At 33.5% G+C, this 72,089-nt stretch overlaps 3 protein-coding genes across 5 annotated transcripts; 2 read left to right on the forward strand and 1 right to left on the reverse strand.

Moving 5' to 3' along the window:
- The first annotated feature begins 4,491 nt into the window (after positions 1-4,491).
- Positions 4,492-31,691, forward strand: LOC134718568 (uncharacterized). Its single transcript, XM_063581176.1, has 13 exons — positions 4,492-4,720; positions 10,381-10,633; positions 11,262-11,743; positions 13,071-13,169; positions 16,837-16,899; positions 17,509-17,589; positions 18,369-18,472; positions 20,262-20,345; positions 21,647-21,951; positions 23,087-23,262; positions 24,288-24,460; positions 25,863-26,083; positions 30,176-31,691. Exons 2-13 carry the CDS (start codon positions 10,387-10,389, stop codon positions 30,415-30,417), a joined length of 2,277 nt encoding a protein of 758 aa, XP_063437246.1. The 5' UTR covers positions 4,492-4,720; positions 10,381-10,386; the 3' UTR covers positions 30,418-31,691.
- A 3,210-nt stretch (positions 31,692-34,901) lies between these two features.
- LOC134718569 (uncharacterized) lies at positions 34,902-40,784 on the reverse strand. 3 transcript variants are annotated; one of them, XM_063581178.1, is made up of 2 exons: positions 40,570-40,784; positions 34,902-36,464 (listed from the first exon to the last, which is right to left on the reverse strand). In XM_063581178.1, the coding sequence occupies exon 2, from the start codon at positions 36,459-36,461 to the stop codon at positions 34,935-34,937; it is 1,527 nt and encodes a 508-aa protein (XP_063437248.1). In that variant the 5' UTR covers positions 36,462-36,464; positions 40,570-40,784; the 3' UTR covers positions 34,902-34,934. The 3 variants fall into 3 exon arrangements, with proteins under 3 accessions (XP_063437248.1, XP_063437247.1, XP_063437249.1); XM_063581177.1 differs by lacking the exon at positions 40,570-40,784 and adding an exon at positions 40,035-40,559; XM_063581179.1 differs by lacking the exon at positions 40,570-40,784 and adding an exon at positions 39,978-40,559.
- A 2,491-nt stretch (positions 40,785-43,275) lies between these two features.
- Positions 43,276-45,291, forward strand: LOC134717643 (uncharacterized). Its single transcript, XM_063580137.1, has 2 exons — positions 43,276-43,913; positions 44,361-45,291. Exons 1-2 carry the CDS (start codon positions 43,591-43,593, stop codon positions 45,289-45,291), a joined length of 1,254 nt encoding a protein of 417 aa, XP_063436207.1. The 5' UTR covers positions 43,276-43,590.
- The last annotated feature ends 26,798 nt before the right edge of the window (positions 45,292-72,089 follow it).

Raw genomic sequence — 72,089 nt, forward strand, 5'->3', positions numbered from 1 at the left:
ATTTGTTTATTGTAGGGAATTAAAACACATCAGAAAGTATAAAGAATTTCTGGAGAAAAAAGTCATAAGTATTCAAGAAGAAATAGACAGAAAAAATAAAGATAAGGATGATGAAATAAAATGCATCCTCATTCTTAACAAGAGGTTGAATGATTTAAATTAAAAAAAAGATGAGAAATAAAATCAATGAGAAATTTAGTTTTTGTTTACTTTATGTATGGTGTGATTAGAATTTTTCACTGGAATACCCTCATGGTTAGAATCAGTTTGATAATTGACCCTGATGTTTTTTTTCATTTATTTTGGTTATTTTGTCTTTTAAATTGTCATATGATCCCATATTTTTGGTCGTATTGATATTGTAAGAGGATATTAATCATATTTAGTTGTAAGTGCTAGTGGGAAGTACAACAGCTGTAACAAAATAGGTGTTTAAAAATGATAACTCAGCATTATTTTGTATGACGTCATATGGATACTTAAAATTTATATTGTCAGATGAAATTAATAATATTAAAAACGCTGCAGGCAAGTTTAACATTTGTACACCAAATTGGGTGTTTAAATTTAAATCCTTTTAATCATTTAAAAAATGTCTATGGCTAGCATACGAGTTTCATACAACAACTGTAGGCAACATTATAAATCTACATATCATTTGAAGTTCTATTTCCCATATTTTGGTCGTATTGATATTGAGGATATTAATCATGTTTAGTTGTAAGTGCTAGTGGGAAAGTACAACAGCTGTAACAAAATAGGTGTTTAAAAATGATAACTCAGCATTATTTTGTACGACGCCATATGGATACTTAAAACATGACATCATTTGGTTATTTTGTCGTTTGTCATATGAAGTCATAAAGTTAAAAACGTCATTGTGATAATATATGATTGTGCCGCAATGTATAATGTGACGTCATTATGGTGTTATTATGTCACGTGATGTGACGTCATTATGGGAGTCGAGGAACCCCCCTTAGTAGTTAGAATGACTGATGAATGTAAGTTTTTCATGTTTTCTGAATCGTGATCGGGGATGATTTTAAAGAATCTTTACTTAAATTTGCATTAACCTCATTCATCTGCATCTCCTGTACACTAAAATGTTCCGATGTTGTGTGCGAGAGTTTTACTTCTACTGCTTGGTGCTGCATGTAATTAATGCTATTTCTTAGCTTACACAATAAAATCTATTATATGTCTAGTTGCACATATTGTATGGTGACTTTTAATCAGTAATAAACAAATTTATCATATAAACTTCAATTTAATCCTTGAAAGGAGGTCTAGATTGCTAAAATAATTTATCAATTTTATTTTTTTTATTTGTCCAAAATCATTTAAATTCATTTAATCAACATCATTTTATGATTATTTGATTAAAATATTAATCATTTATAGTCTTTTACCATTTACATTTTTAAAAGCAAAATAACTGAAAACAGGATAAAACAAAGGGAAGTAACAAAAAAGTATTTCAATATTCCCAATACACATCGTTTTGATAACACAAAATACATGTAGTGAACTGATATTCTTTTCCTTCCACTGTAACAACTGTACCTTAAATTCTTCTGAGGCATTCAAATTGTAATCCATATAAGCGACAAAAGAATAAACAAACTCTCAACTCTTCACTTGTGTAGAAAATTAATATAGGAAACCCCAAAAAATTATACATCTCATGGATATCAATGTCAAAATCAGAGCAAAAACTTATTGCTTGAGAATATTCATAGTCATAAAAAAAAAATATAATTCCAAATGGCAAATTTTCTTCATGAATAAAGCTGTCCATTTCAGAAGCAAAATTAAAAGGAAAGCACTGTATTCCACATGTATGTTAACTCCAAAAAGAGGCTACATGGTCATGGCAAAGTAACCCCACAAACTTCGGACAAAAACCTTTAAAGATCTGAATTTTAAAAATACTTTCTTGAAAAGTTATATTTTTTCCTAACCTCCTCTGACCCAAATTTTCCAAAGTAGCTATCCTGGAATAAATTAATAAAGATGTCTTAAGTATGAACATGAAAGCTCACACTTGATGGACACCCAACCCCATAAAACATGGATACTATACACAGCTACATTTCTGTGCAAAACTTTTTATTTCTGGGGTTACTTGTCTGTGATTGTGAGGTTTATATCCAATTCGTCATACAGAGTTCTCCTCAAGACCTTAAAGCACCACGGCCGCGCGGTGCTATCGGTCTTGCCGCGGTGCTATAATTTTTTTACCACGGTGCTATATTTTTCTGGACATTGTATTCGATATAACGTAAATCAGTAGGATTTTATCCGCGGTCTAAAATTCCGGGCGTTATTTGAGCTGCACCTTGATGTTTACCTGTTTGATCGATGAAACCTGTTGATTGGAATAAATCACTTGATTATCACTTGAAACATAATTCCTTTATATTTTAATTGATTTTGGATTAATTTATGACTGGAGATTATAATGTTATGGCTTCACTCACCACCCAAGCGTTGACTAGTGACACCGGCAAATTTACCTTTGTACACAAACAGTGACGACTGTTGTACACACCACGGAGAAGTGATATTATTTCATAACGTTGTTGGATTGAGATTAATTATTGTTGGATTAAGAATAATGTTAAGGTTCATACATATTTTGATTCTTTATGGAGCATCATGTGGTCCAAGCTTCACTTGACATAAATCTGATACGATACGGAAAATTGGGGAATCAAAACTCACAATGTGGGAGCCAAGTTTTTAAAGTCGGAAAAAACACTAGATCATTGTAAAATAAAGGGTGAGATAAGCCCCAAACCAACATCCCTTGTTATTTAAAATTGTTATTAACTATGTATAGACAGTGATTGACAGAAGACCAATCCCTGGTTAATTATTACCCAAGATAAGAAAGGTATCCATCCCTTCCTTCTTAATTTTAATATACATTTTTCAAGTATTTTTTAAATTATTACACAAGATAAAAACGGTATCCTTTCCTTCCTTTCTTAGTTTTAATATAAACCTTTGCAGTATTTTTTTTATTGAAATAAAATAAGAATAAAACTTCTTGTGAAATGAAATAATTTTATTTACTGGTTATTTATTTGCTGTAAATTGACTTTATTTAACTTTAGTTCTTATGCCTAAATGTTTTATATGAAAGTAAAGAATAATTAGCCTTTAATCAGTGAGCACTTGCAAATTTGAAAACAATAGTAACTTTCCTAAGTGCTTGTCATATGTTATGTATGTAATCTTGTTTTATTATTCTTCAACTTGAATAAATAATATTAAACCTTTGTTGCTTTTCATTTATTAAATCAGAAAATGTCAAACTTAGAACAGGGTTAAGAAGAAAACAATAAAAAGGATGCAAAAACAAACCTTTAATATGGGTATAACCATAGTATAAAAAAAAACACCATAAAAAACCGACGCAGCGCGTCACAAAAGTCCACACGTTTATCCAACTTGTCACACGCTACCATGGTGCTATCCTAAAATCCTGGGGGAGAACACTGTGTCATATTAAATAACAATCTATATTTCTGGGGTTACTTGTCTGTGATTGTGAGGTTTATATCTAATTCATCATATTAAATAACAATCTATATTTCTGGGGTTACTTGTCTATAATTGTTCTCAAGATATAGAGCGGACACGATCTTCACCACAGGATACAGGGTTGTCAACAGGTATAGCATTTGCAACAGAATGGAAATTAGAATATAATTACCTAAATGTTTACGACAGGACAGTATTAATAAATATTAATCATATAGGAACTAACACATTAACATCTAGTGTAGTGTTTTGAAGTAAAATTATTTTACACAATCAATAGACAGATCAAAACATAATCAACTACTTGTAAAATTATACTTTTACGAATCTTGATTTTGAATGTTATTGACTTTTTTTCAATTGGGAGCTTTTATTTCAAAACAGTTGTATTATTTAGTGAAACTTTAAAGAGAAAACAATTATGGTTGACAAAAACACATGTTCGCTGATGATATACAAGTAATCATCATAGACTCAAATTTTTGAAATTTTCAAGCAATTCAAAACACTTGTTATTTCTAAGTTGTTTAATATAATTGTTTATATTATTTTCTATTCTTGACCTGTTAGGTATGGCATGGTATTGGTTGCAAAAATTTGATATTTTTCATTCAAATGCAATATTTTTCATTTAATTGGTATATTTTTTCATTTATATGCAATATTTTTTTCATTTATATGCAATATTTTTTCATTTGTATGGTATATTTTTTCATTTATATGCAATATTTTTTCATTTATATGCAATATTTTTTCATTTATATGCAATATTTTTCATTTGTATGGTATATTTTTTCATTTAAATGGTATAATTTTTCATTTATATGCAATATTTTTTATTTTAATGGTATAATTTTTCATTCAAATGGTATAATTTGTCATTCAAATGCAATATTTTTTATTCAATTTGTATAACTTGTCATTGTAATGCAATATTTTTCATTCAATTGGTATAATTGTCGTTTTTTTATTTATATGCAATAATTTTTATTTATATGCAATAATTGCATTATGGGAAATTGTTTGACGTCACAAGGTCAAATTTGCAACAACGTTTGTGATTGGTCGATATAGTCGGGCAGCCCCTGCTTGACTCACATGTTGAAGTTGGCACGTTCTCTATGAACTCCCCTGGTTTGATTAGCTGTTGATATCTATATATGAGAAGGTAACGTTTTGTATAACTGTTTGCATTCCCCCTTTCTTTCTCAACACGAATGCATGACCAAGAATTAAAAAAACGCGTCGCCCCACTAACTAAATCTTGCGTTCATGCGAGTCCGGCATTGCAGGCTGATACTGTTAGTGTTACTGTTAGGATTATGTACCCTTGTGTTGATTCAATACTAAACATATGGAAAGTTTATAGAAAATCCATAGTCCAAATAATTATGACGTCTGGCAAGGCTATTTTGATTTTTTTTCTTGGACGCCTTCCTGCGACCAAAATAGCCTTGCCAGACGTCATAATTATTTAGACTAGAACATGGATCCACAGCCTTTTCTTTTTAATCTTGTTCCCTCAAATAAGGCAATTTAATAACTGATAGATATCGGAGTATTGCTCGAAATTTCCTCAAAACAAGTTTATTACTGTAGTTATAATAATGGTTAAAACAAATAAAAAATGAGCTCAAATTAAGTACACCTTTTAGGGTGCACTTGACTGGCTCAGCACCACTCCAGATGTTTGGGAATTTACAGGTTGCTTATATTTTTTTGTAAACAATTAATAAACACAAGGATTTATATAGTAGTCCTACTATATAAATCCTTGATAAACACAAGCACATTTTAGAAAAGCAAGTGAGTAATCTATGTTTGAAATTTTGTGGATTTTCTATAGAAATCTTGGTTTATTTGCCACAAAGTGCTCGCTTTGTTTATAAAAAATCCGCAAACCAGAACTGGAAGTTGACAGCAGGTTCATCAGATGGAAACACTTGTTGGAAACAGTTGGGGTACATCTAATAACCAATGTAAAAAAGTGCCGAAATATGCACCACAATGGCCGTTTATGGAAAAATTGGAATGTGTTCTAGTTCCCATCTCTGAATCCCCGAAGTAGATTTTTTTTCAACGCCCCACTGTGGTTAATAATTACTATATGTCTTTGCATATTTCAAAACATATTTTTCTTCAGGAATTGTTAGCTCTCTAGAACTTTTATTTGTCAGCATATTTTGTTCATATTTATACACGAGCTATATATTATTCATAGCCTCTCATAGGACAATTTTGAATTTCAGCCAGATTCACTTTTATTTCAAGGAGAAATTGCCCTTTATATGATTGAAAATTTGTCGTTTCCAACTTGTTAGCACTGATTAGGATTATACCCCGCTTTAAAAAAGGGGGGGGGGGGGTATACTGTTTTAACTCTGTCTGTCCATCCATCAGTCCGTCCCATGAATATTTTTGCATTTTTACTCAGGAACTACAATACAATGATTTCTGAAATTCTGTTTCAGGGTTTATGTAATACAGCTATACCGTTTGATGTGTTTTCAGATTCATCACTCAACAACTTCCTGTTTACCGAATACTTGTATGATTTTACACATGTCTTTGATAGCCAAGTTGAAAATTTTCATCACATTTTTTCAGGAACTACAATACAATGATTTCTGAAATTTGGTTTCAGGGTTTATATAAGTCAGCTATACTGTGTGATGTGTTTTCAGATTCATCACTCAACAACTTCCTGTTTACCGAACACTTGCATATTTTTACACTATTAATATTATCCACTTGCGGCGGGGGTATCATCAGTGAGCAGTAGCTTGTAGTTTCACTTGTTTTATATTTTGAATGGATTAAATTTATATTTACATTAGGAAAATGGGGAAGGGGAGGGGGGAATTAGTCCTTTAATATACAAGTAAATATTCCAAATTGTATGTTGAATGTGTCACCATCTTGTTGGTGTTTTGTTCTCCATCCATTGATTTTCTCTCTTTATGGCACCTCGGTATGGATACTTTTGCTTAAAATGCATAAGCCCAAGAACAGGATTTATGGCTCTTTGTTTGACAGAAAAGTGTCATTTTTAACGCCTGTCTAATACTGGACATTTTATTGTATACCATTGTCTGTAACTTTCAATTGGTGAATTGTTTATAACACATTCTGTTTCAACTTGTCAATATTCTGATTTTGTCAAATAGGGAGAGTATGCAAGAATCTGCTTAATAACACCTCCTTAAAATTTAGATAACTGAGGTTTCTCCCCATATCTTAGAAGAATTTGACTCCTGTTGATGCAAATCGTTGTCTTTAAGTATTTTCAGCTATTTTGTGAGAAGTACACGATTGCAAATGTACATATACTATTTTTTTAGTCTGAGGATTTCAGTCCCTTTTTAGCTCACCTGGCCCGAAGGGCCAAGTGAGCTTTTCTCATCACTTGGCGTCCGGCGTCCGGCGTCGTCCGTCGTCGTCCGTCGTCGTCCGTCGTCGTCTGTCGTCGTCCGTCGTCGTCCGTCGTCGTCGTCGTCCGTCGTCGTTAACTTTTACAAAAATCTTCTCCTCTGAAACTACTGGGCCAAATCAAACCAAACTTGGCCACAATCATCATTGGGGTATCTAGTTTAAAAAATGTGTGGCGTGACCCGGTCAACCAACCAAGATGGCCGCCATGGCTAAAAATAGAACATAGGGGTAAAATGCAGTTTTTGGCTTATAACTCAAAAACCAAAGCATTTAGAGCAAATCTGACATGGGGTAAAAATGTTTATCAGGTCAAGATCTATCTGCCCTGAAATTTTCAGATGAATCGGTCTATCGGTTGTTGGGTTGCTGCCCCTGAATTGGTAATTTTGAAGAAATTTTGCTGTTTTTGGTTATTATCTTGAATATTATTATAGTTAGAGATAAACTGTAAACAGCAATAATGTTCAGCAAAGTAAGATCTACAAATAAGTCAACATGACCAAAATGGTCAGTTGACCCGTTTAGGAGTTATTGCCCTTTATAGTCAATTTTTAACCATTTTTCGTTAATTAAAGTAATCTTTTACAAAAATCTTCTCCTCTGAAACTACTTGGCCAAATTAATCCAGACTTGGCCACAATCATCTTTGGGGTATCTAGTTTAAAAAATGTGTGGCGTGACCTGGTTAACCAACCAAGATGGCCGCCACGGCTAAAAATAGAACAAAGGGGTAAAATGCAGTTTTTGGCTTATAACTCAAAAACCAAAGCATTTTGAGGAAATCTGACATGGGATAAAAATGTTTATCAGGTCAAGATCTATCTACCCTGAAATTTTCAGATGAATCGGTCAATTGGTTGTTGGGTTGCTGCCCCTGAATTGGTAATTTTGAGGAAATTTTGCTGTTTTTGGTTATTATCTTGAATATTATTATAGATAGAGATAAACTGTAAACAGCAATAATGTTCAGCAAAGTAAGATCTACAAATAAGTCAACATGACCAAAATGGTCAGTTGATCCGTTTAGGAGTTATTGCCCTTTATAGTCAATTTTCAACCATTTTTCGTAAATTAAAGTAATCTTTTACAAAAATCTTCTCCTCTGAAACTACTGGGCCAAATTAATCCAAACTTGGCCACAATCATCTTTGGGGTATCTAGTTTAAAAAATGTGTGGCATGACCTGGTCAACCAACCAAGATGGCCGCCACCGCTAAATATAGAACATAGGGGTAAAATGCAGTTTTTGGCTTATAACTCAAAAACCAAAGCATTTTGAGGAAATATGACATGGGATAAAAATGTTTATCAGGTCAAGATCTATCTGCCCTGAAATTTTCAGATGAATCGGTCAATCGGTTGTTGGGTTGCTGCCCCTGAATTGGTAATTTTGAGGAAATTTTGCTGTTTTTGGTTATTATCTTGAATATTATTATAGATAGAGATAAATTGTAAACAGCAATAATGTTCAGCAAAGTAAGATCTACAAATAAGTCAACATGACCAAAATGGTCAGTTGACCCCTTTAGGAGTTATTGCCCTTTATAGTCAATTTTTAACCATTTTTCATAAATCTAAGTAATCTTTTACAAAATCTCCACTGAAACTACTAGGCCACAATCATCTTTGGGGTATCTAGTTTGAAAAATGTGTCCGATGACCTGGCCATTTAACCAAGATGGCCGCCACGGCTAAAAATAGAACATAGGGGTAAAATGCAGTTTTTTGCTTATAACTATGAAACCAAAGCATCTAGAGCAAATCTGACAAGAAGTTAAATTGTTAATCAAGTCAATATCTATCTGCCCTGAATTTTTCAGATGAATTGGACAACTGTTTGTTCGGTTGCTGCCCTCCAATTGGTAATTTTTAAAGAAATTTTGCCGTTTTTGGTTATCTTGAATACTATTATAGATAGCGATAAACTGTAAACAGCAATAATGTTCAGCAAAGTAAGATCTACAAATAAGTCAACATGACCTAAATGGTCAATTGACCCCTTAAGGAGTTATTGCCCTTTATAGTCAATTTTTAACAATTTTTATTAATTTGGTAAATTTATGTAAATTTTTACCAAATATAGTTCTCTGTTACTAATGGGCAAAGTTCATGATAGATATAATTGTAAGAAGCAAAATCGTTCAGTAAAGTAAGAACTTCAAACACATCACCATCACCAAAATACAATTTTGTCATGAATCCATTTGTGTCCTTTGTTTAATATGCACATAGACCAAGGTGAGCGACACAGGCTCTTTAGAGCCTCTAGTTTAATATATAAGGCACAATGGGTACTTGCTTCCATTTGTGTAATCTGAAGCTGGATATACTATTTTTTTTTTAAATAGGACCATGCAGTAACATATATGCAAGAAGCCAGAGAAAACAGTACAACAATATTTTATTTAGCATGTTCAAAAACAAAATAAATGAGAATTTACGTTTTATTCAAACTGTTAAATTGTGACTAATTTTTGATGAAAATCTATTTGTCCCAGTTATCTGTATACCAAAGTCATGACTGAATTCAGTCATCTTGCACTACAACTTTCATCTTAATTTATTAATTGAATATTCAATTGATAATACATTAAAAATTGGAGATTGCCATCGGGGTCACCCCTACCCCATCATGTTTGAACATATTTTAAATGGTTGAGATCCCCACCCCTAAACCATTTATTCTTGTATGTGACAATAAAACAAATAAAACGAAATATTACATGTAGGGGATGTCTATGGGGAGCACCCCCATCCCCTTATGTTTGTTAAATTGTAAATGGTCAAGATCCCCACCCCTTAACCATATTCTTGCATGGGATAACAATGCAATTCAAATGAAATATAGGTAAAGTCTGTGAGGGTCACCCCGCCCCCTCATGTTTGATAAATTGTAAACGATCAAGATCTTTGTACCTAGACCATATATATGTTCTTGTATGGGACAATAAAACAAATCAAATGAATATGTGACCATAGGAATTGCAAATTAAGGGAGCTTTGTTTGGGAGACTTCGTAAGTTCGTAACAGCATCTTGTTACAATTACTTCTTGTTATAAATGCCATTATGGGTTTCTTGGGCACTCAGATACATTGTAACACAGGCCCGTGGTTGCTAATTTTTATAAAAATGGACTATTCTTACTTCCCTGTATATCTGTCTGGGAACCCAAGTGCCTGTGAAATATAAATAGAGAGGAGAGGATAGGGATATACATGTATTAGAAAAAATATTCAAAATCAATGCCAATGGAAACCAGTATTATATGCACAAGTGAGTTAAAATAGTCCAGTTGTGTTCCCAAATTTCAAATATTTGGTGGCAATTGTCATGATATTTTAGGTGAACGATTCAGGCTCTGATCAATAATTGGTTTCCATATTTCTGTTTTTAGGTTTATATGATGTCAGGTCATATAAAGGTTTCACATAGTGAACTTTGTTATGATGCTGAGGTCTTATTGCCACTTAAAGAAGATGTTTTGGAGAGGGAGACACTCAAATCACAGTTTCCTTCAGCAGTGGGTTTGAGGTACCATGTAGGAGGGGTGTTGAAAGCTGTTGCAGCTGATACAAGAGGGTTTTCTTCTCCAGATGGAGGTTGGGGAACAAGAAGATATATTGTTGTAACAACAGCAGAATGTGCTGGTATGTACATTCATGGTTGGTAGAAAAATCAATTATTTTTTTGTACAACAGAACTACAGGATGTACAGGTGCTGAGCTCTTTGTATTGATGAAACTCAACAAAAAACCTAATAGCTTGGCAAAGATCAGTTGCCCACTTTTGTTGCAGATTGATGAAAAAAAAGTTCAATGAATTATGTCTCGAACAGGCTCTTTTTAAACCTATATATTTTGAGCAAATTCTCATGAATTTTTTTTGCAATACTATCGAAGGATTTAAAAGTATTAGTTGATTGTTCTTTAGGAACTTTGAAAATAAGATATCTGAGTACTATACGACGACTGTGAGTGATTTTGAGCTTTCTACTGTTTTGGAAAATAAGGGTTGAAACAGATGATAAAAAGGGTGAAAGGATTTTTGATACCTAATTTAAACTTCAGTACTTTTAGTTGAGTACATGACGGCCAAAAAATGTGTTGAAAAATTATGGTATGATACCGTCTTCATCTGTGTCTTTAAGTTGGGATACATGTACCTGAAGTAATATCTTTCCAAATAATTGTTTAGTTTAAAATTTTGTCATGATAATCGCCAACTGCTTTAATTTTATCTTTTTAATTTTACTATGATAATATTTACTTAATATAGGACAAGCAAGAGATATCATTGGCAACAGGCCAAGTACAAGTGGATTGGCTCAGCAGATTACTTCTGTGTTTAAGTCGTCAAAAGCCACTTCACACCCAAGGACACATTTCTCACCAATACAGGGAGCTGCCTCCAGAAAAGACATTAGACAACAAATGAAAAAGAAGAAGAAGTTATTTGAAAAGTCATATAAAGTTGTTTTTATTGGAAATATAAAATTGCCAGGCATTCTGTGTGCAGATATTATCCTAGAAGAAGGATTAATTAACATAAGTTCGGAGGATACAGAGGACACTATTAAAAACAAACTACTTGACATATTTGACAGCACTGACAAAGATCCCACCAAGATCATTTTTTTATCGTGCTCACACAAAAAATTATCCAAACCAAATGTACCATCAACATTCAAATTTGATGGAATAGGGCTGAAGGCTCTGATTGGTCAAGGGAAGCTTTATGTTCTCGTCGAGGGCCCTGAGGTTTGTACATTGTATTTTATCATTCATTGTACAATATTTCCAAAAAAATGGAATTAGAAAAATTCTGGTAGATTCAACACAAGAAATGAATATTGATATACAAAAAATAGTGTCCTGTGAAAATATGGAACAAGTGAAAAACTACAGACTTTGATTAAGAATATTACATGCAACTTTAATTCAGAATTACTGGAAAATAACATGAACAGTTTAAAGGAAAATAACAAACTCTTTCTTTTATACAAAAATATTAAAGTCAAACAAGACCAAAAATTTTATCTTCATCCAAATTTTTGAAACAAACTAGACATTTATTTACAAAAAGTTAGAATTAGTTACCATAATTTGATCATTGAAGGGCAGATAATCTAAACATACCTCAAAACAATAGAACGTTACGTCGTGTCCAACTTGTAAAACCTTAGATGAAAATCACTTTCTCCTCCACTGTCAAATCAATAATGCTTTACATATAAAACCTTTTAATGCCATGGCAATAGATAATGCTATGTTTCCAAATCTATCTGATACTGAAAAACTAGTAGTCCTACTAAATCCGTCAAATATAAACCAAGTGTCAGAAAAAACAGGTTCCTTTATTATGTTTTTAACAACAGTCTTTTAAGAACTGAGGACAGGGAACTCTTAGTTAGTTTTACTTGTGTATATTTAGATATGTGTGTGTTCCACTCAGTTATTTTATTGTTGTTGTTATTTTTGTTTATGTTAAAAGTATAATGTTACTTATATGACAAATACAGTTTAATATTGTATAACTATACATGAAGGACAACTACACATAAGCATTGATCACAAAGTTAACTGTTACCTGAGACAGTAAAACACCTACTTATAGTTGTATGACAAAATATGGGCCGCAAAATATTTATTAAAGAATTAATAACATCAAAGAGGGGGGGGGGGGGGGGGGGCAAGAGGGGGTCCAATAAAAGTTAACAAAAAATACATTCTCACAATAACAGATAACAAAAAAAGTAAAAGTCCTATAACAGCAACAGAAATAGTCAATAACAGATAACAGCATTTTTTTTCTTCAGAATAACAGATAACAAAGATTCAAATTGGCCCATAACAGCATAACAGTTATACCCCTTGCCCCCCCTCATCAAAATGTATTATGAGTCTTGAGGGAGTTGCAATATCCATTTAAAGGAAAGAAATATAATTTAATGTAATGTTCTTATTTTAGGTGCAGATTTTTACAATGTTCGTTAACACACATAAAAAGTTTTCTAATTAGTGACATAGTATATTACTGCAAAAATATTGATAGCTAGTTGTTTTACAAGTATGAATTCATTTTTAGTTTGAAAATGATAAGGACATGATGGATCAAAACAAATTAGATGACACAGACATGACAGACGAGGAACTTCCAGTATTCGGCAAGACACACTCTTTACAGGTAATTATGCAGCATCATAACATTTTAGAGCTCAAAACCATAGAACACAGGATATAACACATGTAGTTTTAATCGACAATAAATCAAACGTTTCTTAGTGGTGGTCGCACTATAGTAATCAGTCTACAGCTGCCACTCAAAACAAAATCATGTCTAGCATGTACCTAAAATTTGTGATTTAGGCTTTTATTATTTTGCATGTGGATAGATCACATGAAGGTGATAAAATCTGCTCTTGCTACATGTAGGATGATGGTCTTTTACCTTCAAGTTAGATTAATGTTTTTTGGCTGGATTTTGCGAGTTGAAAAATCAGCTGAATTATAATATGTGAATGTTGGTCGCAGGGAAATACTGTATTTTTAATATTTATCTCAGGAACTAAAAATCGCAGGCTCTTCATATTTGGTATGCAGCTTCTGTATGGGCTCTCACATCAATGAGATGTGATTTCAGAGTGAGGTTTGTAGCTCTTCTTCTTGTTTTAACAAAAACTGGCCCTTTCTGTCTTTGACCCATTTCAATTTTACATGATTCATGCTTTCCTATATGATGTGTTCACTGTTCATATGGAATCATTTTTTTTAAGAATGTCTTTCTGTAATTCTGTTTTGTATGAAAAAATAATTTGTACATTTTATAAATACAGGATAAAAACAATATTTGTACAGTGGCAGAAAATTGTATTCGTACTCGACACACAACAGGTATGAAATGCTTGGTAATCCTATCATACTCACTCTATGTACCTATAGATTAATATTCTTATCCAAGTGCACTTCATGTATATACTGATACATATAATATATTTTTATGTCGCCTGTTTTTTATATAGGGGTCACTTTGACAAAATCCATCTTTCCAAAACCTTTGCCGCATGCACCGCAATGTTGTCACACATTTTCATTGCAGTTTTCTTAACTACATGCAGCAGACTTTTAATATTTTGGAGAATGCTTTATCTGGAAGTACTATGACGCGTAAAGCATTTTCATGGCTTTGCTTAATTCCTATTTAATACCAAAAACTTTGATATTTAAGGCATGCTGGTCAAATATGTATGCAAAATTTCATTGCAGTTTTCTTTACAACTACATGCAGTACAGACATTTGATATTTTGCATCTCTATGCTTTATCCTTTAGAATTGTTTTTCATTGCACTGTCACTCAACTACATCCTGTTTATCAAAAACTTTGAAATTACACATGGTGGACTGCGGACATAAATAATGTGTGCAATGCTATCAATAAAATGCAGGCGACATACAGGTTCCCTTGAAGACAGTACAGTCTAGTTTGTAATTAACAATTGTGCATGTAACACTAAATAGCAATCTTGTGACACATTCAGATAAATGGACCATCATGATGATGTTAACGTTAAGCTTTTCATGAAATAAATTTTATATCTTTTGCCCCTACAACAATTTTTTTTTATATAGATCGATTGACTCGCTGACGTTCATTCTTTTATAAAACATATTTTCATGACCACACTTTGTTAGCTAAATTCATGCATTTTTAAAAATGATTTTTTAGTTTGTTTATGGTTGTGACATTTACCATATTAACACTTTTCAGAAGAAAAATGACACCTTTGCATTAAAATTATGAGGGGGGATGTCTAGGAAAGGGAAAGAAAAAATATTGAGTATCCAAATTGTCTGAAAATGAGCAAACAACATAGGGCCATGTGAGCTATTGTTGTCACTGAGCGTCCGTCCTTGTCATAAATTTAAATAAAAATCTTCTCCCACTCTGATAATAACTGAACAGATTGGGACCAAACTTGGCAAAAACATTATCAGGGTTTCTATTTAAAATTGTAAGGAAAATTTTGATTCGTCAAAAACATGACTGCCATGGCTAAAAATAGACCATGGCATCCAACACCTGGGTTTTGCATGTATTTACTTAAAAACTGTTACAGATATCAAAATTCTAGTATAAGATTAAATTGATAAGTACATAATAAGATCTACCCATACAGACATTTTAAAGTCAATCTGATATTAACCAGTCCAGGTGGTATGGCCTTTTATTTAATTTTTCTCTTTTGTGCACTTGAAAACTGCAAAATGAAAATTGCAAATTGTTCAGCTCATTAAGATCTACAAAAAAGTTAGCAGGGGCAAAATTGTCAGTTTTATTGTACATGTACATGATGTACATGATGTATCTCACTTTAAATACTTCAAGTTTTGTATTCTTCGCATATTTTTGCTTATGACTCTGGAAAACGGTACATTAGCTAGATCCAAAAAATTGCAAATTGTTCAGTTGATTTAGGGCTACAATGAAATCATCAGGGGCAAAACTGTCAGAATTTCACATGTTTTTGCTTGTATCTTGAAAACCATTACACAGTTTTATAAGCACTAAATTAATGTTGAGCTCATCTACTAGAGCTTTAAAAAGTCCTCACAACAAAAAATGAAAAAATAACAAACAGAAAAAAAATAAAAGTATGTCCTCTAGGAAAGCAAATCAAATTAGCTGGAAAATTGTTCATAACATTATCTATACGGAGCAAAAACTATTTAGAATGGGCAAATCAAATAATGGCAAATGCCATTTTTGTAAAACAGAAAACGAAACTCTCACACACCTTTTTCACAACTGTAACATTATAATGGTTGTTTGGGAACACATTTTTGATGCGCTTAAAACATATAATGTACTAAATAACACAGTATATATTCCATTGAGCGAAGAACTTATCATGCTAGGAATGTACGATTACAAAAAAAAGTACAATGTCATAACTAATACGATTATGAATACAGTTAAATGGATTATTTGGAAATGTAGGAATATAATCAAATATCAGTCTAAAAGTTTTACTTCCAGCCAATTGATAGCATATGCAAAACGGGAACTGGGAAGTTTAATTGAATCTATGGACAAATCATTATCATCCAAAAAAGAAAATTTTGCAGCTGAAATAAAACTTATAATAAATCTTATGCATTAGTAAGTGACGAAATAATTTGTACTTACTTTCTTTTCCTTTTTTAGAACATAATACATCCAACGATAGAAATATACAATACACGCATTTACAAGGTCGAGCATGTGACCTATAAAACCACTGACCGACACATAACAATGTAATCCAGGTGTTAAAAGTACAAAAAATTAAATGCCAATTATATAAGTAAAGGTAAATTATTGTGTAGATTGTAGTGTGTTTTGGGGGACTTTTATTAATGCATTTTATTTACTGTAGAATATTGTGAACATTTTATACGCAAACTCAATCTGTGTAATTAATATGAATGTATAACTTATGTATGGAAAAAAATATTAAATAGATTTTTTTTTTATGATAGAGTCCACCGTTTATCCCTGGACGTTGGATCATTGTAAACACAGGGCCCCTTGTGTATTCTTCCCTGAGTTATACAAGGAAAATGTAATCAGGTGATTTTCAATAAATGTATTTCAAGTCTTAAAAAAAAAAATAAAAAAATAACAAACAATAGGTCTTAGCAGTGGGGTACAGAACAAAATAAAGGGGTCAATATGCATTTATTTGCTTATTTTTGCATGTAAACTATTGTATCAAAGTCAAAAGCATATGAAAGCTATTTTAATGGTAAACATGATATTCCGAGTTGAATTGCAATTAAATGTACACTTCTTTTTTCATGTGTTAATATGCAGATACCCCAAGCAGACACAAATGCAAGTATGAACAGTGACCAGGAAAATACAGGCTCATCCGCAGTTAGTATTTATGATTTAAGTTTTAGACTTTTTGTTGTTGTTTTTTTGTGATGAAATGAATAAACACTCATGGAAATATACAATATGGTTATTGTTGGGCTCCACAACATATGCTTTATTTAAAAAAAAAATGGCATTTGCTTCAATGACAGTGTTTATGTTTAATGTAAATCCAATTGCAAACAGCATTCCATGATGTGCTATAAGTTTTAAGTGTACAGTATGAAACTACTTCCCGAACAGCTCTTTGTACATGTTGTATGCAATAAATTGAATTAGTGTTCAGAGAGAGTCATATCTCTTGCACGTAAAAGACACCCTTGTAGATTTCGAAAAAAAGAGCAGGGTAATGCCGCTACAAGCAGCACTAGCACCTGCAAGTGGAAAGGGATTAATATAAGATGAAAAACTTGTTTCCCAATCCAGTATAATTAAATATGTTTAAACTAATAAATTATTATATGCAGTATTCTATGAATTTAGTGCTAAATATTACTTCAATATTTTGAAGTGTATGTTTCTGGTGTGTATTTTTGACACACTCCTGTAGGATAATAATCCTGAAGGAATTTATTGAACTAGGATAATATAGTTTTATGAATATTGTAGAAACCACAAACAGACATCACCAAAACTGTGCAAAGTCAAGATATAGTGGAAGGTGATCCGGAAGATACAGGCACACCGACAGTTAGTATTTACATGTAACTTAGCTATTCCATTAGAATGGATGTGAAAAGGTTTTATTATGAAATGTGTGTCATGCATCTTTTTAACAAACTCATTACATTATAAGTCTTTATCATGACCTCAAATGTTATTGCTTTTTTAAGATCCTAGATTGATTGTCATATGCAAACAGAACTTCAAAATTTTCAGTTTGTTTCATCCTTGTGAGCACTGTGGATTTAATATATTTCAATGGACTTTGATTAAACTAGTTACAGAGTATTCTACATGTTCTAGGAGGCACTATTACAAAATTTGCATTTTACATACAACAAGTACTGAAAATTTGTTATTGCATTAAAAGAAAGGCCCCAAATTTATTTCAATCTCTTGTTCTAAATAGCTCTTTACGCCACAGGTGATCAATTTTGATTTAAATCTACCAGTATCAGTTCTGAACTGAGTTTCTGTAATCTTTAGTAATGGACAATTCAGATATTTCAATGCCTGCCGAAACTATTATTAAAGAAATGTCAAAAAGAAAACAAAAGTGGCTAGGGAGATTTCATTTCAGAAAAATGGCAGTATTAACTGAATCTGTAAATAGTGAGCAGTAGGTCTTAGAAAGTGAAACCTGATTTAGATGACAAGCAGTATACATTTGTTAAAAAATCAAAATGAATTAAAATAACATGCATGTATGATACGTTGAAATGCTATATGTGCTGACCAAGAATACTCTGCAATTGTTTTACAATTTGAAATTGGTTAATTTTAAGACGGATTACCCTGTTTTATAGATAACATTTCATCCATCGTGCTTAGAACGTAGAGAGCGTAGATCTCGATTAAGCTTGCGGTCATCTACTGGTAATGATGCTCTGGCATGTCCTTCAACTTACAGGTATTTTATTTGTAGATAATCTGGACACAATTTCTTGATATAATGAATCACTGTTACCTATATTTTTTACTTGACCAGTCAGGGCTACTTCTTAAACAAGTGATTTCAGGATCACCTTTAAAAGTGATTTCGCTATTGAAAAATGAAAAATGTTTACAAAATTAGAAACAGACTTTTTAAAATCACTGAAATAAGTGATTTGAGATGTAAACATTAAATCACTTATGAAAGTGATTATAACATTTTCTTGATAATTTATCCACAAGCTAGATCTACATTGGGTTTAAAAAACAACTATTCTATTGAAAAAACAACTGAATACATACAAAAATGCTCTTTTGCTAAATTAGTATGTCAGTTTTAACAATTTATTTGGATTATGCTTAAACTGGAATAATCTGTAGATAAGGTCAAAACCTTGAAGTAAATCATTCTAATTATAAAGAAAACAAATCAGGTTACATAAATGTGTTGACTTTTATGTTATTGATAGAGTAGTTAATGAAAATTTGATTACAGAAAAATTCCCAAGGGTTCTTTTAAAAGCTTCAGCACACTAACTTACTGCCCCAGCGCACTGATGAAATTGATATATCAAGATTAAGATATTTGATCTATGTAGACAAATTACAGAAAAAATTGCCATTTTATGGAAAATTAGTGAAATCAGCATTTGAAGATCAAAGAAAACACCAAAATCACTTAAATAAGTGATTACTGAAATTTGAAAATCACTGAAATAAGCGATAATGAAATCACTTGTTTGAGTCATACCCCTGACTGTTGACTGACTTACATTTAAGTTTACTTCAAAGTTCACATCTTTCTTAGTAATACCAATTCACATACAGAATTTTTTTCTTATAAATGCTCACAAATCTACAAATTTTTTGTCATTCACAGCAAGCATTGGAATTTAACTCTTAAAACAACTCTTATACATTCTGCTGATCCCTGATTTGACATGTCAAATAATTTTCAACAAATGGCTGATTGTTTTTAGATAACTTCATTCGTAAATAGCTCGCCATCCAGTCTTAGTCATTTGTAAAGCATTGTTAACTTAATGTAACAACACAAACACTATTCTTAAAGAATGGTGAAAAGTCTTTTGTGTGTAATTGAATACGATTGCTTTATGAATCAATTACAAATGATTGAGTATAGTTTATAATTGGTTGGCCACAAGTTTAGGAATAAATTTAAATACTTTCTTGATGTATATGAATATACATTTCCGATTGTTTTGGGATATATTCGAGTACTTTGCAAATGTATTTGATATTGATTTAAGATTTAGGTTTGATTGATTGGTTAAGGTTTAATGCCCTATCAGCAGCTTGTGAAAGTTTTATGAATCTGGTAAAGTTTTGAGATTCGTAAGCAATCGTAAGAAAAATTTGTGTATGTGAAGTGTTATAACTATACATGGTAGATTCATCTAACCTTGTATTTGCATGCATCCTAGATAGTAGATTATCATCTAGGCAAAGTCATGTGTTTCGCAGTTGAACACTCAGACAATATTAAGAACAAGACAAACTAAGTGATAGTTGATTATTTATATTTTTGTCAAAGATTTGATACAAAAATCCAGCATACTTTATATGTATTTTTTCAATTGAATATCCGTATTGGTGACAAGTACCTAACCTGGAGGTTTCAACGTAAGTTGTGTCATAAATGTCTAACTTCATATAAACATTACAGACATAAAAAATAGCATTGAGTAAAAAGGAAAACAGAATGAATAATAGGTTAATCAAACCAAGATTTATTTATTACTTAGGTCATATGTCCAGCTGTTTGAAACTGAAATAGTAACAGTTGATGACTCCGATGATGAAGGTGACAAAACCATACCAATGGATGGGTACGTATTTGAAGATTTCATGTTTATTTATGTATACTTAAATTGCACTAAAATTGGGATTGATTTTGGGAGTTTTGGTCCCAAAAGTTTAGGAATTGGGGGCTAAAAAGGGCCCAAATAAGCATATTTTTTTATTTTCGCACTATAATTTAAGTTTAAGTAAATAGAAATCTATGAAATTTTGATACAAGGTTTATGACCACAAAAGAAAGGTTGGGATGAGTTTGGGAGTTTTGGTCCCAACAGTTTAGGAATTAGGGGCCAAAAAGGGGCCCAAATAAGCATTTATCTTGGTTTTCGCACAATAACTTTAGTATAAGTAAATAGAAATCTATGAAATTTAAACACAAGGTTTATGACCACAAAAGGAAGGTTGGGATTGACTTTGGGAGTTTTGGTCCCAACAGTTTAGGAATAAAGGGCCCAAAGGGTCCAAAATTAAACTTTGTTTGATTTCATCAAAAATTAAATAATTGGTGTTCTTTGATATGCCTAATCTAACTGTGTATGTAGATTCTTAATTTTTGGTCCTGTTTTCAAATTGGTCTACATTAAGGTCCAACGGGTCCAAAATTAAACTAAGTTTGATTTTAACAAAAAATGAATCCTTGGGGTTATTTGATATATGCTGAATCTAAAAATGTACTTAGATTTTCTATTATGGGCCCAGTTTTCAAGTTGGTTCAAATTGTGGTCCAAAATTTAACTTTGTTTGATATCAACAAAAATTGAATCCCTGGGGTTCTTTGATATGCTGAACCTAAACATGTATTAAATTTTTGATTTTAGGCCAAATTTTCAAGTTGGTCCAAATTGGGGTCCAAAATTAATCTTTGTTTGATTTCAACAAAAACTGTATATATGGGGTTCTTTGATATATGCTTAATCTAACCATGTATTTAGATTTTTGATGTTTGGGCCCGGTTATCAAACTGGTCCACATTGAGGTCTAAAGGGTCCAAAATTGAACTTTATTTGATTTCGTGAAAAATTGAATTCTTGGGGTCCTTTGATATGCTGAATCTAACCATGTATTTTGATTTTGGATATTGGACCATAATAGGTAATGTCCAATTTAAAGTTTTTAAGTTTAAGTTCTTAGACCACATTCATTATGTGTCAGAAACCTCTGTTGTGTCAACTATTTAATCAGAATCCAAATTCAGAGCTGTATCAAGCTTGAATGTTGTGTCCATACTTGCCCCAATGTTCAGGGTTCGAACTGTGCAGTCGTATAAAGCTGCGCCCTGCGGAGCATCTGGTTATCCCTTTCATTGGTGATACTTTTTTGTTCATTTTAGTGATATCAGTTTGCCAGAGTTATTAATAAAGTTACAGTCACAGGTTGACCTGGAGAAGATAACGAAATTCAATATCAACAGAAACCTTGTTTTAGATGGTGCTCGGAGAGCCATCAAAAGGAAATCCTTCTGTGCTAAAAGCAAGATAAGTGTGAAGTTTACGGACGATGTAGGAATCGCAGAAGGTGCCGTAGATGAAGGTGGACCAAAAAGAGAGTTCTTGAGAATGCTGATGAAAAAGATCCAATACCTGCACATTTTTGAAGGTCCTGAAAACAGAAGAATTTTGGCCTATAGTACATCAGGTGAATTTATATTGTCTCATCTTGGTGAAAGATTGAAAAAGGAATTTCATGTATTCTCTATACAGTTACATTTTTATGTCTCCCACTTTATAGGGATGGAGAGGTATTTTGTCATGTTTAATTATCAGTCATCTGGGTGAAGGTTTGCAATTGTTTCTCCATAGGCCGTAATGGTAACGTTTTCTTCTGTTGCTCAGTCCATATCGTTAACTTGGATATATATGATGGCTCGTTTTGAAGCTGAGAATTTCTTATTTGTGGTTAAATTTTCAGGGTACGAAGTGAGATTACTTTTTCTGTAAATTAGCAAACCCAGAGTATTCTTTTGTGATGCGGCTCCTTGTGGTCAAAAATCCCTGTTTTAACACAATAAGTTCTTTGAACTTTTAATAGCTCCATAGTTTTTACACATTTATTCTATGTCCCTCTACTTTCCTTATCACCACAAATGGTTAAGCTCAATCATTTGTAAAAAATAGAAACATGTCCAATATCAATACACAGAGATTTCTTGTACACATTACTTGGGGTTCCTCATCTAGAGCTGGTGCATTAGGGATCTTGACCCATCTCTCACAATAACCCTCACACCATTTACAATAGGGGACACTTTGGGGATCTAGACACTTGTTACGGTTTTAAAGGGAAGGACCATTTTTATGCCTCATTTATGGGCATTATGTTTTCTGGTCTGTTCGTTCATTTGTTCTTCCGTCTGTCTGTCCGGCTTCAGGTTAAAGTTTTTGGTTGAGTTAGTTTTTGATGAAGTTGAGGAAACTTAGTATACTTGTACCTTATGATATTATCTTTCAAATGTTAATGCCAAATAAGAGTTTTTACCCCATTTTCACGGTCCACTAGACAGAAAATTATAATGCAGATGGTGCATCCATGTATTAGGGACACATTCTTGTTTCCCTCATTTTGGTTCTGATTTCTGGAAGGTCTGTGAAACACAAAACAAACATGATATATATTATATCACTGAATCAGGGATTGATAATATATAGTTATGAATAGTAAAATTTATTCTTTGACATCTATCATGTCTATTAAGGCCTCTAAATGTTAAATTTAATATATCTTAAATCTTTTATCACATTTTAGCAAAATATTTAGTTTTGTTTTATTGTAGCCCTAGAAGACAATCTGTACAGAGATGTTGGATTATTCTTTTCCCTATCCATTGTACACGGAGGACCATCACCAAAATTCCTTTCTCCAGTTATGTACAATGCGTTGGTAGGACAAGCTGGAGAAAGGAATATTGAAGATATAGCAGATGGTGACTTGAGAGGAGAAGTTCAAAAGGTAGTATTTAGAAAGTATTGGATTGATAATAAGAATTGTTATAGAAAATAGGGGTAGAATGCAGTTTTTGGCTTATAACTCAAAAACCAAAGCATTTAGAGCAAATCTGACGAGATTAAATTGTTAATTAGGTTAAGATCTATCTCCCTGAAATTTTCAGATGGATCGGACAACCGGTTGTTGGGTTGCTGCCCCTGAATTGGTCATTTAAGGAAATTTTGCCGTTTTTTGTTATAATCTTGAATATTATTATAGATAGAGATAAACTGTAAACAGCAATAATGTACAGCTAAGTAAGACCTCGAAGGCTAGAAATAAGGCAACATTTGACCAACATGGTCAATTGACCCCATAAGGACTTACTGTCCTTTATAGTCAATTTTTAACAATTTTCATAAAATTTGTAAATTTTTAATAACATTTTCCACTGAAACTACTTGGGCCAAGTTCATTATAGATAGAGATAATTGTAAGCAGCAAGAATGTTCAGTAAAGTAAGATGTACAAACACATCACCATCACCAAAATGCAATTTTGCCATGAATTCATCTGCTTCCTTTGTTTAATATTCACATAGACCAAGGTGAGCGACACAGGCTCATTAGAGCCTCTAGTTTTGTTGATTAGCTTGAAGATATTGATTTGATTATTGGTTACAGATCAAGATCAAATGTTGTTCTGGTTTGATGAGATGTTGAGCACAGTTATGGTCGTTGGATAGTTTAAACTTTTTTATTCTTCAAGCTTGAAGAATTTGACTTGATGCTTGTTATATACTTTACACTGTTACAAGTTATAGATCATGATCGCATATTGTTCCAATAAAATGAATTTTTAACTGACTGTATAATGTCATGCAATACTCACAGAATGCCTGTTTTAACCCAATTTAAACAAATTAGCAGATAATTCTATTTTCTAAATATATATATATGTAGTTCTTGCTGGCTATATACCTATGTGCTAAATGTCACCTGACACTTAGATTGTTGATAGAGTTTTAATAACCTGTTTTTCTTTTTTAGTTAAAAGATGCATCAAGTTTGCAAGACTTGAACAAACAAATGAATGCAATGTCAACCCTGTTGATAACAGCGGGATGTTTCAGGCCTATATTGAACATGCAACAAAAAGATAAATTAATCATGGATATTGTCAGATTTTTGGTCCTGGAAAGAACCAGTACTCCTCTTCACCAGTGAGTAATATTTTATTTTTGATTGGAAAACTGGGGCCCTTTATAGGTTATTGTTCCGTGTTGAAGGGTGTACATTGACCTCTAACGGTTTACTTTTTTAAATTGTTATTTGGATGAAGAGTTATCAGTTGGTTATGTCATTGGCACTCATACATCATCTTCCTAAGTATTGTATGGTATTAGAGAGACAGGACTGACACTTCCATTCAACAGAAAATGAAATACTCTGGACTGAGTGGGTAAATTATAGATTAATATCTCCTTAAAGGAAAATGTCATCAATACATGCAATGACATGAAAAGTGGAGGGTATTAAGTATAAACTCTTTTTAAAAGTCATCAATGAGAAGTTTTTCACATGCAATCATTTCTGTTGAACTTGAATGTATTACAAAGCATCCTTAACCTGATAACCTGTTTCATCTAAAAGACCCTGCTGAAAATGGAAATGGTGACCTGAAGATGTTTGTAAACTATATAGCTATTATGAAACTTTTAACTTAGGTTTTTTCAACAACATTAAAGTCTTGTTGCAGGATATAATGTGTAATTCTTTTGTGAACAGTTAATATAGATGTCTCTCTTTCAAAGAATGAAGACATATTATTTAAGTGTGAATTCCTCATACAAAATTTTATCCATGTCATGACTTTTTATGCCCCATGTTTTCTGGTCTGTGCATTTGTTCATTCGTTCGTTTGTGCATCCGTCCGTTTGTCCCACTTCAGGTTAAAGTTTTGGTTAAAGTTTTTGGTCGAGGTAGTTTTTGATGAAGTTGAAGTCCTTATGATATGATCTTTCTAATTTTAATGCAAAATTAGCAATTATCCCCCATTTTAACGGTACACTGAACATAGAAAATGATAGTGCGGATGGGGCATCCGTGTACTGGGGACACATTCTTGTTTCTCTTTTGAAGTAGATATCTATAATTTGGTACATGGGTGCATCATGTCGAGGACATGTGTTGCTAACTAGAGTCAGTAACGAATCACAGTAACCTTTGACCTCGAAGTCAAATACATTCAAAAATTTGTCTAGGCTATAGGCTTTTGGTATTTTGTATGTGAGTATATATCACCTAATTTAAAAAAATTAGTGACCTTGACCTTTGACTTTAAGGTCAAATAATTAAATGAAGTCTATTTATGTCCCCAACATCTTCAAGTGCAACACAAAAGGGATATATGCATTTTCTTCCACCAAACAAATAGTGAGATGAGGTGAATTGTCTGTCGTGTCTTTCACTTATCATTCTCAAGATTGCCATTTAAAGATTATCACAAATATTATTCTTCTAATAGGTTCTATTTTTGTTTAATTCAGCTGAATACAATGCATATCTTAAATATGTTTACATGGTTGATATGTTGGTGTTTAATAAACTGGTATACAATTACAGGTTGCGTGATGGGTTACAGACACTTGATGTATTAACGTACATTCAAGAGCATTATAAAGCATTTAAGGATTTGTTTGTCTGTCAAGGAAATGAAAAATTGACCGCTGAAATGATGGAGGTGGTGTTTATGGATATCAAAATGTCAGTTCCAGGCAGCAACAGAAGACGGGACGAGGAGAACATTGTTGGATATTGGAGAGATTTTTTAATTGACTTGCAAGGTACTTGTAAAATATATGCCTCACATCTTCTTTTTATTATATAAACATAAAATTTGATTCAACACCACCACTTCTGGAAGCACATATTCTGATCTGGAATTTTAATTTTTCTATATGAAGGCTTAATTTAAAACATAAGAATGCTCTTGATCTTTAATACATGTATATTTTAATTCTTAACCAAAATTAGAGTTTCCTGCATTGCAATATTGTAAGGGACAGTCATTAGAAAGAAACTTATGAAACCAAGCATTATCAGAAACAGAAGAAAGTAAATATTGTTTGTTTGGATATATAGGGTAAAACTACCCAAAAGGACTGAATAGCATTCTTATATTTTCTATACATGTATGCCCTTTTACAAGACTTATGGTATAACGTTTACCGTCCGTCTTCAACATTTCCGACATTATCTCAAATACGCTTTAACCACTATGCATAAAACTGTATTGAATTGTTATATCTTTTGATTTGAGCTCCCTTTTGTTTTTTTACAAATTTCAAATTTACGTTTTCCAAGTATTGGGAGTTTTACTAAAGGGGTGATTTTCCAGTTTTTGGACAAGAACTTGAAAAAAAAATCACCAACTTACTAGAAACTGTTTAATTCTATTCACATGTGCTCCCTTTTGATTTTTAAACGACTGCAAAAAATTTGCGTTCGTATATTGCTATCACGTCTTCGTCGTCGTTGTCGTCGTCCGTAGACAGATTGGTTTCCGGACAATAACTTCAGTTTAAGTGAATGGATCTCTGTGAAACTTAACCAAAAGGTTCAATACCACAAAAGGAAGGTTGGGATTGTTTTTGGGGGTAATGATCCCAACCGTTCAGGAATTATGGGCCAAAAACAAGCATTTTTCTAGTTTCCGGACAATAACTTGTGAATAAATTTTTGATTGCTCTGAAATTGTACCACAAGGTTCAATACCACAAGTAGAAGTTGGGGGTATTTGCCAAAACCGTTTAGGAATGAAGGGCCAAAAAGGGGCCCAAATCAAGTATTTTTCTAGTTTTCAGACTAACTTGTGTTAAAGTTTATGGATATCTCTGAAATTGTACCACATTTTACAAAAATAAAATTTCTTAACATTTTTTTTTTGTGGGGGGGGGGGGGGGGGGTAAAAAAAAAATATTTGGGGGGGGGGGATTTTTTTTTCTTCAAGATTAACGAAATTACCCTTTTTTTGGAAAAAAAATTTGGGGGGGGGGGTGGGCAATTTTTTTTTTTTAATTTTAGGATTTCTCACAATTTATTTTGCTTTTTTTTTGTCTATAGTCTAAACACAGGTATTGCACAACAGCAGTGTATTGCGCAACAGCAAATTGTATTGCGCAACAGCATGAAATCTTCAATTGAAAATAAATTCAAATCATTTAACCAATTTTAAGTTCTTTGACTACATTTATTCTGTGACAGAAAACTATTATGTGTCAAATATTTAATTAAAATCCAAATTCAGCCTCTATCTCACAATGCATGTTAATATACCGAAGGCAACCAAGTTGCGAAGGAAATGATGTTTTTGACTTGTCCACAGTCAATCCCAACTTTTTTTCAAAAATTTGCAGATAAAAGTATACCATTCTTTCTGCTCTGCTGATTTGACTGAAATTATGTGCCTTCAACTTTGAAACTTCACCAATTTCACAGTCCATTGAACATGGAAAATGATAATGCGAGTAGGGCATCCCTGTACTTAGGACACATTCTTGTCATTGTTTTTATCTTTAAAAAAATTAGGGACCAGTGATATAATAAACCATGTAAAGACAGACTTTGTTTTTTTAAAGCAATTGCCAGGCAAGTTGCTTTATTCTTATGGGACATAGCCATTTTGACCTACATTACATAGTATAATCCCGTATAATCAAGCCTATCAAGATCAAGATCAAGCCAAATTTTAAACAGATTTTTCATTAAATGTTCTGACAAAATCCTACTTGTCTTCTTCTTACATACATAAAGACAAACATAGACAAACAACCGTTGTTTTGTGAAGTTACAAAATATTTTCATGAAGATGCATTTTAACATTTAAGTTGCCATTTGTTTTCTCTAATTATTTTGAAAGTCCGCATGGAAAAAGTGCGTTTTTTACCCCTGATATTTCGTTCTCATTATGTTTCATATAAATTTTAAATCATTTTTGTTGTTGAGTTAATATTGATTATTTCAATGAATTATTCCTTATACGATTTTATTTTGATTGTTTCGTGTTTTTATTTGCATGTAGTAAATTTTCTCTTTTTCATTCATAAAACTATGGTTCATTCATAAAATTGTTTTAAATTATTACGCACGTTATAGTAAAGAAACCGATGGTTATTCACTGTTAAAGAAGCACAATGTTCCTGTTTTGATTACATTGACACTGAATTTACTAACCTAATTGTTCAATTTCATCTTAGGGGTCGTTAAAATAGCCCCAAAACACGATTTTGTTCAAATCAACTCCCACGAAAATATAAATAGATTAACACGGTCTCACTAATTAGAGACAAGAAGCGTCAACAAGCGACTAGGAAGGGCAAATAAGCAACAATGAAATGAAATTGGCGACAAGAAAATGGAAATAAGTTACAAGATTGCAAACATATTTTCAACTCGATTGACCCTTGATTTGATTTCTTGTTGCTTATTTTCCCCTTTGGTATCGCTAATTTAATTTCCTTGTCGCCATTTTTTTAATTTCAAAAATCGCCTTTTTAGTCGCTTGTTGACGCTTTTTGTTTCTAATTAGTGAGACCGCTTTCATCATAGATCTGTGAATCACCGATTTGCCGAGATTTTGAAATGAATCCTCTGTTTGCACGTCGGAAATATATCAAACCCTGATTTTGGTGGACGAATTTCAAGTTGCAGGATGTCCCTTTCGTGGTGAAATTACGACTTTTGAGGAAAAACGATTTCGTCAATTATGAGGGTCTTGATGGGGGGGGGGGGGGGGGGGTGGTCTGTTATTCTGTAAACATTTAATTTTTACCCTTTTTTTCTCTAATCTTCAAAAAATTAGTCTATTCTTCAAAAGTGATTTTTTTACGCATTATTCTCTAATTTTTTCCCCAGTTTTCTTTGATAGAAGTATCGGAAACCAGTTCACATTGACTGAATCCTATAGTCTGTTATCACGAAACCAAAAAAAGTTTACAGAGTTTGTTTTCACTTTTATATTTTTACAAATTTCTTTAAATTTTAAGAAGGGAAAATTCTGTAAACACTTAACTTTTAGCGTTTTCTTTTATTAATTATTCAATATTCATTATATTTTTAGACCACACATTTCTCTAATCTTCATTTTTTTGCCCGTTATTCTCTAATCTTCATTTTTTAAGGGCATTATTCTATAATCATTTAACCCCATCCAAACCCTCAATTATGCCTTTGCAAAACTTAGCCGACAACGGAATGTGAAATGTAGTTGACACAGACAGTTGGAGCTTAATGTGTTTTTTTTCTATGCATAAAAGAACATTGCAATTTCTTCACGAGAAAGGAGAAGTTGCGATCGGGGCACGTTCAAAACTCTGTCACAGTAACTTTGACGCACGGTCCGAAGTCGTACGTGGACGTAAACAATTAGCTAAACATAGGCGGATCCAGGGAGGGACCCTGGGGGTCCGGCCCCCCTTTCGTGGGAAACATTTGGTTGATTATATAGGGAATCACTGAAGCATGACTGGAGCTCCCCCCTTTATGAAAAATTCTGGATCCGCCACTGCTAAAACAAGGAAACTGTCAATAAGATGTTTAAAAAAATGTTAACTACTACTAGTATACAGCAATTGCTTTTACAGCCTTTAAGGCTTTGATTTCATATTGGGACCTCATTGAGATGTGAAGCATAAAAAATATTGTTCATGTAGTAATATGAAAGTTTATTGAGTGAGGTTGTTTAGCTTTTATAGCCAACTAAAGTTCAACTTTGTTACATAACATTTAATGAATCAGTTATCCTCTTTGATTTTTGTATAATTATGACTATATGGACATTCCCTGCGATCAATTACTTACCTGGTTTGTATAAACATGAGTAAACCTCAACTGAAGTCAACATTTTGTATAAAGTTTTAATATTTGTCTTATTTCAGAAGATGAGGATGGTGAAATTACCTTAGGTGATGTTTTATCATTTGCAACTGGAGCAGACTGTGTACCTCCATTAGGATTTGATCCATCACCATCTATTACTTTTCTTCATGACTCAGGATTGTTTCCAAAAGCAAACACATGCTCAATGGAGTTGAAGCTTCCAGTTTCAGAAGATTTTAATACATTCAAAAAAAACATGACTTTTGGAATTGCAAACTCACCAGGCTTTGGACTGGCATAAACCATTCATGGGAGTCTTTAATTTTAATACTCTTCCATACTTCATCTTCATTTTTTGTCTTGCCTGGTACAAAGGTTGTTACAAATACAAATTTGAATATTTCTGTATAAATATATTGATTATATAAATTCTTATACAAATGGTATCATGTTGTCGTTGTCCATAGACATTTGGTTTTCACACAATAACTTAAGTATAAGTAAATAAAAGTCTATGAAATTTAAACACATGTTTTTTTTACCACAAAAGGAAGGTTGGGATTGATATTTGGAGTTTGGTCCTAACAGTTTAGGAGGAAGAGGCCAAAAGGGTAAAATGTTAACTCTTTTTTTTTTTTTTTATTGATTTCATCAAAAATTGAATTATTTGGGTTCTTTGATATGTCTATTCTAATCGTGTATTTGGATTCTTAATTTTTGGTCCTGTTTTCAAATTGGTCTACATTAAGATCCAAAGGGTCCAAAATTAAACTTAGTTGATTTTAACAAAAAAATAATTCTTGGGGTTGTTTGATATGCTGAATCTGAAAATGTATGAATTTTTATTATGGGCCCAGTTTTCAAGTTGGTCCAAATAGGGGTTCAAATTAAACTTTTGTTTGATTTCAACCAAAATTGAATATAAGGGGTTCGTTCTTTCACATGCTCAATCTAACCATGTATTTAGATTTTTGATATTTGGTCCCCATTATCAAATTGGTCCACATTATGGTCTAAAGGGTCCAAAATTGGAACTTTATTTGATTTCATCAAAAATTGAGTTCTTGTGGTTCTTTGATACGCTGAATCTAACCATGTATTTAAATTTTGGAAAATGGACCATAAAAAGTGAATGTCCAATTTAAAACTTTTCAGCTTTTAGACCCCATTCATTCTGTGTCAGAAACCTATGCAGTGTCAACTTTTTAATCACAATCCAAATTCAGAGCTGTATGAAACTCGAATGTTGTGTCCATATTTGCTCCCCATTTTCAGGGTTCCACTTCTGCGGTCGTGTCAAGCTGTGCCCTGCCAAACATTTTATTATGTTATAGTTTTGAACAAGTTCCAAAAAGAAACTTGGGTGCTTTATATGTTAAATTGTTGTTTGACTCAAACTGCACAGACATCTGAGTTTGATTATTTTGTAAAACATGTATAACAGTTAGGGAAACTGATGAGTTGTTGAAAATAAAATATTTAGATCTAATGTTATCATAATACTATGAACTTTTGTTTTGCAATTTATGGAGAACATAACTGTCAGGTTTATTTTCATTAAAATGTTTTATTAAAGTATGTGTTATGTGTATATATAGGTCCAAGTGCAAAAACCCACATTCTTACATGTATGTTTTTGGAAATTTATAATAAATTTTGAAGATTTTCATAAACACTTTTTAGCTCACCTAAGTAAAAGTCCAATTGCCATCAAGTTATGACCATCATTTGTCATAAAGTTTTCACATTTTCATTCTCTGAAACCTCTTGACAGATTTTAAGTAAAAATCGCATGAATGGTCAGTGCAAGGTCCTTAACAAATGACCCTACTTTGTTCTAGTCCAATGAAAAACATGTCCGCTAGAGCAAATCTTAGATTCTGTTTGGCCAATTTTCAAAGATTGTCTCTGAAACTACTAGACAAAATGGTTTGAAACTTTACATAAATCCTTATTTTGTTCTGGTCTGACGAAAAATGGCCACAGCCAGGGTTCAAAGTTTACATAGAAACCCTACGGGAAATCATATTTTTCCAATTTCTCAAGTACAAAGTAGCTGATATATGAACAAATTAAACCATACATATATTTGAATATTATAAAGCTCTTAAGATAGACCAAAAAAGGATTGCCAAAAGGGCTACACATGCAGGGTCATTGTGAGCCTCCGATTTTCAAAAATCTTGAAACTTAAGAGTCATGATCTATGACATGTCCTGAACAAATGGTCTTCGTTTTTCTCTGGTACGGAAGTACTGTAAAGGTGAAAATGTACAACTGCCAAGTGTCATCTGTCCTTTTTTTTTTTTTTTTTTTTTGGTGTTTTTACGCCTTTTTTAAGCACCCCTTTTGGACTATTTCGTGGCGGTCAGTTTTTATTGGTGGAGGAAGCCGGAGTGCCTGGAGAAAACCACCGACCTTCGATAGGAAAACTGACAATCTGATCTTGACCTTATTTTCATGGTTCAGTTGTTTTTTTTTTGTTGTCTTTTTTCTTTTACTATATGGAATGATTGTAAGGTGTCATCTGACTTTTACCTCATTTTCATGGCTCAGAGATAAAAAAAATTATTATTTTTTAGTTTTAGTCTTTTTGTAATATTTAATTGTATATGCAATAGGTCAACTATATTTGATGCATAGAAATATTTTATGATCTATGTGTCGGTCTCACAGGTTTTATTTGACCTTTACCTCATTTTCACTGTTCATTGCAAGGTGTTTTGGTGTAAAACTATAAGCAATAGGTCAAATATGTCTGTTGTATGGAAGTATAGTAGGCTGTAATTGTCTGCCAAGTATCGTTCATGTGACCTTGACCTCATTTTCATCGTTCATTGTTTAGTTTCCATAGTTCAGTCTGTTTCTTTGAAGCTATTTATAAGCAATAGGTCAACTTACTATATTTAGTGTATAGAATGATTGTAACATGTACACGACATAACAAGAGGCTCTCAAGAGCCTGAATCGCTCACCTTAAATTATTTGCTTAAATCTTTCATCAATGATTATTTTGGCTTTTCAATTTATATAAATATTCTTGAATCTGGTCATATCTTCTTCAAAAGCAAAAAAATGCATTTTACCCCTATGTTCTATTTTAGCCATACAGGCTTTCTTGACGTACAAGGAAATAAAATATAAAATTTATACTTGATACTCTGAAACTCATTCAGCCTAAGTTTGGTGAAATTGATTCAGCAGTTTCAAAGGAGAAGATTTTTTAAAGTAAGCTAACAAGTAAAACAAATTAAGTAAAATGTCTTTAAAGGGCAATAAGTCCTTTAAAGGTCAATTGACAATTTTGGTCATATTGACTTATTTGTAGATCTTACTTTGCTTAACAGTTTTGCTGTTTACAGTTTCTCTTTATCTATAATAATATTCAAGATAATGAGCAAAAACTGCAAAATTTCCTTAAAATTACCTATTAAGTGGCATCAACCCAACAATAGGTTGTTTGATTCCTCTGAACATTTCAGGGCTGATAGATCTTGACCTAATGAACAAATTCACCCAATGTCAGATTTGCTCTTTATGCTTTAGTTTTTGAGATATAAGCCAAAAACTGCATTTTACCCTATGTTCTATTTTTAGCCATGACGGCCATCTTTTTTGAGGAAACAGAAAATAAAACACAAACTTTATTCTAGACACCCTAATGATCATTTACCTTAAGTTTGGTTGAAATTGGTTCAGTAGTTTCAGAGGAGAAGATTTTTTAAAGTTAGCAAATATGATGAACAAATTGTGTAAAATTTTCTTTAAAGGACAATAACTCCTTAAGGGGTCAATTGACAATTTTGGTCAAATTGACTTATTTGTAGATCTTACTTTGCTGAACATTTTTACTGTTTACAGTTTCTCTTTATCTATAATAATATTCAAGATAATGACCAAAAACTGCAAAATTTCCTTAAAATTACCAATTAAGTGGCAGCAACCCAACAATGGGTTTTTTGATTCCTCTGAAAATTTCAGGGCTGATAAATCTTGACCTGATGCACAATTTTACCCCATGTCAGATTTGCTCTATGTGCTTTAGTTTTTGAGATATAAGCCAAAAACTGCATTTTACCCCTATGTTCTATTTTTAGCCATAGCGGCCATGTTTTTTGAAGAAATGGAAAATAAAACACAAATTTTATTCTAGATACCCTAAGGATCGGTTGGAATTGGTTCAGTAGTTTCAGAGAAGAAGATCTTTGAAATAGTTTACGACGACGACGGACAACGGACAACGGACGACGACGGACAACGACGACGGACGCCAAGTAATGGCAAAAGCTCACATTTCCTTTCAGGAAAGGTGAGCTAAAAATGAGAATGGAAATGGGGAATGTGTCAAAGAGACAACAACCCGACCATAGAAAAAACAACAGCAGGTCACCAACAGGTCTTCAATGTAGAGAGAAATTCCCACAGCCGGAGACATCCTTCAGCTGTATTTCTTGATTGGTTTATATGACCTCATTTTCTTGGATCATGTGTGATAGTTATAGTTAAGCTTTATATTTAGGACTTTCAACATAATATCAGTGAAAAGTAAAGCAGGTGAGACGTTTCAGTGTGTACTCTCTTGTTGTACATTTTATGTTTTGTATTTATCTTTTTATTTCACATTTTGTAAAGGTTTGTTGTCTCATACAATGTATTCAAATGTACATGTATGTTATACATTTAAAGTAATTTTGACTTCACAAATATAATTTAACATGAATAACATCATCTTAACATGGGCAAGTACAGGGTCAGTGTACAATAATCTACATGTACCAGTGAAAATAAAAAAAAACAGAGTTTTATTTTTATCTAATTCTACACATCATCATGTCGTACAATCTCTCTTGCAGCAAGATAAACATCAACTCCATGTTCATTACTTGGAATAAGAGGGTCAACCTGACTCAACAAGTTATCCACATCTACAATTACATGATCTGGTTGCATATTCAGCATGTCCAATGAGCCAATATCTTCACCATGTGTTTGAACATCATTAACTTGAGGGTCTATTCCATACTGCTCAATTCCATCAATTAAAATATTTTCACTATTCAGTTCAGCTGAATGAATGTTTTTTTGAATCATGCTGTTCACCCAGATCTTTTGTGGTGACCAACAACGTTCTGTTCTTAACCCATGACTATTATATGCCACTACGAATTGAGAGAGTGCTTCGTTGATACGAGGTATAAACACATAATGTAAACACAGCAGATCCTTTTGATTATCAACATCTAGCAGATCATTTCCTTCTAGATAGTAAAACAATGAATAGAATGTTTGAATTACAGCATAATAAACATCTCTCCAAAGCCTTTCAATTCTGCTATTGTGCACAGATTTTCCTGCTATAAAACTACCACGATCAGAGCCTCGCCTTTCTTCCATATATCTAGCAACTAAAACATTTTCACTTCCTTGATCACCTCTGACTCGAGATGGTAATGAGTACGATTCAACTGCTTTCAAAAACGAGTTCAAAACAGTGACCGCCAAGTTGTTGTTCGAGCATTTTAAGAACACTATTAATCGCGAAAAACCATCAATACCTCCATGTGTTACTAATTTCCAGCGGATCAGCGCATGGTGTCCATCAATATGCCATAGGTCATTAGGCCCTGCAACTGAGTATTTCCTGCGAACTGCAGTTAAGCCCCATCGTATCAAGGTGCTTCCTGGATCAATATCACGCAGAGTTCTCCTTACACGTGACTGTTGCACACTTATACCTTTTGCTTTTAAGTGGCCAATCATCATACTCACACCAGTATGTGGTTGACTGTTAACGATTTCTCGCATCACTGACATCAATTCTGAATCATTTATCATAGTATGTCTAACCAGATTCTTCTCCTCATATTTAAGTCGTCTCCATAGTGTTGTTCTGTGCACTAAGAACATTCTGGCTATTTCACCTATCTTAAAACCAATTTTAAACAAATATTCCACTTGGTCGGTGCATATAAAAGCAGGAGGCCTTCCCAGCCTATCAGTCGCTGAAATACATCCTGCTCCATCAACAATGCTCAAGAAACTAGATGGCATAGAAAAATCTATCGTGCTCCAATGTTCTCTCAGGGGCTGAAGACAAGATAATAGGGTTTGAATTTTCTCAATTAAGCTCTGATCAGCTCTATTTATAACTAAATTAAATTCTAAACAATTTAAGCCATCCACTGCACTTTTCAATCTGTTGCGAAAGTATTCTATGTCACAATTTGGAGGGTTATCTGGGATATTTTCACAATATGATAACGTTTCGTCCAAGTCTTGGAAAAAAATTTCAAAAATAGACTCTTCTTGCTCTTCATCATGTTCATGATCTGGGTATGTTGCCATCTTCTGCAAAAAAAAGAAGAATGTCATTAAGCCATCAAACCTATCACATGAGCCAATATTTCACAGCTAATATCCATGGTGTTGCATTTGTAGCTACAGCATGTATAGTATTCTGCAATTTATCAGATTTCTATGTATAAATCAGTGATATTTTACACTCTGAACAGTCAAGGGTATAACTTAAATATTTTCATTTCAGAGAAATAAACATGCATGTGTGAATCTGGATCTAAGCTAGGATTTTGAGGGCTTTAGTCACTTTTGAGCGCTATATGAAAACCCACCAATGTGTAATAGCAAGGGACCAAGGATGTAATTTTTGTAACTTACTAAGCTTCATCTTTGACTTTGTCAGATTTTAAAAACTTTAGGCAGGATTGGCAGTCAGTATTGTATTTAATTTTTGACTGTATTAACCTTTAGGTAGCAGTCTTGTATTACAACTCCAGTTTCGGGTGCATGTCAAAACATGGAGGGGAACAAAATAGTGCATTTTTTTCTGAATTTTTTTCTGAACTCAATTTTTTCTGTTTGATTATACATGTAGGTTTATGCTGAATTGAAACATATATATAGACTTGCATCTTTTGGGGATATCAATCCATGAAAGTGGAAGGATATCATGTTTACTGGAAGTGGTGCGGCCTAGTAAAAATAGCAAACAGAAAGTAGGAAAAAAATGTTTTGACTTCAGGATTGCGTCACTTTTTATTCTTCGTGGCAAGAACCCCCTTTTTTTCGATTAAATCACAATTTCACATTAGTACATACATGATATGAACATGAATTTTTTTTTATATATAGCAAAATTAGGCTAGCATTTTTTATTTTTTTATTTTTTTGTTTTCAAAGATCAGCTGTTTTGCATGTTAGCCTATGGAGCAGTCAATTTCAAGACTGCAACCTTTATTATGAAAGATTCTGACATGGGATGTGGAAACTTAGTTAATTTCTCACACAGTGTGATTACACATGCTTTCGCGAGTTGTCTCCTCTCTTTTTATTCCTAATAGTTTAGTAACACATGTTTGTTATTTGTTGACCAAATATTTAATATTTTACTTTTTATATTAATTAGGCACTTGAGAATTTTTGAAACTTTGCGCAGAAACTGAATACATGGACTGAATAACTCATTTTCTAATTAAAGTAAATCATTTTTGATGAACCATACTAAATCAATAGGAAAAGGCTTTAGTTAGCTTTAAAAGGCATATAATTTAGATACATGTTCTTACAGATTATCATTGATCATCTCAACAAGATTGATTTTCTCGCCTGAGATGATATGGCTAAAATGAGAAAAGCAATCCAGTTGAGATGACCAATTGCAATGATAATTTGTTGATCGCTATTTGTAACTATGACGACATTGTCAGTTTCATTAGGATCCATGTGCCTCATTTAATTTAGTTTCTTGCCATCATTGTTCATATCACTTGTCTTGACTCCTGCTGAGAAAGGAAATCACCAGTCAGCAAGATCAAAGGAAAATTTCCTAAAATAGCGATAATGCTTTTTACATGGGACACTTTGGAATTACTTGCATGACTTGGAAGCTTGCATAGTACTTCATTTCATGCTCTGGTGATTATAAATCATAAAATGTATTCATTGATGCGCACAGTTTGTTTGTTTTTGATTTGTTATGTGTTTATCTTATATATATTATGCATTTTTCTAAGTTCATGGTAATAACTTAAAGAAAAATGCTTATTTTGGCCCCCTTTGAGTCTGAATTCCAAAACCGTTGGGACCATCATCCAAAATTAATCCCAACCTTGTGGTATTGAACCTTCTAAAAAAAAATCATATCTAGATCCACACTTAAACTAAAGTTATCATGGTTATTGTCTAGAAACGTAATGTGTCTAAGGACAACGACGCAGACAACATGGACAACAATTACTTCATCATACCATTATTATGATCCTAAATATATTTTTGTGGTCGCATAATAAAACAAGATTGTGTCTGATGACATGGATCCTCCACTGGCAAAATGGATTGATTGTCATGCTTAAATAGGTGGTGAACAAGTGCAAATTGGAAAAGACATAACTCAGAAACAGTCAAAGTGACACCACCTGAATTTGAACTTAATCTTAGTTTTATGTTACTTAGCATTATTCTAGTCAGTGCTAACAAGTTGGAAACAACAAATTTCCATTCATATAATTAAAGGGCAATTTCTCCTTGAAATAAAAGTGAATCTGGCCGAAATTCGAAATTGTCCTATGACACCGTGTATCATCAGTACACTGGAAATAGGTACTAACCAAGCGGGCATGATCAATTTTGACCTTACAAGGTAACGGAAATCTTTGTTTTGCTTTTTCATTATTCAATGTACATTTCTCAACATTTGAAATTCCTGCTCCCAAATAATTTTTGCATCGATTTTTTCCTATTCATAAAAAAACTTTGATATTCAAATAAGAACAAATAACATGCGCAAATAGTTGTGAAAGTCAACACCCACTTTCAATTTCGATACAGTTGTTGAGACATTTACATGTTTTATCTGAAAGAAACCTATTACAGGGTAACAGTAATGGTTACCAATCATAAAGCTACCTGTGATTACTCATTCTTTGAAACTGTTTGGGTAATAAACGAGTATGAAAATAAAGTTTTTGTGTACGGTGTACAACAACTTAACTATGCACCGTACATAAGGATGTATGTGGTCAGCCAAACACCATACACAAGGCTTCTTTAGGGATAAAATATCGAAAAGATTTCAGTGCCAATTATTGAAACAGCTATACTTATTATACACACACATTGACATTCTATCGGATGAGACGAGGGCCAACTTCTTTTACAAGTATTTGCACATGCTTTTAGTAATCCCTCTTGTTTTGGGAAAATAATGAGACATCTCTAATTAGTCAAGCTACGATCAAATCATTTCTTAAAACAGCAATTATGTTTAGATTGAAGTAGTCACATTGATATTATGTGAACAAAAGAAAGATTTGTCGTTACCGTGTAAGATCAAAATCGCTCACGCCTGCTTGGATAGTACCTATATTCGCTGTAAGATGATACAAGGTGTATGAGAGGCTATGAATATATATAGCTTGCATTATGTGTATAAATATGAACAAAATATGCTGACAAATAAAAGTTCTAGAGAGCTAACAATTCCTGAAGAAAAATATGTTTTGAAATATGCAAAGACATATAGTAATTATTAACTACAGTGGGACGTTGAAAAAAAATCTAATTCGGGGATTCAGAGATGGGAACTAGAACACATTCCAATTTTTCCATAAACGGCCATTGTGGTGCATATTTCGGCACTTTTTTACATTGGTTATTAGATGTACCCCAACTGTTTCCAACAAGTGTTTCCATCTGATGAACCTGCTGTCAACTTCCAGTTCTGGTTTACGGATTTTTTATAAACAAAGCGAGTACTTTGTGGCAAATAAACCAAGATTTTATAGAAAATCCACAGCCTTCAATACAGAGATTTTTGTTATAAAATTTCAAACATAGATTACTCACTTGCTTTTCGAAAATTTGCTTGTGTTTATTAATTGTTTACAAAAAAATATAAGCAACCTGTAAATTCCCAAACATCTGGAGTGGTGCTGAGCCAGTCAAGTGCACCCTAAAAGGTGTACTTAATTTGAGCTCATTTTTTATTTGTTTTAACCATTATTATAACTACAGTAATAAACTTGTTTTGAGGAAATTTCGAGCAATACTCCGATATCTATCAGTTATTAAATTGCCTTATTTGAGGGAACAAGATTAAAAAGAAAAGGCTGTGGATCCATGTTCTAGTCTAAATAATTATGACGTCTGGCAAGGCTATTTTGGTCGCAGGAAGGCGTCCAAGAAAAAAATCAAAATAGCCTTGCCAGACGTCATAATTATTTGGACTATGGATTTTCTATAAACTTTCCATATGTTTAGTATTGAATCAACACAAGGGTACATAATCCTAACAGTAACACTAACAGTATCAGCCTGCAATGCCGTACTCGCATGAACGCAAGATTTAGTTAGTGGGGCGACGCGTTTTTTTAATTCTTGGTCATGCATTCGTGTTGAGAAAGAAAGGGGGAATGCAAACAGTTATACAAAACGTTACCTTCTCATATATAGATATCAACAGCTAATCAAACCAGGGGAGTTCATAGAGAACGTGCCAACTTCAACATGTGAGTCAAGCAGGGGCTGCCCGACTATATCGACCAATCACAAACGTTGTTGCAAATTTGACCTTGTGACGTCAAACAATTTCCCATAATGCAATTATTGCATATAAATAAAAATTATTGCATATAAATAAAAAAACGACAATTATACCAATTGAATGAAAAATATTGCATTACAATGACAAGTTATACAAATTGAATAAAAAATATTGCATTTGAATGACAAATTATACCATTTGAATGAAAAATTATACCATTAAAATAAAAAATATTGCATATAAATGAAAAATTATACCATTTAAATGAAAAAATATACCATACAAATGAAAAATATTGCATATAAATGAAAAAATATTGCATATAAATGAAAAAATATTGCATATAAATGAAAAAATATACCATACAAATGAAAAAATATTGCATATAAATGAATTTATATTGCATATAAATGAAAAAATATACCAATTAAATGAAAAATATTGCATTTGAATGAAAAATATCAAATTTTTGCAACCAATACCATGCCATAGTTAGGAACCTTTTCCATCTAAGGATAACTCAAAAAGTTTATGAATAGTTGTTATATCCTATACAATCTCATCTCCAACTACCGATCAAATCAGAACTTTTTACATCGATATATATATATGTGACGTGTTAATAATATGTGTTATAAAGTTATATCTAGAAATAATTTAAATGAATAGAGTGTGCCCAAAAGTTATAGTGTGTTCAATGAAGCATTCAATCTTTGAAATTTAAACGGTGCTTGATTTTGCACGATTTTCTCATTGAATTTAAACGGAGCTGAAATTTAAACAGACCTTGATCTCACACCACATCTTCCTATATCTACTTGATTTGCACGAGTTTCTAATTCAGTGTCGATGTGGTTGTATGAAAACCGATCTATTAAATATGAATCTTCATTCGCATAGTTACCATAGCCACGATGTATACTTGCTTAATTTGTTACAAGGAATATAAATACGAGAAGAATCTCATTCGCCATATCAAAGAACACCATGCTGGCCTAGAGTCGTATGACTGCACAGAAGATAAATGCAGTTCCACATTTATAAGAAGAGGTTACTTGTTTTATCATTTAACTACCATTCCTGGCATGGAAGTACAGTTAGCCCGAAGTAAGTCATCTGCAGAAGGAAGACCAAGTTGCATCAATGATCATCAACAATATTCTGATGATGTTAGCGAGGATGATACTATTCTTGACCTTATAAAAGATGCCATAGAAATGGAAAGGCAAAAGGAAATACCATCGATGAGTGTTGAAGAATTAGATACTTTGGATAATATTAGTGATGAAGAAATAAATGCCTGTACAGATACAGATGATGATTCGTGTACTACGAGTGACATTAACAATTATGCAAATGAATTTATTATAGTCAGTGATGATGATGACGACGATAATATAAATGATGAGAGATCCCTGATGACCATAGACAACTCAACTGTTCAGCAAACTTTTCACAGAACTCCCACAACCATTGATGGACCAACATATGTGTCAGACTTAAATATGGAATAGGACATTTATGAACATTTTATTCAGTGACACTTATAACTGTTGAACTTAGGGTGGGGAGTGTCATATGACATAAATATTTATGACTCCATTATTACACAGAAAACACATCTATAGTCATCTTTCTACATGCTTAATCACAAGATAAGTGATATGAAATGAAAATGTAACCATGTAGAATTATAGATCAATCTGATTGTCATTTTCCAAACAGAATGTAATCAATGATCAATTTATTTAGGTTGATGCCATCGTAGAAAGAGTCACACAGAGGACTCAAGAGACGATAAAACTTCGCCAGATATATGTAAAAGACAGCACAGCTGAAGTGAAGATCAGGTTATGGTTTTTACTTCGAATACTTCGCATTGAGTTCATGGTTGTACTTTCTTCAAGCAAACATGTTTAAAACATTGTGTGACGCAAAGTTTTTTTCTATTTCACATTTGACGATCCCTTTGGCTTCTTTCTTTTCTTTTTCGGATTTATTTTCTTTTCTGATTTCTCAGTCATATCATAGGTAAAACTATTTCATTTTTTGAGTAATTGAGCAACATTGAACTGGAGAACTCGTCAAACTTTTGTACACCATTACATATTAGATACTGTTAACGTCAAAGTTTTTTTTATATTGGTACATTACGAAAAACCTTGCATGTTCACGGTACAAGTTAAACCATGTGAATGTTTCCCTTTATGGCTTGGCGAACATGTTACGTTCAATTGTAAGTGCAGATCTTCTCCGAATGTGTTATATTTTATACTTGTCGGAATTAAATTTAAAAGTTTATTCTTTATGTAGACTGTTCTCTTTATTGTCCTTTGACTGATTTAATATTTCAAAATTTATTCTATTACCTGTGTGACGCCACGGAATAAGTAAATGTATGATTTAAAAAAAAAACTTGCATGGTTTCAGTACAGGTTAAACCTCGTGATGTTTAATCCTTATTATTTCTTGTTTATACCCCCTTCACATACACGAATGTTTCTTACGAATGCTAACGAATCACCAAAATTTACAAGATTCGTTAAACTTTAACGAATCTTTTGCGAATAAACCACTTTTACGAGTGATTCGCGAGTGCTTTACGATTGGTTACGATTTACTAAGAATGAATGCGATGCTTTTACGATAACAGTAGACGATTCATTGCGAATAGATACGAGCAATTAACGAATGCATACGAGTGTTTTGCGAGCACAATACGAATGGTAACGATCTGATCCAAGTTTTTACGATTGGTTAACGAATAGTTTACGATAGCCCACGAACATTTGCGATTGAGTTACGAGTGTTTTACGAATGTTTATTTTTTTTGCAATGGGAAATGCATGCACTCATATAGATAGTAGGCCATACAGTCTCATTTATTATCCATGTAAACATTCGGAGTAACAAGACATGTCTTACGAGAGAAATAAATTATTACTCTTCCATAACTTCCTTCGACTTCTTCTTCCACTGGCACAGAGGGCAGAGGAAGAAAATCAACAACTGTTTCCTCTTTGTTTTAGGAGGAGGAGGAGGCGGACTCAACGTAGATTTTGGTGCAGGCCATGGCTCATCAGAAGAACTTTGTTTGGACAATATGACCAACTCCTGCATGAGCTTAACCGGGAAGAAGCGTCTGGTTACAGAAACTTTTTAAGAGTTGATGCCGACTTGTTTGGGGAGATACTTGACAGAATTACCCCTGCAATCAGAAAAAGCTCTACCTCTTTCAGGTAAGTACTTCAATTTTCAAGCAAAATAAAACAGAAATGTACATTAAGAATAATAGTTAGTTTTATTTTGTATGCTGACTATATCATATGAATATCCGACGGTGCCGAAGGACGAGGCTGGGATTTTCCGCATGATATAGTCAGTTTAGAAAACCATACTAACTGTTTTTTCAGAAATTCATATCTAAGTAAAAAGGTCAGCAAAACAATCTTTTAAAAAATTTTCCTTAAGCACTTTGCTTCTAAATAATTCAATTTAATACAAAGTGAACAAAGTACGTGTTAGTAACGCCCCAAATAACGTTCGTATTCATATGGAAGTGGGTATATTAAACTGTCTTGTCTTTTGTTATTCTAATGTATGACACATTTCCAGTTTACCTTTTATGCGACAAAAAATATTCTTTTAATTGCATTGTAAGTTTAGATAAATATTTCTCGTTACAGGGAACCACTTGAACCAGGACTGAAGTTAGCCGTTACACTCAGACATTTGGCTACCGGTTCCACGTATGCTGATCTTATGTATGCCTTTCGTGTTGCCCGGAACTCCATATCACTCTTTGTGCCTAAAGTCTGCGAAGCAATTTACTTAGCATACAAAGATGAAGTCATGCCGGATGAGATTACGAACCTCCCACACGCTTGTGGTGCTTTGGATGGGAAGCACATTAGAATAAGAAAACCGCCTAACTCGGGGTCGTTATTTTTTAACTACAAACATTTCTTCTCTACAGTGATGATGGCTCTAGTTGATGCAGATTATAAGTTTATTTGGCTGAGTGTGGGCTCATACGGAAGTGCATCTGATAGCCAGATTTTTAGGGACTCGGAACTACGACCAATGTTAGAAGATGGAACTTTGGATCTTCCGCCTCCCTCCCCTCTTCCAAATGGTGAAACAGATATTCCTTATTTTCTTATTGGCGATGACGCATTTCCTCTCCGATCATGGATGATGAAACCCTATTCAAGAAAACGTTTAGACCACGATGAGCGCATCTTTAACTATAGGTTGTCCCGTGCACGTAGAATTGTGGAGAATGCTTTTGGCATTCTTGCCATGAGATTTCAGATTTTGATTGGAACTATGCAACAACTGCCAGAAACAGTAGATTTAATCGTACTGTCTTGTACTACTCTTCATAACTTACTTCGGATAAGGAAACGTGCTGATCTACAACTGTTTGCTGACGAAGAAGACAACAATCATAATTTAATAGAGGGACAATGGCGACAAGGTGCGCAACTTACCGACGGAGACCCAGGGTATCAGAGAAATTTTGGTAACGCTGCTGGAATTGATCAAAGGAACTATCTTAAAAATTACTTCAACTCGGAAGCAGGCGCCGTAGATTGGCAAGAGAACATGATTTGACTGGTTCAGAAACATTGATTGTTTTGAATGCATCAGTATTGTGTTAATTGATGTAATGTTTAAAAATAAAAATTTAGATATAGATAGGACTATAAAAAATCTCAGAATGAGGTTCTATCATAATGAATAATTCACTCCAACTTTGTTTGACATACACTTTATAATACAAATTTGTTGCAATACTAGTACTTGGAATGGTATTTAAGGGATAGAATATGAGTGAAGACGGGGAATGTGTCAAAGAGGCAACGACCCAACACGCGCAAAAAAGAATAGGTTGAGTTTAAACACAAACTTTGATAAGCATCAATAAATGAGTTTCAGAATGATTTTGACATTTAAGCTAAACGACGGTTGTCACACTTGAAGCAGGAGCTGCTAACCCTTCCAGGGTACTTGAGTTCACCACATTTTGTTTTTGTTTGGGGTCCATGTTGCTTTGTTTTTAGTTTTTGTTATGTTGTTATTTGTGTTGCCTGTTGTGTATTTGCCATGGCATTGTCTTCTTTGTGGTTTATGATTATTGATTGCTCCTTAGTGTGTTCGAATTTGATTTACAACTAAATGTACATTGAAAAGGGCACAGGCGCCAAGTAATGGCAAAAGATTCCGTTTGCATATTACACTTTTCAGCGATGTCATTTTTTATTGGTTTTGTTTAAAAATTTTGGTTCCTAAAATAAACAACATAAACAAATGTGGATTAACCTATTTCTTTTCATTCTCAAAAAAAGCTACAAATTTTCTACAATCTACAAATAGTTATACATTTAAAGGTTCTCTATTCAAGATTTTCCTAAATCTTTTCTAAATGAAAATAAACAGTCATTCACGTCGAAGATCTATATGAAAGGTGTTTCTGGGTTTATTGTCTCATAAGCATCCGTCAGTACTGATGTTGTATCTGTCGCAGTTGATTCAATAGCACTTGGTGTCTGACTTGTAGTGTGAGTTGAGTATACTGTCTGTTGCTGTTGACCCATTAAGATAGGTTGCAAGTTAGTCGGTTGCAGTTCTGCCCATTGGTATTGACCATATTGTTGAAGGACGTCAGCTGGCGGATTCGAAGCTGCTAAGTTGCGTGCAATGATATAGTCGCGATCAGTAGACATTTGTTGCGGCTGACGATGCCTGAACGACATGGATGATGTTGTCGGTCTAATTGAAGGCCTGTTATTTCCTACTGCAGTTTGCTGTTGAGGTTGTAATTGGGTAAATTGAGGTAATGTTTGGCGATTTACTTGCTGGGAAGGGTCTGTGAATGTAGATGAAAGCTGGGATGGCTGTATAAAATCATCCCTTGGCGGTTGTTGTGTTTGACGCTGTTTCTGTTTAGACTGTTTAACATACTCCATTGCCTTGAAGATAGTTTCATTCGTAAAATCCTCCAGACAGGAAGGGGTCATCTTTGCCATTAGCGTACTAAGGAAATCGCAGGTCTTCTCTGTGTCACTCTTTGGGACTGCTAACTGCTGAGAAACTTTTTCTAGGCAGTCAGATATCTTTGTTGTAGTTGACGATGTTGTCACTGACTGTGGTGTACTTTCCATGGTCGTTATTGATGGAACTGATGACTCACTGCAGTCTGAGTACCGGTCAGGTTTCTTGATCTGTGACCCCTTGGTTCCTCTTGCCTGACAGACAAAGGGTTTTACAAACTCGAATTTCTCCAACAACCAGCTAGTTCTAGATGTTAGCAAACCATCTCCGACACCGGCTCCGGATCGTGTGGTGTTTTCTCTTTTCTTTACTTCTTTCACATACGTGGTTCTTAAGGACGTATACCATCTTTGAAGATCACCGGGATTCAACTTCATCCTCTGTTCCATTTCATGCCATGTTCGCTCTTTTTTATCGCGATTTTTGAAATCAATACTTGTCTTGTCGTATAGAAACCGATTTGACTTTAACCACTCAATTACTTCGTCTTCCTCTTCGATCGTCAGTATTCTCGCACTTTTAGTTTTGGGTTTATTCTTCTTGCGAGTCTGAAAATACACAATGTCCATTTTCGTGATAACTATCAACGACTTTACTATAAAATACACTCATAAATATTTTTATAATGACCGGTCTTTCAAGAAGTTCATATGCTGATTGCAATTGTTTGAAAAGTATCATAAACATTGTTATCTTTTTTAATTACATTTTTGCCAATACGTTCAACAACAGTTATACACTGGCCTCTGGATATAGATTCCGTGTTATAATTATTTTAACTTTAATCTTATTATATTGCTATTCTGTCCAACTAATCTGATTTAAATAATGCAGATTTTCTTTGCATGTATCGTATTTTGATGATTTATTTGAATAAAATGCAGTTCCTCAATTGCCAATTTCACTAAATATCTGTCTATGAAACTCATACATTTTTTATGTGCTTTATAAAGGTGATTTTCAAAGACATTGAATAAGCAAATCTCACTTACTGCTGCACTGGTTGTGGCAGTGGCTATCAAATCGTCCTCATCTGAGGCAAAGTTTGAGCCGGCTGTATCAACATTGTCAGTATCTGAAAGTTGCTGCTCAGGATATTCGATACCAACGGTTGGTGGGTTTGCCTCTGGTGGTGGTAATTCGGCGGGGTTTGGTGTTTCGGGCGATGGTGGTGGTGGTGGTGTAGGGGATCTAGGTGAAGCAGGATTTGTCTTCCTTTTCCTTGCAGCAGGTCTTCTCTTTGGAGCCATGATTCAATAGTAAAATGCGACTTCCTTCTTCCACGATTTTATAACAACTGAAACGAACTATTAGAATAAAAACAAAACCCCAATTTTATCGTCAAATCATTTGTAAAATATTCCTATTTGTAAAACATTCGCAAAGCACTCGCAAAGCAGTCGCAAAGTATTCGTATACATTCGTAAAGCAATCGGATATATTCGTAAAGCACTCGCGTGAATTCGTATCAATTCGTTAATCCATCGCAAAGCGATCGTAAACTGCTCGCAACTATTCGTAAATGAATCGTTAAACATTCTTAAATCAAACTGTTCACGATTTCTTGCGAATGATTTACGAGTTGTTGCGATCGGTTAACGATGCATTAACGAATTGTTGCGAGTGATTTGCGAGCTCTTTACGAATGAAATGATTCGTGGACATTCGTGTAAAATTTTTGGCATGTCCAAAAATTTCCAAATAGTTTTACGAATCGATACGATTGTCTGCGAATGTCTACGATTTGTTTAAGAGTGGTTTACGATTGCTTGCGAGTGATTTACGATTGCTTGCGAGTGGTTTACGATTGCTTGCGAATGCTTGCATTTGATAAAACAAACAACATTCGTAAGGAATCGTAAGACACATTCGTGTATGTGAAGGGGGTATTAACTAAAATTAAGTTACATATTTAAACCTAACAATGTTAATCATTTATAAATAACTACGCATTTTAAAAAAAATTACGTAACAGTTATCAAAGGTACCAGGATTTCATTTAGTACACCAGGCGCGTGTTTCGTCTACTTAAGACTCATCAGTAACGCTCATATCGAAATATCAATAAAGCCAAACAAGTACAAAGTTGAAGAGCATTGAGGATCCGAAATTCCTAAAAGTTGTGTCAAATACAGCTACGGTCATGTGCGCCTGGGATAAGAAAATCCTTAGTTTGTCGAAAAATTAGAAATTTTGTAACAGGAAATTTATTAAAATGACCACATTATTGATATTCATGTCGACTACTGGGCTGGTGATACCCTCGTTTTGCAATCTTTAAATACTGAAAAATCTGAAGATTAGGTATAGGGCAGCAACCATTTGATTTTCGGGGGGGGGGGGGGGGGGGTCAATGTTTTTTTTTTCGGTTTTTTTGTTTCGCCTTCGGCGAAAAACAATCTATATTTTAGCGACAAACCGAAAACAATTGGTTTTCTTTCAATTTTAGCATCACATTTAGGGGCAGCTGAGGGTGAAACAAACAATTTTTTTTTCTCAGGGTCCAAAACAAATCATTATTTTTCCCAAAACCTAGAAACAAACTTTTTTTCCAAAAAAAAACCATAGCCCCCCTCAGAAAATCAAATGGTTGCTGCCTAAGTAAGCTCTCTAGTCAGTTATCAAATATGACTGCAGATAAATACGATGGAGAGGAACATCTATACAACCCAACTCTATACCTTGTAACCAAACGGAGGCATGAACAGAAGTATGCTTGTCAAATTGCTCAGAAAAACTGAAATAGTGCAGAACAAGCTGAAAATACGATATGATTGCCAATGAGACAACTATCCACAAAAGACCCAAATGACACAGACATACACAACTATAGGTTAGTCCACAATATTCCCATACTCAAAAACAAATATGCTGTTTATCCCAAAAACCATAAAATCTGATCTTTACCCTAAAAATATTTCTTTAACGGATTTAACGTCCCCCTGACCGGACGAGACTGCGAACTTGATACATCCCGCACAGCCAAACAGACGCCCCACTTCGGCAAGCGTTTTACAGCCGGTCGGGAGAAGACCAAGTGACCATATTTCTATACCCCAGTCACCCTTGCGGAGTCTCAAAATTTAAAGTCATTTAAAATCTTATGTTATTTTCATTGAAGTTACATGTCAATGGATACAGATGAAACTGTATTGTTTGCGGATACAACTATGTTTGCAGTGAAAGGAATCATTCCTTTAATAACAGCTTCTATTTCTTCATCTTCTGCAACTATACCTTGTACAGCTGCAAGAGGGCATTTATAGTCTGACAAAATATCTCCTTCATGCTTGCAGACCAGAAAGAAAGTATCATCCTCATTGTAAAAACCATCTGCTGTTACAATGTGCTGTTCTGATACAAAATACAAAATAAACGATTAAAATTCGATATTCATTTTATATCTTATGCATCTTTTGCTAGGCAAGTTATTTTATTAGACTTTTAATTTCACATATTTCTACAGATGTAGTCAACATAAGATATGTTGTAATTACAAACGTATTGATGTGTTTGTAAATATAATGACTTTGAAAAAAGACACGTGTAAACATGTGTTTCAGGTAATACTGCACATCAATATTAATTTCAAAATCTCTATCACTAGCATCTTTATGCAACCTTTATTGTGCATGTTAATCAATTGTTCAAAGAAAGAAAATATATCTGAACTTTAATATTTTACATCAGACATCCCAGTATTATTTTATTTAAACTTTTTGGGAACTTTAGTTATTGGCAAATAATATGGTATGATTGATTGATTGTTGGTTGCTTAACGTCCAGTGACAATTATTTCATGCATATTCAGGACGAGAACAAGTTAACAATACATACAATAGGTAGGTTGTTATAATAGAGGATGATGGTCGGGGAAATTTGGACTGCCACTGGAAAATGAGGGTATATTGGATAGGGAAAGGAATTTTGCCTTGCAACAGGCCACCTACGGACCCCTCAAAGAGTTGTCGCAAGGGTTCTTAACGTGCAAAGAGCGTGGCACTCTCTTTACACGAGTCATCGGATTAAACGTCCCCCTTCTGACCGGACGTGTCTGCGAACTTGATACAATCCGCACAGCCAAACGGACGCCCCACTTCGGCAAGCATTTTACTGCCGGTCGGGAGAAGACCAAGTGACCATATTTTTAGACCCCAGTCACCCTTGGGGGATAATATGGTATGAAGTGCAGTAACTCCTTAGCCGATATTTTTAACGCATCTCTTTAATGATATTTGAGTTGAATTATTGATTTATCATCTATTTGTAATGTTAGATTGTGTTTGATTATGCAATATCAGTCCTTTCAAAATATATAAACAAAATATTATTGTTAGAGGTGCCTGCAATAATAAAAATTAGTATGTCCTATTTTACATCATGTAAACAACATTTGGATATCACATGTAATCCACACATTAGGAATATTTCAAATGCCCAATTTAATCCCACAATATAAAAATCTTTTGTCAATCCATCGCAAGTTAAATATCACCATCTTACATGTCCCTCTGTATAAAAATGCAAGTACTGATTCTGCATGTTCTGCAAACTATAACTACTCCGATTGTACTGTTACCAGTGTTTTATTGTTTAACAGAAATTCTATCGATTTTTCATAAGTTTTCCCGGACTATTTGTTATTGCTAGATTTTTGTACTTTGAAGTTCGTTACTGTCCCCCTTACTTTTTTGTTTCCTAAATTGAAAGCATGAACGTGGTCACAGGCATTTAAAAGTATCGTAAACTACGCCAACTCACAATGTAAGTTTATAATTCATAGTTTTTAATGATTGTATGATGAAAGTTAATGTTTCCACATCAAGATAAATTTTGCATATGTGTATATCAACCAAAAGTGAAATATGATGATTGTTAATTTTGTCACTGTTTTTACAAAAGTATGGAAAGCCATTTGGTGCTATAATTTTTGAATGATTTGATTGAAAATTCATTTTGATACATAGATTTGAACTGTTAATTTATGTTTTTTGTAGTCATAAGTATGATGAGTTAGCTAAGGTTTTGTTTTTGTTTTTTGTAGCTTTTTACCAACATCACAGCACACATATGTAGAACTTGTTATTTCATGGTTTTCGAAATAAATGATATACATTACTGTGGCTTATGGTTATACTAGTATGCACTGAGGCAGAATACCGATTGTTTCGGTAAATACTGTAAACATGGTAAACGCCTACATCATGTACATGGTCCTACAAGCTCATTATACTGTTAAAATAATAAACCTACAAGTAAATAACAATAAAATTATTATACTTGATATAAAAAAAATATATATCTTTTTTTTTTATACATTTATAGTCTCATATAATGGCAAAAAAGCAATAGTAAAATCTAATGTATGGGGACAATTAAATGAAAATATGTGTGTGTTTAAATACATGTATGAATGCTTATATATATTTGTGGTGTTATGTCTCATTTTCTCCTGGGTTGGAACCTTCCCTTTTTAAAATGACTGAATCTGCCCAAGAGACCTGAAAATGAGAGCTTCATATTGGTATTAGCCTTTTATAGTGCTTATATTTGGTTGCACGTGTTATCAAGCTTTTGTGACTTTGAATATTGATATTTTCATTTCTAAAAGCAACAATTCATTTTAAACATATTGTCAGGATTATTAGTTAGCTTGTAAATGTTTATTGTCATGATCGGATAGTGAGTGGCAGATCCAGAAAATTTCAAAAGTGGGTGAAGGCTCTCCCGTGTGTGGTAAAATTTGTTGATTGATGCACGTGGCTATTCTAGTAAATGAATTTATTTACAAAGCGAGAGCACTTTCCATTTTCATCAGCTAAGAGCCGAATAGCCCTTTTTGGAAGGCTTACGCTTGATACACCATTGAAGTTCAAATGAGATACCGGTACTGTTAACGTAAAAGTTTTTTTTATTTACCTGTAAATGAAAAATACTTGCACGTTTGTCGTACAAGTTAAACGTTTACCTTTAATGCTTTGTAAACATAAGTTAAGATCGTCACGAGTTATGATCGTTTCTAAAACTAAAAGTGTGTTCTTTTCGTAAATTGATATCATTTGTTAGGGACATGAAATGTCATTTTTTTTTTCATTTACCTATGTTTATATCATTTGATAAGGACATGAAATGTCATTTTTTTTCATTTACCCCACTTTCAATGTCTAAAGATAAAAAAAATCTTATTTCCCTTAGAAGTAAATTTGGTAGTTCGACTATTATGTCGCGAGTATAAGCATTACATGGTTTACATAGGTTTATAATTTTTTTTTATACATAGTTTTTTTTAACATTTTTAACGATTGCCGAAGTGGGACGTCCGTTTGGCTGTGCGGGATGTATCAAGTTCGCAGTCACGTCCGGTCAGAAGGGGGACGTTAAATCCGTAAAGAGAGTGCCACGCCCTTTGAACGTAAAGAACCCTTGCAACAACTCTTTTAAGGGGTCCGTAGGTGGCCTGTTGCAAGGCAAAATTTCTGTCCCTATACAACATACCCTCATTTTCCAGTGGCAGTCAAAATTTCCCTGACCATTATCCTAGATGGCCTCTATTACAACAACCTGCCTATTGTATTTATTGTGAATTTGTTCTCGTCCTGAATATGCATGAAATATTTGCCACTGGACGTTAAGCAACCAGCAATTAATCAATTTTTTAACATCGGTTCCCTCAATCTTAATCCGTGTGGCTGCTGCTGTCTTCTAATGGTAATGCTCTGGCGGGTACTTTCCTCACCCTCTTGCGTGGAGGCTCCCGGCTTTTCTCCTCCAGCAGCCTCCTCTTCTTTCATCTGGACTCGGTTCTACAAATATGCGAATAATGAGATAGTGGAAAAATACTAACATTCGGCAACGATTTAAGAAAATATAAAGAGAATATACATATTCACACGTTTTCTTCTTTCAAACAACACCCATTATATCACAGTTCCTCCTCCTCTTTTTTAAAAAACGACTAAGTTGACGTTGTGAAAAATATACGAAGTAATTCAAATAATTCCTCACCGAATTCACATCCCTTTTATATACACATTGAAATTGGTTATGTGGGAACCCGCAACTAAAAGCTCATTTAAATTACTATATGTAGTAAGTAAGTTAACAATTATCTAAAATCATCAATTTAATAAATACAAATTGGACATCAATGATTACAAAGTCAAACCTGATAAAACAACAATTATATTCCGGAATCGTAAAGAAATCACATTTACAAAGGTGAGATGATTAGAAGTCTTTGGCGCTTTAATTTTTCATTCATGGAGGGTAACTACGGTGTACGACGAATTTATTGTTATTGGAAATATAACTTGTGTACTTTTTTTGGAGAAGTCGGTTTTGTAACTAACTAACAGTCCTGCAGAAGAAAATATTCTATCTTACGATACTGTTTTTCCGAGAATGGTTATATATACACGTTTTTCCGAAATTATAAGCCTAGGAAAGTTGTTCTGATTTGTAACCCACCATTTTAAAGGATTTGAAAATTTGAGTTTTTCATAAAAATTAGTATTAATTTTTTTTTTATAGTTTATCACTATCAATTTCTAATTTTCCCAGAGACTAATGCATCTACGAACATTTATTTCTACAAAATTTTTAAAATCTCTTCTTCGGTATGCTCGTCTCATAGTTTTTGATTTACGAATTTAACGGGAATGGGGACGGATGCAGTTGACTGGATACCAGACCTACCGCGCAGGTCAAATAAATAAATAAATAAAATGATTAAAAGAGTTTTACCTGCTTTTGGAACTGTTCACACAGTTCTGTCAATTCTTCCACGTTCACCATTCTCACCAAGTCGCAATACTCAGCAAAGGACATGATAAAGGTTTTCCATGCGCTTGACCCAGTCTTTTCCGCTGGACTTTTTGAGATGGATATAGGTCACGCCTCTATAGTTATTTATTTGGACCGTCTTCGACGATCCAAATGATCCAGTTACTCTTAATAAATTCTCACCATCTTTGATAGTGACCAATCCTCGTTGTTGGGTAGACATAATTTCTTTGGAGAGAAGAAATTGTCCGTCAAATATTAAATAATACTTTTTACCAACAAGGGTTGAAAATCTTCGAAAATCATAAATTCGGGAAGAACTTGAACGCACGTATCAACCATCTTATTTTACTTGTGTTTAGAAAAATTAATTAAAAAATGTACCATGTCACAGAATAATTTAAATTGTGAGAATACTGTGGTGACAGGTATACAGACTGTGGTGATAGATTTACAATTCTTCAAATTAAAACTTATCCCGTAATGAACAAAGGAACAGAAATATCTTCAAGCGAATTTAACAGATTTTTAAAGGTTGTGAAATTATTGAAACGTTTCTGGATTTAGATATAACAAAATATGAAAAAGAGATGTAAACTATTTCGGTATTTATGTTTGTAAAACCAAACATAAATTTGGGGCCTAACTTTTTCCTCTTCTTTAAATTCAAATTCTACCTTGCTAGTTCAAGTGTGAAATGTCCTGACCAAAGGACTTTAAATTTTAAATTGTTACTTTTCCGAAAAGTTTATGACCTGGACAGTGTTTTGGTTGAGGTCGGATAGAATGAGAGCTCGCATGAGTTCGTTTGTATTATTTTCTAGTTTAAATTAGTGTTATACATGTTTTTATCGAAGCGGAATGGGGATCATCTCAAGGTTTCATGAGGTGTTTATGTAACATGTCTTTAAAATTTGGATTTTTTTTACACACGTCGAACAGCTTTCTATCATCGCTTGTATATTTTGACAATATGCTTATAATTTGGAATTAAGGGAAACTTTATTAGGGGTACAGTATGATTATATGGACAAGAACGGAACGTGGCAGGGTGCAAAAAAGGGGGGATAAAAATTGATAAAAAATTAGAAACAATACATATTTGAATAAAGATAAAGATTCATAATAACTCTTACTCCTGATCTGGCATCTTGATGTAGATATGTGATGGCCAGGGTCCACTATTAGCCTGGTAAAGGTTGACGCACAGGTTACATGCGTGATGGGGGCTCTAATCTGGACACACTGCACTCCCTTTCCACATCTAAGCACTGTGCGGGAGCTTCTCACACAGTGCATGGACCCTCTGGGGCAATCATCTTCCTGCCTAGTAGTGTTGATGAGACATAAAATAAGAAAAACGATCGAGAGAAAAATGGTAAGGCGCGCCATTTTCTGTGGTTTCTGTGAAATACTATGTGGGGTTAGTTTACGCCAGCCACGGTTAATAACGATAAACCACAAGATATGTTTTTTTTTTTTTATATATATATGATTTTTAAAATAAAATAAGAAAATAGGATTTGATTATAGAAAAAAAAACATTAAAACTTTTTCCGACTACTCTTTTTGTACTGAAAAAAAATGACCCAGAATTACCTAGGTCAAGTACTATAATTAAAACGCCCTACTTAAGTATGTTTTAATGCATCTGTTCTAGATAGATTGAAAAAAAAATGCATGACCCATAAATTAAATTTAATTTTGGTTGATGTTCTTAATCTGTCATAGATGTTTAATGACAGAGGACATGAATGACAGTCGGGTGATATAATGAGTGTTTATTTTTTTTTTTAAATGGATTGACTATAAATACAGCTGAAAAATTACAGTATTTCAAATTAAATAAAAACTCCCTGTTCAGAGAAAAGTAAGTTCTTTAAATGATGACGATATTTATTTACAATCTTAAGAATTTCTTTTTTTTGCTGCTATAATTTAATTTAGTGCCTACAGGATAGTTTTAATTTAAATTAATTACCTTCAGATGTGAAATAAATAACAACTAAAAACAGATTGTTTTTATTGTTCTTGTTACGCCTTCTTCGATTTGCTCATAACATATAATCCTAACATATTCGACCCGTGAAATACCCTAGCTTTTTAAGTTGCGATCACTTTCTTTGTCTCCGTAAAATTATTTGCAAAGGTCTCCATCAACTGTTCCATTTCATCCACCATTTAATGAAATAGATGTCTGGTTCGGCAGTTCTGTAATTAGAAATAGTAACCCCTTCCATGCGTTAATGTCTTTGTCTACCGAACTTTATGTTTGTCTGGTCTTGGTTGAACTGCATGATGATTACTTTTTCATAGTGATATTCTTTCCCAGTTTTCCATTACTTCCACAGACTAGTCTCACTCCTTTTCCAGCAGTATCAGAATTTTCTTCACAAGTAAAAGTATATCTTACGAACAACATATTACCATGTAAAACGAATTTTCTGATACGGCCCTTTTTGTCAAAGGGTTGTTTCAACGGCAGACTCGTGACAACAGGAGATGATAAGATTGCATTCATGAATGTCATACACTTTTGTCGCTGTTCTACCGATACAGTTTTTGAAAAAAACAAAATAGAAATAAAATTTTTGAAGAACCGGTTTTATGTTGATGTAGAATTTGAGTTGATAATTCGGGGATGTATTCAAAAAGAGAGTCTAATTCTGTGATCTTTTCTGATTTCTGACCTTTCTATTGATGACGGGAATTTGGCAGGATTACAGTAGTTAGCAACTAAGAACGACAACTTGGGTTTTTAGAGGTCAGCTGTACCCATATAATCCAACTCATGGATACCAGTTAATCCGGTTTTTACCTTGAGTTGTTCAAGATGAAAATGGGCATGGACAGCCATCAATGGTTCTGTTTAGTTTAGCTGAGAATCATCCAAAAATAATCTTAAACGGTCTTTTTGTTCTTCGAAAGTTTGTATAATGTTTTGTTGTTCTGCAGATAATATACTGATGACTATTTTCAAAATTTTCCAATAAAGTATAGAATGAAGAAATGTTTGGCCAAAGTTGTCGAAAATGTAAAAGTTGAATTTTGGTAGGTTGTTGATCTTGGGATGCTCCATACATTTCAATGCCAGGAATATTTAAAAAAAAAAATAATAATAATAAAAAAATTTTCATTTTTTACTAAATGATTGGGTTGAACTCTTAATCAAATACTATATAAATCATAATGTGAAGAATACCTAGAACTGGAAAGGGTCATCTCAAAGGTGATAATGAAACAAGTTACCACCAACATTACAATCAATGGAACATCAAGTTAACATCCTTCATTTCTTATAGATATTTAATCAAAAGTATTTCAAATTTGAAATTAAGTCACAACTGTTTGTTTGATTATCTCAGACATGTCTCACTCAATTTACTTTGCATCACAATTTAAAATAAAAGTTTGTTAGTTATTTATTCCTTCTTTTTCAGTCATCCATTACATCAACAGACTCCAGTATCACACATACCACAGCAGAACCTGCATTTTCTCCCCACCAGGTATGAGTATATCCTACAAATAAAATAATATCTTTTATAGATAATATTATAACAAAATTATGTTGAATATTCGGGTTCTGATACATGGTCTGCTGGATGTTATTTGATCTTCGGACTCTCGACAGACGAACAACATCTGTGAGAGCTGATTCTGGAATCTTACATTTTGTGGGGGAACTAGTCGTGGACAATGCCTTGGATGGTACATGGCATTGCTGCCGCTGTAAAGGCAGTCCGGCGTTGTTGCCGATGTAAAGGCGGGCCGCCGGTCGTTGTTGGTGATGTAGAGGCAGGCCGGGATCGGCTGACACCTATAAGTTTCAAAATTCAAACTTTGACGTCTCAAAGCAGAATTTCTACTTATATAGTAATCATTAAATTGATGTTATGCCAACGTGGCTTTCTTTGTCACGATTTGATTAGAACATATCTACTAAGATTACTGTCCGAAATAAGGTGTAAATGTTACATATATAATAGAGAGGTCAACTTGACTTTAGTGATAATAAATAATCTTTAAATGACCGGAGAACTGCTAGCATTATTCCACTGTATACATTAACAAAATCATTACCTTTCTTATTTAAATAAAAAAAAAATAATATTTGTAACGTCAGCTATGTCCAATATTTATGTCAAATATCTGTGACAATACATCACTTTCCTTAGAAATTTTGGACTCAAAAATAAAATAAATAATAAAGAATATTTAAGAGAAATTGTATAAAATTTTATGTTAGCTATATTAATTTGAAAATGGATTTATAACTTTTAATTATTAATGTAAGTAAATAATCAATATCTATATTTAAACCTCAAAACAATATAGAAGACAAGCAATTGAGTGATGAAAAATCAATGGATGTATAAACATATATCATTTAGTAATTGATTTTAAGCGATAACAATTTTGAACTTATTGTAATATTTTTCTCTTCTTTTTCTTTCTTTTTTTTTCATTTTTTAGATTCCTTAATCATACTATTCAATTGGTGTTTTTATTTTTTCTTTAATTTGCCTTTTGTTGTTTTAATTTAATTGATGTTATGATGATAAAATACGATAACGTATCAATTATAAATAGTTGTTCTTTAAAGTTTGTTACCCACATGCTTACAAAAGAACGTATATCTTTACAGTTGATGAAACGTAGATATCAATATATGAAAAGTGTTTAAACAAAATGTTGCAAAAATATATGAAATATGAAAATTTGAATAAATCTTAAACAGAATTTGATTTTGCTTATTGCAGTCTCTAATTTACTGTCTTATCATTTTGATGGCGTTCCTGCTCCTGAGGTAACCCATTTGTGAATTGATTGTGGCGTCCCTGCTCCTGAGGTGACCCATGCGCATATTTTGTATGGCGTTCCTTCTTCTGAGGTAACCCATTTTCTATTATGTGTGGCGTCCCTTCTGCTGAGGTGACCCATTATCTATGATTTGTGGCGTTCTTGCTATTCAGGTAGCCTGAGCATTATGCTTGCCTATATATGTATATATTAAACTATTATAACTCTGATTTTCCAAAATGTACAGTAAACGGCAACAAGAATTTGACTAATTTGTTCCTAATAGGTAACTTACAAACAAGGATATTTACGTTACGTAACTCTTAATGAAGTTTGAACCTAATCTTAGAGACGACTTATTGCAAATATTAATATTGACATACGTTTGAAATACATTTTTGTAAAAACGAAGTTCTCATTAACATCATTCATTCTGAAAAGTTATTCAATGGATGATTTAAATGAATTAAATATTACAACATTTTATGAAAAACATTATTTAATCATTTTAATATTTAAACAGTCTTTTAGAAAAGTTTATCTTAAAATTTTAAGACATGAAACGCAATAAGATTTGTGAAATAAAAATGAACATTTTGTTTCATAGCTAAAAAAATTAAATTAAAAATTTAGATTTTAAAAACAAGCTTTTAATGTACTCACAGTTTCATGAAAATGTATGTTTACAATTCAAATACACAATAATATAGATTTAATATTAATGTTACTGATGTTGATAAATGTTCACGTATAATAAAATGTTATTTGATAATCAGCTGATGTCGTTGTTCAATGGTGTATTTTGATTATTCACAGATATTTCATCTACTGGAAACATATAGAAATAAATAGTCCGAACGGTATAAAAATAATGTCCAATTGTAAATCTTCCATTCTAATTGTCGAAACACTGTATTAGTTTCTGGCATGCTTTAAGTTTAGATGTTAATGTAGGTGTCAGCTTCAAAAAGGTCCTCACCAATTATTATAATAAAAAGATGTTGAATATTCGGCTATTCTGAAACATGTTCTGCTTGATGTTCTTTGATCTTCGGACTCTCGACAGACGAACAACATCTGTGAGAGCTGATTCTGGAATCTTACATTTTGTGGGGGAACTAGTCGTGGACAATGCCTTGGATGGTACATGGCATTGCTGCCGCTGTAAAGGCAGTCCGGCGTTGTTGCCGATGTAAAGGCGGGCCGCCGGTCGTTGTTGGTGATGTAGAGGCAGGCCGGGATCGACTGACACCTATAAGTTTCAAAATTCAAACTTTGACGTCTCAAGGCAGAATTTCTACTTATATAGTAATCATTAAATTGATGTTATGCCAACGTGGCTTTCTTTGTCACGATTTGATTAGAACATATCTACTATGATTACTGTCCGAAATAAAGGTCAAAATGTTTCTTTCTTATTTAAATAAAATAAAATTAATATTTGCAACGTCAGCTATGTCCAATATTTATCTCAAATATCTGTCACAATAATAATGATATCTTCTTAGTATGTACATGTAAATAAGAGAATAAAACAAAAATGTTATTTTAACAAAATGGTAAGTTTTTTTTTTAAACATTACAGACAGAAAATACAATTGCTGCCACAATAGTCCAGTCAAACTAAGTTTTAACCCGTTTCTCGTCGTGTCGTATTTGATCTTCCTCCTGTAGAAAAGAACATGTTTTCAGTTATATTTGACTACGATTAATTAAAGCTATAAATGATATAGAAAACATAAACGTGCAGATTTTTACTTTGTTTTTAGAATCATAAATTTACCATAAACTATTTTACTTGAATTAGAATACTCATGACAGAGCATAACTCGCCCAAATCATCAAGACCCATTGGGCAATGTCCTTTGCACCATGGGTTATTGTTGTAAAGGCTGATGTAGAAATACCCATTTGTTTTAGTCATGGTAAAAGCCATGTTTCTCCCAAACGATGTTCTCATCTCCATATTTATCATTCATGGGTCCGTATGTGGCCTGTTGCAAGGCAACATTTCTGTCTCAATCCAATATACCCTCATTTTCCAGTGGCAATCCAAATTTCCCCGACCATCATCCTCTATTATAACAACCTACCTATTGTATGTATTGTTAACTTGTTCTCGTCCTGAATTTGCATGAAATATTTGCCACGTTAAGCAACCAACAATCAATCAACCATTTTATCATTCCTATATCTTTTAGTAAAAGTCACGTGTTGTGCCATGATTGTTTGAAATGTTGGGTATGAGTTCAAGCCATTGTGCGTTCCAGTTTTATTGATAAAAATGTCTATGCCCAACGTTTGCCCGACTTCGTGATGGCAATTGAAGATTATGGATGGTCCGCGATCAAATTGTTCTTGAGGGTGAAGTAGGGGTCACTGTTGGCTTCGTCGAACAAGGCAAACGAGGCACCGGCCCGTCGACCGGTTTCGAAGAGCATATGGCGTGTAAGTCCGGGGACGGAAATGCTGGTCTTGTAGAAATCGATCTCTCGCGCGAAATAAAATTTCCTCAAATTTGCCACGGCCTGTATGAAAGGTGCGACGTCGAGATTGTTATACCACACCAGGGAATCTCGGAACGTTGACATGTTGTTCTCGGTCCACACTTTTTGACAATAAGCATAGTCTTCCGGCGAGATGTTGCTTTCTTTGATAAAGCAGTAAAAGTCTTCGTGTGCAGGTAGTGTCGGATGATGTAACTTTTTACACGAGGCATCGGATGTAACCTCCCCCTTCTGACCGGACGTGACTGCGAACTTATACATCCTGCACAGCCAAACGGACGCCCCACTTCGGCAAGCGTTTTACTGCCAGTCGGGAGGAGACCAAGTGACCATATTTCTATACCCCAGTCACCCTTGGGGATTATTCAGGACGAGAACAAGTTCACAATAAATGCAATAGGTAGGTTGATACAATAGAGGCCATCAAGGATGATGGTCGGGGAAATTTGGACTGCCATTGGAAAATGAGGATATATTTGATTTGAAATCCATGTAGTTAGATTTTGACCCAGCTGGTGGAGTGATTGTTAATTCATCTGAGCCTACATTAATTGTGGTGTGTTAGAAGGTTGCTAATAAAAAAAAAAGTAAGAAATACCTGAACTTCAACTCAGGGTCTATATTTTTGAAATGTTGACCCTTTTAATTAACATTAATGGAAAAAAAGTTAGATTTTTAAATTGAAAATGAAATGAAATATGTCAATATTGAAATAATTTAGGTTGAAAAGTAAAACATGTTTAGCTTACAAAGTTTAAAATGAAGAGTGGTAGTTCAAGCTGCATTTGATTATCTAACGCAAATACGAATAAAAAATATGTGAAATTTTAAAACTTACATCAACTTACTTGAGGAAATCAAGACATCAAGGATCTAAATTTCCTCTCAGTGCAATAATCCAATCTAACTCATCCATTCCAAACGTCATCCCGTAGTACTTCATTTTCCCCGGCTTGTTATCATAAAGGTTCACATAGAAATATCCAGTTTCTGAATGTTTCCTAAAAACCATAGCTTTTTGTCGCCCAAAACGCGTTCTAAATTCCGTTTCTCCCTGTTTGTTTGTATATTGTTGGAAGACAACATTATCGGTACCTAACTGTGCTTGTGCCATTTTGAACGGCAATGTGAAATACTTTCAGTTAATTTATTATTATAGAAGGATATTTAATCTACCAGAAAGTTGTTTCCACCTAGTTTTAATTCACAACTCTTTTAGCGCATAGGTATACAACATTTACACGTTTTACGCATCTGTAAATTCTTAAGGGAGTGATTTTTCTTATACGGCTCTTTTTGTCAGAGGTTAGTTTCAACGGCAGACTCGTGACGACGGGAGATGATAAGGTTGTATTTGACACTTTTTTTTAAAAAGCAAAGCCTTAGGGCTGTGGCAGAATTAAGGCATGTTAGTAATAATACGTGGCCATCCAAAATTGCCATTTTCTTTTCTATCGTAAAAGTATGAAATCACAGAACTTTCGTAAATTGAAACACAGATACACACCATAAATTTAAAGTTCAAAAAATTACTAGAAATTATAGATTAAGGAAATCAAAGTAGTTTAACAACAATTAATAAACTTATTACCAAAACTCACTCCAATTGGTTGAATAGCCACTTCGAACCTTCCTTCATGTTGACCAACCCTCAAGGGTGACTGGGGTATAGAAATATGGTCACTTGGTCTTCTCCCGACCGGCAGTAAAACGCTTGCCAAAGTGGGGCGTCCGTTTGGCTGTGCGGAATGTATCAAGTTCGCAGTCACGTCCAGTCAGAAGGGGTATGTTAAATCCGATGCCTCGTGTTAAGAGAGTGCCACGCTCTTTGCACGTTAAGAACCATTGCAACAACTCTTTGAGGGGTCCGTAGGTGGCCTGTTGCAAGGCAAAATGTCTGTCTCTATCCAATATACCCTCATTTTCCAGTGGCACACCAAATTTCCCCGACCATCATCCTATATTATAACAACCTACCTATAGTATTTATTGTTAACTTGTTCTCATCCTTAATATGCATGAATTATTTGCCACTGGACGTTAAGCAACCAACCAACAATCAATCAATCATGTTGACCATCTCTAGTAAGTCGTCTCAGCCAAGATAACATCTTTCGGGATTCCTAGAATTATAATCATTCAAGTTAATATAATGAAAGTCATTCACTTTTGTCAACACTACAGCCATGTGACGTCCGAATGAAAAAAAAAACATATACTGTTCAAAGGTTGCATATACAGGATAATTCCTTACAAAATGGTTATATAATCTCGCAATTGAACAGTGTTTTTTTTTAAGCAGATAGGATTTTTGCAGATACATATGTTTCCTCACGCCTTTTAGCAGATAAATATGTTTCCCCACGCCTTTTTAGCAGATAAATATGTTTCCCCACGCCTTTTAGCAGATAAATTTGTTTCTCCACGCCTATTTTAAACAGATAAATATGTTTCCCCACGCCTTTAATCGGCATTTCCCCACCCTTGACCAAGTCACGAATTTTAAAGGGGGTCGAGTTGATTTCTCGGTTTTGGAGGAAAATTTCGAAAGTATCCCTGATTATTTCTCCTAACATATTCGACTCATGAAATACTCTAGCTTTTAAATTCCAAGTTTTGAAAATTCTTTATAATTGAAGGTTTTAAAAGAGGGACGAAAGATACCAAAGGGACAGTCAAACTCGTAAATCTAAAACAAACTGACAACGCCATGGCTAAAATGAAAAAGACAAACAGAAAAACAATAGTACACATGACACAACATAGAAAACTAAAGAATAAACAACACGAACCTTAATCCTTTCTCCTGTAATATTTCTTAACATCCGGAAGAAGCTATATTCTATCCATTTATCATTTCGGCCTTGGGCAGTCTTCCTAAATAGTCAATCACAGCCATCTTCCTACAAAGGTCAGATGGATACCAGTTAATCCGGTATTTACCATGAGTTGGTCAAGATGAAAATGGGCATCGACAGCCTTTAGTAGGTTTAGCTTAGATACATCCAATAGATAATCCAAAACGGTCGTTTTGTTCTTCAAAAGTTTTTATAATGTTTTGTTGTTCTGCAGTTAATTTACTGATTACTATTTTCAAATGAAGTATAGAATGAATAAATGTTTGGCCAAAGTTGTCGAAAATGTTAAAGTTGAATTTTGGTAGGTTGTTGATCTGACAGAAAATGTCGGCAAGAAACACTTCCTCGGTTCTGAATGTTCAATCTTGGTCCATACATTTCATTGCCAGGAATATTTAGACAACTAAAAATAATTCATTTAGTACTAAAGGATTGGGTTGGACTCGTAATCAAATACAATTAAAAAAAACACCATGTATTACACATGTTCCTGATCACCTACCTCCTCCTCAATCTCCTCGTTCATCTTTGCCTTGAACATTTCATAAACTCCCTCATCATCTTCTTCCTCTCTCATAGTCATCATTATCTGCAATGCTACATCCAAATCCTCATCATCTAAGTGATATATTTGATAAAGAGATTCCTGATACAAGTATGCATCCACATCCTCATCATCAGACCAATAAACTTCGTTAAACTTATCCTGCTATACAGGGTCTAAATATAAACAGGTTGACAATGTTTTTCATTCAGTTCTTCTTGCATTTGATGGGTGTACCTGAAAAATATATTGCAATTAAAATAAAAAAAATTATAGATGTCTTGAAATTACAACAAAATATGGAGATGAGAACCAATATTCAGCATCCAAAAAGCCGTAGTGTTGACTAATGTGTAAGGAAACTTTTACATAAAGTTATACAACAACAGCAAGACAAATCCAGGAAGCACAAATGGTCGAGGTTTTTCAGTTCTACACAATTTATGAACCTTAAAGTTAAACTTTTTAAATTGTTAAAAATATCAATAAACTATTTACCTGCCAGTTCATCTTTCATACTGTATAGAAAGTGACTGGGTCATAGTCAGAGGTATCGCATTAGTCTGGGAACTGTACCATGTCCTGGTATTTATATTCCGTAAATATTTCATACACGAGACTGTCTGTATCCGTAAATAATAAATTCTAATCCTCGCCATACTGCTGTGTCATAGCATTATAATGGAAGTCATACACAATGGTTTTGGACAAGTCCAAGATGGCGCAAACAGGTATATGTTTGTTCAAGAGGAGATTAGTCACTTTGTTTTCAATTCCAACCAAATCTTCATTAAAAATTAGAAATCGTTCAAAGGAGTGCTTCGAGACATTTTTTAGTAGACTAGCTTCGTTGTTAACGAATTTGATGTTGGCTCTATTTCGCAAGATTTCCATGGTGTTTCCAAAGACAGAATTGCACATCATTTTGAACAAATCCTTTTCAAATTTGTTATTTATTTCTGTGTGATAAATCTGATTCAATATATATCAATCATATTAAGATCAACTCTGTCACCCCTTTACCTCAACATGTAATATTCCGCTAGTAGTGTGTTATGAGACTGCCCTCCTCAATTTAAATTTAAATTGAGGAGCTTAATCTTCTATATTCTTAATCCAGCTTATGATGCAACTTTAAGCAGCTTATAATTCAATTAATGGGATTCAGATAATCATTATCTTTTAATCTAGCTTAGTGCTTCTCAATGTTTTGTTCCTTTAAGCAGCGTATTATGCAATCAATCGGATTAAGATAATCCTTATCTTTTAATCTATATTAGTGCTCCTCAATGTTTTGTTCCTTTATTTTATCCCGATTAGAGTTAACAATTGCTAATTATAATCTATTTGTTTTCGGATTAGAAAACCGAGTATTAACCCTTTTAATCCTGATTAGGGTAAACAAATGCTAATTATAATATATTTGTTTTTTCGGATTAGATAACGACTCTTTATTTATATCCTAGGTAAGAGGAATCCCTTTTGATAGTTAACTAATTGTTTCCAGACAATCAAAATCCAATTACCCCCCAGGGTGACTGGGTATAGAAATATGATCACTTGGTCTTCTCCCGACCGGCAGTAAAACGCTTGCCGAAGTGGGGCGTCCGTTTGGTTGTGCGGGATGTATCAAGTTCGCAGTCACGTCCGGTCAGAAGGGGGACGTTAAATCCGATGCCTCGTGTAAAGAGAGTGCCACGCTCTTTGCACGTTAAGAACCCTTTCAACAACTCTTTGAGGGGTCCGTAGGTGGCCTGTTGCAAGGCAAAATTTCTGTCCCTATCCAATAAACCCTCATTTTCCGGTGGCAGTCCAAATTTCCCCGACCATTATCCCAGATGGCCTCTATTGTCACAACCTACCTATTGTATTTATTGTGAACTTGTTCTCGTCCTGAATATGCATGAAATATTTGCCACTGGACGTTAAGCAACCAACAATCAATCAATCAATCAAAATCCAATTGTTTTCGAACTTAATTAGCGGATCCTTTGTTTGAATAAAGGGAATTATTTGTAACGGAAGTACAGACAGGCTATTTTTATTTTTACAGGAAATACTCTACACAAAAAAACATAGTGTGAGTTGTAAGTTATATAAGACGATTATTAAATTTGAAAGCTCTGCAAATTATATTAAAAAAAATGAATCCAATGAACAAGTCCTGTACCTTACACTATTTCTAAATCAATTCTTCTACCAGATTTTTACTTCAGCCCTTCCAGTTTCACTCAATTAAGAGGGACATGAAAGATTGAACCTTGTATCTCATCGCATTGAAGACAAAATGCAAGCATATATTATAAACACAGCTGTAGACCTTGAGGCAAAGAATGCCCTGGGTGACCCTCTATCGAACTGTGATATACCTTATACTGATTTTAAATCTAATATTAGGGAATATGATAAATGGAGTAAAAAAGATGATAATAAATTGCATGAAATTAAACCTAATTTAGGCAAACCTTTTAATAATATTATGTGCAGAAAAGATCAGTGTGTTATTACTAGATGCCGTATTGGTCATACTAGAATAACACACGAGTATCTTTTAAAAAATGAAGATGAACCACAATGTGTTTCTTGCAACTGCAAGTATACTATTAAACATGTTTTAATTAATTGTATTGACTTTGCTGATATTCGTAAGAAGCATTTCAATGTCAATAATATGTATGATTTATTTAATAATGTTCCATTTACAAATATTGTTGCTTTTTTAAAAGAAATTGGAATTTATTATAGAATATAAAATTGTTATTATATTTAAATCGATTTTAATTTTTATCACGTTATTTTACTGTTGATTTTTATTTGTTTATACTCAATTTGCTTTAGTCAAGAATTTTAGTATATTGAAGGACCTTTTGTCTTATTTTAAAAATATGCTTTAAATTGTAAAAATAGTCGAATTAGCTCTCGCCGCGATATAGCCTGTTTGTGCTAATGCGGCGTAAAGCAACCAACAATCAATCAATCAATATATTATTTTCACGAAAACAGTTATCAGCTTGGATGTAAAATATATCTGGTAGAAATGAATTATGTAAAACGAAAAATAAACAATTATATTTTGAAATTATAAATGACTTGCTTAACATAAAAAATGTGCTTCCCAATAGGACCATGAGTGTGACCAAAACATTGTAAGTGAATATTTTGTCCAGGTGTATCATGTATACAACTAAACCTAAGTCAGATATGCAAGATACATAAGTTTAATTTCATTCACGATGTGTTTTGTCCAAACTTAAAACTGATATGATAACCCAGGATTAAAATGAACTTACACCTACATAATTTGAAATCTGAAGGATATAAAATGTTATCGATTCATTTGCGTTCAAACCACATTTCCTTATTTCTATATTTACACAAAGAGTATCTTTCATAAAGTAATGGTTACAATTTAACTTACCTTATGAACAATTGTGAAGTAAATTTCCTTCTGCAAAGCATTCATGACCATGTTGGAACCATACTTGTATTCATTTATATCCACATATGTAGAAAAGTTATTCAAACCATGGTTAATGATGCGCTGTGTATCAAGAAGATTAGCAGCATACATTGCCTACAAAAACAGTTGTATAAGTATATACTCAAATTAATGTTATAATAACTTATACTAATTATGTTCTCTTAAACTTCCAGAAGTAAACAAATGTATAATAAACTTTTATTAATCTGTTACCTTTGTTTGATAACTTATATTTTATTATGGTAGAATGCAAATGTCAATTTTACCTGTATATCAATATATGTCATTTATATACTGTATTGACTCCGACTCTCTGCTACAAGGTATGGGGTAATGCAAATTTGAACTTGTATTGCATAGTATGCATTACATGTGATGTGTAATGCTACATGCCCCAAAGGTGACTGGAATAGAAATATGGTAACTTGGTCTTTTTCTCACGACTGGCAGTTAAACGCTTGCCGCAGTGAGGCGTCCGTTTGGCTGTGTGGGAGGTATTAAATTCGCATTCAGAATGTCGACGTAAATCCGTGGTCTCTTGGAAAGAGAGTGACGCTCTTTGCACGTTAAGAACTCTTGCAACAACCTTTTGGGGGTCCGTAGGTGGCCTGTTGCAAGGTAAAATTGATGTCCCTATCCAATATTCCCTCATTTTCCAGTGGTAGTTCAAATTCCCCGACCATCATCCCAAATGGCCTCTATTATAACAAGATCTTCCTATTGTATTTATTGTGAACCTGTTCTCGTCCTGAATAGGCATGAACGATTTGCCACTGGACGTTAGGCAACCAACAATCAATCAATCTTCTTTGATAGTTTTTATTCTCTTTTGGTTCTATAGAACTTTCATCGTCGTTGCTACTGAGTCACTGATATTTGGTATCTGCTTTCTTTTTACTCCTCTACTTTCTCTCTCTTGTGGTACAGAATTTCTATTCTGCATGATTAAAGCAAATGACATCTTATCATCACAACTGTCTAATGAACTTCATAATTCCTTCTATTCTATTTTTCTCCTTCTAAACAACGCAACATTTATCAGACAAGATCCGATAACCGAACTGGAAATGCTTGCACACCTTACACTAAAGCCATGCACCTAATATGTTTAGATATAGTTATTTTTATTATTGTTACATTTCCAGGTAACAGTAGCCCGTCCCTAATATATATTACTGCTCATATACTCCCAACGAAACATTTGCACCCATACTTTTAACAATCTTTAACCAGACTTAGTTCACATATTTCGAAACAAAGCACTAGATATAATGTTCTAATGTAAATCTTAAATAAACTTGCATTACGGAAGCCTGACTTGATTATGTCAGTACGGGTGGACATCTGGTGTGTAGAAACTTTAACTAGGTATGATCTAGCGTGTTTTTTGTAACTTTGACAAGGCATGATTTGGTGTGTTGAACTTGTAACGAGGCATGATCTGGTGTATTGAATTTTTAACTAGGCATGATCTGGTGTGTTGAAACTTTAACAAGGCATGGTCTGGTTTGTTGAAACTATCAATTAGGCATGATCTGGTAGTGTTGACACTTTAACTAGGCATGATCTGGTGTGATAAAACTTTAACTAGGCATGATCTGGTGTCTTCAAACTTTAACTAGGCATGATCTGGTGTGTTGAAACTATCAACTAGGCATGATCTGGTGTGTTGAAACTATCAACTTGGTTTCATGACGGATGCCTTTAACTTTAAATCTACGGCGACCTTTGCTGTTTGTGCACCGGTGATGTATCCTTTATTGTTTAGCTATTGCATTACTTGTGCTGAGTACCAGTCATGAAAAGAAGATTTAAATTGTTCTTTATATTCTTGGCTAACAGATAAGTCTAATGGCTGTAGTTTGCCAGTAGATGCTGCAGACACAAACAAGGGAATTATGTAGTTTCTTAAAACAGCTTTTCTCCTGTGTGGGCTCCTTAAACATCAAAGATATCTACGGCTTTCTGTTTTTCTGAGAAAGAAGACAAAGATGTTTTGAGGTTTAGAATTAATCTGATTAAAAGGCCATATACTAAAGATTTTACCATTTTTTTTTCTGAATTGTTTTGATTTTTTTTTTTAAACTTTGTTTTAAAAAAAATTCAAAAAAAAAAGTTTTAAAAAAATTCAAAATTCAGAATGGTAAAATTTTACCAAAAAGTGAAAGGGAACCTAAAACAATTGACACAAAATTTTTGTATAAATTTTATAAAACTTGCTACAAGTTAAAGTGTGCCTTATATCTTTTTTCACAGAAATTTAATTTCTTTTTCAAAATCAATCGAGAGAACTTTACGAATACATATGAACTGATACTACGGGAAGTTTTGAGTTGTGAAAAGAGTGGAAGAGTGACAGATAATGGTGTATAACCTAATATGTCTTTGCTCTGTGCCACATGCTCGTTTCCTTCTTTTCAGAAAGCTAACATAAAAAAATTTAAACTTGAATAACATGCTTTCAATGCACCATCTACAGGAAATTAAACATTTCTCAGATAGTGTTTTCCAAAACAAAGACAAAGGAACAAATATTCATGCTTGTAGAGCAAAACAAAATGCCAATCTTGACAAAAAACTAAAACTATCAATATTGAATTTCTTTCACATCAGTGATATTTCCCCGTACATTGGGCACCTTTCATTATTCACAAACAAATGTTGTGCACATACTAAACATAGTGTGTGGGTGCAGGGTGTTAGATTGGTGTCAACTTCTCTGTCAGCACACATAGTGTGTGGATGCAGGGTGTTAGAATGGTGTCAACTTCTTTGTCAGCACACATATTGTGTGGATTTAGGAAGTTAGAATAGCGTCAACTTCTTTGTCAGCACACACCACACACAGTGTGTGGAAGTAGGGTGTTAGAATGGTGTCAACTTCTCTGTCAGCACACATCACACATAGTGTGTGGATTCAGGGTCTTAGAATGGTGTCAACTTCTATGTCAGCACACATAGTGTGTGGATGCAGGGTGTTAGAATGGTGTCAACTTCTCTGTCAGCACGAACCACACATTTTTTCAAAGCATTGGGCAACTACATCTGAACCTGAAACAAAGTATCCCAAGTCAGGAGCCTCTGGCCTTTGGTAGTCTTGTATATTTTTAATTTTAGTTTCTTGTGTACAATGATAAGTAAATAAAATTTCCAATTACAACATACAGTTGGTATGCAAGCATGTACAACAAAAGATCCACTATAGGCAGCTGATTGTGATGGAAAAGATGCAATGTGGGTAGCTGGTGGCTCATGATATGATGACATGGATGCAGTTGGTGGCTCATGAAATGATGAATTGGAGGTAGTTGGATGCTGCTAATATGATGAACTAGAGGCAACTGGTGTAAAAAAAACACAATAATCACCAACAGCCTCAACTA

The sequence above is a fragment of the Mytilus trossulus genome, chromosome 5, assembly GCF_036588685.1.
Source record: "Mytilus trossulus isolate FHL-02 chromosome 5, PNRI_Mtr1.1.1.hap1, whole genome shotgun sequence".
NCBI classification, from domain to species: Eukaryota; Metazoa; Mollusca; class Bivalvia; order Mytilida; family Mytilidae; genus Mytilus; species Mytilus trossulus.

Excerpts from the sequence above, each read along its gene's own strand:
- LOC134718568 (XM_063581176.1), top strand. The coding sequence starts at position 10,387 with ATGATGTCAGGTCATATAAAGGTTTCACATAGTGAACTTTGTTATGAT. Across the intron at positions 18,473-20,261 it reads GCATGTCCTTCAACTTACAG|GTCATATGTCCAGCTGTTTG; the intron begins GTATTTTATTTG and ends TTTATTACTTAG. Across the intron at positions 21,952-23,086 it reads TTTGGCCTATAGTACATCAG|CCCTAGAAGACAATCTGTAC; the intron begins GTGAATTTATAT and ends GTTTTATTGTAG.
- LOC134717643 (XM_063580137.1), top strand. The coding sequence starts at position 43,591 with ATGTCTTACGAGAGAAATAAATTATTACTCTTCCATAACTTCCTTCGA. Across the intron at positions 43,914-44,360 it reads AAAAGCTCTACCTCTTTCAG|GGAACCACTTGAACCAGGAC; the intron begins GTAAGTACTTCA and ends TTCTCGTTACAG.